Here is a 72,089-nt window from a genome sequence, read left to right on the forward strand (position 1 = left end):
TTCTTCACCTAAGATAATTAGGAACATTAAATCCAGATGTTTGAGATAGGCAGGGAATGTAGCACGTATGGGCGAATCGAGAAATGCATATAGAGTGTTAGTTGGGAGACCGGAAGGAAAAAGACCTTTGGGGAGGCCAAGACGTAGATGGGAGGATAATACTAAAATATATTTGAGGGAGGTGGGATATGATGATAGAGACTGGATTAATCTTGCACAGGATAGGGACCAATGGCGGACTATGTGAGGGCGGGAATGAACTTCCTGGTTCTCTAAAGTCATTTGTAAGTAAATAAGTATATTATTTATTAATATATTCGTAACCTGTAATAGAGGTTCTTCTATTATGTACATCTATAATCAGGCAGTACATCTCACTTGATATGTGTCAGAGGAAGAACAAATATTTTTGTATACATCTGAAGTTTGATTAGTGTAATATGTAGCTAACTAAACGGCTATATATCCAATGGAGGGGGAAAGGAACAGGCCACCCTACCCCATTATCTCCTGGCCTAGTTGCCTCATACTTGATGCCTTGTTGGTATCACTTGTGAGGTTCAGATATGTCTTTGGACAGTTGACTAAACAACAACAATCTCAAATATTTGTTTAATTTTGTTGTTTCACTAATCACAATTTCTACAGCTATTGTGAAATGTTTACCCATAAACTTCACATTGAAGGAGACCAATGCCGTATATATATATGGAGAAGAATGGAACATGTGAAATGGACAGATGTAGGTAAGAAATGAAGCTATGTTGCAAAGAGTGGGTGAAGAAAGAATGATGCTGAATCTGATCAGGAAGAGAAAAAAGAATTGGTTGGGTTAGTAGCTTAGAAGAAATTGCCTACTGAAGGATGCACTGGTAGGAATGGTGAACGGGAGAAGAATTCGGGGCAGAAGAAGATATCAGATGATACTTACTTACTGGCTTTTAAGGAACCCGGAGGTTCATTGCCGCCCTCACAAAAGCCCGCCATCGGTCCCTATCCTGAGCAAGATTAATCCACTCTCTATCATCATATCCCACCTCCCTCAAATCCATTTTAATATTATCTTCCCATCTACGTCTCGGCCTCCCCAAAGGCTTTTTTCCCTCCGGCCTCCCAACTAACACTCTATATGCATTTCTGGATTCGCCCATACGTGCTAAATGCCCTGCCCATCTCAAACGTCTGGATTTAATGTTCCTAATTATGTCAGGTGAAGAATACAATGCGTGCAGTTCTGTGTTGTGTAACTTTCTCCATTCTCCTGTAACTTCAACCCTTTTTACTTACTTACTTACTTACTTACAAATGGCTTTTAAGGAACCCGAAGGTTCATTGCCGCCCTCACATAAGCCCGCCAGCGGTCCCTATCCTGTGCAAGATTAATCCAGTCTCTATCATCACTCCCCACCTCCCTCAAATCCATTTTAATATTATCCTCCCATCTACGTCTCGGCCTCCCTAAAGGTCTTTTTTCCCTCCGGTCTCCCAACTAACACTCTATATGCATTTCTGGATTCGCCCATACGTGCTACATGCCCTGCCCATCTCAAACGTCTGGATTTAATGTTCCTAATTATGTCAGGTGAAGAATACAATGCGTGCAGTTCTGTGTTGTGTAAATTTCTCCATTCTCCTGTAACTTCATCCCTTTTAGCCCCAAATATTTTCCTAAGCACCTTATTCTCAAACACCCTTAACCTATGTTCCTCTCTCAAATTGAGAGTCCAAGTTGCACAACCATAAACAACAACCGGTAATATAACTGTTTTATGAACTCTAAGTTTCACATTTTTTGACAGCAGACTGGATGATAAAAGCTTCTCAACCGAATAATAACAGGCATTTCCTATATTTATTCTGTGTTTAATTTCCTCCCGAGTATCATTTGTATTTGTTACTGTTGCTCCAAGATATTGAACTTCTCCACCTCTTCAAAAGACAAATTTCCAATGTTTATATTTCCATTTCGTACAATATTACGGTCACGAGACATAATCATATACTTTGTCTTTTCGGGATTTACTTCCAAACCTATCTCTTTACTTGCTTCAAGTAAAATTCCCGTGTTTTCCCTAATCGTTTGTGTATTTTCTCCTAACATATTCACGTCATCCGCATAGACAAGCTGCTGATGTAACCCGTTCAATTCCAAACCCTCTGTGTTATCCTGAACTTTCATAATGGCATACTCTAGAGCAAAGTTAAAAAGTAAAGGTGATAGTGCATCTCCTTGCTTTAGCCCGCAGTGAATTGGAAACGCATCAGACAGAAATTGACCTGTACGGACTCTGCTGTACGTTTCACTGAGACACATTTTAATTAATCGAACTAGTTTCATGGGAAGATGTCAGATGATAGACAACATTAAGATATATGTAACATATGCGGAGACTAAGAAGAATGCAGAAAATAGGAAAGATTGGACAATGCTGGGTTTGCAGTGAAAGACTTGCCCTTTATGCAGGTAAGTAGGCCTATGAATGAACTAATGAACCCATTGATATTTCCACGGCGCACGATAAGGTTACAAGACAGAACTTGCCTTCTCAACTATACCCGTACGTGGAACAGCTATAAAAATGTAGTATAAAATTCTAGGCCCTATCTCAGCCGTGGCGAGAGTGACTCGCGAAACATTGTGACTCGCAGTGATAGCTGTGCATTTCGCTTGCTTCTAACCTCCAGCAACCCCCACCCTCTCACTCACTGGAGTCAAACTCCGTTCCATTCGTATTTGTCTCTGACCTGCGAGTGGCATATGTCTCTCTCGAAACCATGTACGAAAGTTCCAAGTAGGATGGGAGGAAGCATTTTTTTTTGCTGTCAATATGATGAGAATATTAAATGTATGATTTGTTCACGAGTATTACGAGGAAAACGGTTGTGTAACATAAAACGGCATTATACTACATGTTACTCATGAAACATTAAAAGGTTAAGTGTTATTGTTGTTGTTATCATTACCATCATCTCTGTACGTTGACTTTTTTCAGAAGATGTACGAATAGTGCGGTTAGCTCTTCAATTTGAACTCACGGATTTACAACGTGATGTTAAATGAAAGCTAGATGTAAGGACTTGACAAATGTTGAACTTTCAAATCTTTGCCAAAAAATAAATATCCGAAGCTTCGTTCTTTCGCTTGCTCTGTTGAAGCCATGTTCGTTACAACTTACGTTTGTGAAAAATTATTTTAGCAATTAAAATAGTAAAAACCAAATTTAGATCACGACTGACAGACAAATACCTTCGTGATCAACTACGACTAGCAGTAAGGGATATAATTCCTGATTTTGAAACTCTGTCGCAGAGACATTCTAAAGACAGTTAATTTTAGGTTGTGATATTGTTCATTTATTGTTGTTTTCTTTCTTCGTTACACGTATTAAACATTAGTTTGTAACCTTATACTTACTTACTTACAAATGGCTTTTAAGGAACCCGAAGGTTCATTGCCGCCCTCACATAAGCCCGCCATCGGTCCCTATCCTGTGCAAGATTAATCCAGTCTCTATCATCACACCCCACCTCCCTCAAATCCATTTTAATATTATCCTCCCATCTACATCTCGGCCTCCCCAAAGGTATTTTTTCCGCCGGTCTCCCAACTAACACTCTATATGCATTTCTGGATTCGCCTATACGTGCTACGTGCCCTGCCCATCTCAAACGTCTGGATTTTAAATTCCTAATTATGTTAGGTGAAGAATACAATGCGTGCAGTTCTGTGTTGTGTAACTTTCTCCATTCTCCTGTAACTTCATCCTCTTAGTCCCAAATATTTTCCTAAGCACCTTATTCTCAATCACCCTTAACCTATGTTCCTCTCTCAGAGTGAGAGTCCAAGGTTCACAACCATACAGAAGAACCGGTAATAGAACTGTTTTACAAATTCTAACTTTCAGATTTTTGGACAGCAGACTGGATGATAAGAGTTTCTCAACCGAATAATAACACGCATTTCCCATATTTATTCTGCGTTTAATTTCCTCCCGAGTGTCATTTATATTTGTTACTGTTGCTCCAAGATATCTGAATTTTTCCACCTCTTCGCAGGATAAATCTCCAATTTTTATATTTCCATTTGTGTTTGACGCAAAGAAAATGAAAATCCGTTAATAAGTCAGACAGTTGCTTCACTTCCCCTTCGGGTGTCCGCCTCCCTCCATAGGTGCTATGCACGTTGCAGGTTACACAGTGGCTCGGCGCACGATTACATTTTCGCCACCGCTGCCCTATCTACATCATTGAAAAGACAAATGCCATGACCACAGGGGGTTCAACTCACGATCTGAGTTCCACGCGACACAGCGATCATATATATGTGTTGGGTATTATTAATTCAACCAAATAGTATAAAACTAATTCAAAGTTCTCTGTGCATAAAGGAGAGATAAAAAATACTTGTAACTAGCCCAGAAACTACCCACAGATCCATTACTTAAGGGGGTGCAGACAGAAGCGAGGGATGGCGGTGGGGAATTTTTCATTAAGTTCTCTTTGTCAGGTGGAGTCGTAAATCAGCTGTTTCCATGGCAACGGGAGGGTAGAGTGGGGATGGCTCTCGAATACCTTCCTGAACAATTAATTTCGATGTATAATCGACCAGAATTACAGGCCTACGACTGCTCTACAATTCAAACCATAATAAGCGTATCGAGTTTCATCCTCAAGTGAGATGGGGTTTGGGTTAATGTGAACCTACAACCTTTTAAAACAACGAGGCGGGGTTTTTTTTATCAAGACAGGGTGTGTCATAATCATTACTTTCCACGACTACCTACTGCCCACAGAAACAAACTCATTACTTACTTACTCAAGACTTTTAAGGAACCCGGAGGTTCATTGCCGCCTTCACATAAGCACGCCATCGGTCCCTATTCTGAGCAAGATTAATCCAGTCCCTACAATCATATCCCACCTCTTCAAATCCACTTTAATATCATCCTCCTATCTTCTTCGAACCTCTAACCCTAGCTACTTAGCTTCTCGTTTTCAACATTTGTCCTCATATCACGAAATAGATACTCGCTCACAACACCATATCACACTCTCCATTCCTAAACACAGAACATCCTTCTACTCTTCATCTTTCACCGTCTCTGCAGCTCATCTCTGGAACTCTCTACCACAACATGTCAGAGACTGTCGGACATTGTCTAGTTTCAGAAATAAATTAAAATTACACTTTTTGAATTAGATTCCTTTCAGTTATAAGCCCTTTTCTCTGCCATAGTTTTGTAAAAATATAAGCTATATATTTCTTTTTCCTTCCTTTCCCCTTTTTGTTCTCTTTATCAGCCGATGAATTTATTATCATAGCCTTTTTATTGTGAATTTTATTTAATATTCGTATTTCTTTTCTTTTACTATATTCCAATGTATTTTAATTTCTTTTTTCTATTATGGTATTATTTTCATGTTGTTTAGTGTCGATTTTATTATCCTATTATTATTATTATTTTTTTGTAATATGTTAGTATCCTGTTCTTTAACTTTTTGTTAAATTTTAACTGCTTGTGTACTTTGTGACCTGGTAGAGTGTAAGAGAAGGCCCTATGGCCTTAACTCTGCCAGTATAAATAAAGTATTATTATTATTATTATTATTATTATTATTATTATTATGTCTCGGCCTCCCCAAACATCTTTTTCCCTCCGACCTCCCAACTAACACTCTATACGCATTTCTGGATTCGCCCATACGTGCTACATGCCCTGCCATCCCAAACGTCTGGATTTAATGCTCCTAATTATGTCAGGTAAAGAATACAATGCGTGCAGTTCTGCGTTGTGTAACTTTCTCCATTCTCCCTGTAACTTCATCCCTCTTAGCCCCAAATATTTTCCTAAGCACCTTATTCTCAAACAAAGCAAAGCAAGGGAGAGAGAAACATAGCAAGACAGAGAGAAACAAAGAGAGGCAGAAAGAAACAAAGGAAGTCAGAGAGAAGCAAAAGATGGAGGAGAGAGACGAAACAAAACAGATAGAAACAAACGAGGACAGAAAGAAGGAATCGAAGTTGAAGAGGAACAAAGAAAGGCAGACGGAAAAAATCTAAGGCAAAGAGAAACAAACGAAGCCAGAGAGAAACGAAGACTAGCTGAGAGAGAGAGAGAAAAAAAGAAAGGCAGAGAGAATTAAAGGAATGCAGAGAAAAAGAAAGGAAATTAGAAGGAAAGGAACTGGATAGAAACAAGGGAAGTAAGAAATAAACAATTAAATATAGTATAGCAGAGAAAGGAAGCAAAGAAAGAGGAAATGAAGAAAGTCAGAAGGATTTACAGAAGCTAGAAAAAAAAAAGAAATATAAGTAAAAATAAAAATATAAATAAATATAAAAATTAACATGGAAGACTGAAAATAAATCGAAAAATTTAAAGATGAAAACTAAAAGAAAGAGAGAGTTAGAAATAATGTCACTCAATGAAATTCTTACAAGATCGAAAGGGAGACGATGATGCAGACTAATGTAGAAAAGTAAAGATAGGAAAACAGAAGAATGAAGCACAGGATAAAGTTTTGTTATAGGCTACACTGCTTCAAAGTATCTATCAAAGCAAGTCTCTGCTATATATTATTTTAATGTACCGAAGTACATATGATATTTCCATGCAGATATTATAATAATGATTTATTTAACGTGGCTGAGTTAAGGCCATACGGCCTTCTCTAAAACTCAACCAGGAGATATTCTGCGTCATCATACGATGAAAGAGTAATGGAACGGAGAAAAATTCTCTCCGGCGCCGGGATTTGAACCCGGGTTTTCAGCTCTACGTGCTGACGCTTTATCCACTAAGCCACACCAGAAATGGAAATATCATATGTACTTCGGTACATTAAAATAGTATATATGATATGCGTAAATCACTTCGTGATTTAAGACGGCGCTTATTCCGTCGGATCCCGGCCAACTAGTCACTCATAACGAGTGCACCTCCGCACATATGTGGACATTAGTCCTACGTTCATAGACATCTATGACGTAGTGCAGAGGGCGGCCACTAGAGGGAACCCAAGAATTGGAACTTAAACTGAGACGATTCTGCCCGACGCCGGGGTGGGTATCCGGTGTGGCTTAGTGGATAAAGCATCAGCAGGTAGAGCTGAAAACCCGGGTTCAAATCCTGGCGCCGGAGAGAATTTTTCTCCGTTCCATTACTCTTTCATCGTATGAATATCTCCTGGTTGAGTTTTACAGAAGGCCGTATGGCCTTAACTCTGCCACGTTAAATAAATCATTATTATAATATCTGCATGGAAATATCATATGTACTTCGGTACATTAATAGTAATATACGTTACAAGAGCGGTATGTTGACGTTTTCATGTTCGAGGAAAAGATTGAAAAAGCGAAACGTAGTTGAGCTTTTTTAATTTCCGAGAACATGAAAACAAACATACCGCTCGTGTATCGTATATTATTTTGTGCGAAGATCGTTTATTACATACCTGAAAGACGAATTTCTAATTAGTTGCAATGAAATCTCCATCTTGGTTTCTGTTCAATGACGGCAACTTTGGAAAACAAATTTGTTGCTATAAAATGTTTTCTGTGTTTACTATATTCTTGCAGGCCGTGATATACGTCTGTCTTCCCCCCCCCCCAGTCTATAAATGCGAACTTAAAACAAACGATAAGGTTATGTAAAGATTTATTTTTCATTTTAATAATTTAACAATATTATTTATATAACATATTGCAGTAATAACATCGGCATCTGGAATCTTGTTGATTTTTTCACGGCTTCCTTAATGTTACTTGCATTACAAATGCTGTAACTTCTGTGGTGTTGTAGAGTTTACTTAATTTTTGCAAATATTTAAAAACAATAATTAACAGTGCAATTTAGGTGAAATTGCAGTGGTAAGTTTCCAATTTATAATTATTACTATGTCAAACGTCTGTAAAAATTATATGTTAAAAGCCTAAAGCAGTAAAATGAATGTCGCGCTTAAGCGGTAAGAAGAGGGAAATTGTTATGTGTGTTACGTTGGGAATACTGAATGTAGTATTTCACACTTACCGCGTATTGGTTTTGTGCGGAAAGCAAGCAAATACGCACGATCTCGCACAAATATACAATTTATAGCAGAGACTTGTTTTGATAGATACTTTGAAGCAGTGTAGCCTATAACAAAACTTTATCCTGTGCTTCATTCTTCTGTTTTCCTATGTTTACTTTTCTACATTAGTCTGCAGCATCGTCTCCCTTTCGATCTTGTAAGAATTTCATTGAGTGACATTATTTCTAACGCTCTCTTTCTTTTAGTTTTCACCTTTAAATTTTTCGATTTATTTTCAGTCTTCCATGTTAATTTTTATTTTTACTTATATTTGTTTTTTTTTTTTTTTTTTCTAGCTTCTGTAAATCCTTCTGACTTTCTTCATTTCCTCTTTCTTTGCTTCCTTTCTCAGCTTTACTTTATTTAATTGTTTATTTCTTACTTCCCTTGTTTCTATCCAGTTCCTTTCCTTCTAACTTCCTTTCTTTTTCTCTGCATTCCTTTAATTCTCTCTGCCTTTCTTTTTCTCTCTCTCTGCTAATTTCCCTTTCAAAACCCAGGATGACTTCTGTCGTCATCACATTCAGTTGAGGCAGTGTGCACGAATGCCCAGCTCCCGACCTCCCCCTCTATCCTTCCATCTCATCAATTCAAGATCACGGTCTACCTATATTTCCCGAGGCAATACTATATCGCTAGTGTGCGACTCACAAGGTGTTTCAATTTGTAGAAAGCGGAAGGATATTTCCCTCAGGTTGGCAGCACTGTTACAAAGGAGATTAAGTTATAATCACAACGTTGCCTGGCAACCACAAGACATTGTATTGTTTGCAGATGAGTTGTGTGTGCTTTCGAAGCGGGTTTGCAGGTCTGAACTCATGACAGAAAGTATTATTTGCTAGGGTTTTAACTAAATTGACTGATTTGCAATAAATATTATTTATTACAACTAGTAAAACCCTTCGAAATGCGTTTTGCTAGCTGAGGAATCAGTGTGGGGTTCTTTCTACTCGAGATATCTGCAGGTATATCTTGCCATTTTGAAGACAGAGCTCTCTTAATATTATTTTTAGTTACTGCATATAGGATTATCACGTGTGTGTGGCATTGTTACGTATTAACACTGTACTTATTAAATGCCAAATAATAATTATTATACATTCTTTACCTTTCATTAAAGTACAATTTATTCAGAAATTAATTACTAAGAAATAAATAAATCTAGCTCACAGATGAAAAGTCGTGACTCGAAGATAAAAAGACGGTTATTCACAAATCTATATAATTTGTAATGGAGAAACTAAAACTTATTAGGTTGAGGTCATATTTAATATCGATATATCTCTATCGACAGACTTTTTTTTTTTCACGGAACTAATTCATCATTACGCATGACGCAGTGTTGCCAATTCAGCTCTACGTAAGGATATAACGCAAGCCACTGTTGCCAACATATCGCTCTACAATCTCGCTAACTTTTCAACAAAAAGTATCTAAATCTCTCCAAAGTTTGTTAAAAGATCCCCAAAAATGTCGCTAAAAATTAATAATAAATATCAATAAATAAAAATAAGAGAAACATACATGGAGAAAAATATAATTTACTCGTCATCACCCTCTTCTGCGGAGTCTGGTTGTGTTGTTGACGGCTGTGATGTTGAGGTGGGAACAGCTGATTGTGAATACACTGCACTTGATCCAATCATTGACACTACACTTTCTGGCAAATTGTAAGTGTGGAAATTTTCACTCAAGTGTTTGACCACAATTGTTTTTGTAAAATCTAACACTTTTGAAATCGTATATATTAATAGTACATTATGCAACGAGCCTATAATGATAGTAATTAAGAAAGCGAGTACGGATGTTTATGAAACGAGCGCAAGCGAGTTTCATAATTTTCATACGAGCTTCTTAATTACCATTATATGCGAGTTTCATACGACTTTTTATGCTCGACCATATTTCTAACTTGAAATTACCGGTATTCAGATGTATACATTTTATTTGTATCTGACAAGATCGGAAGTGACCTTGTTCTAGGTCGTGAATTGTGAGATGTGCGCAGACGCGAAAGTATTGATTTTTTCCGAGGAACAATAATGTCATTGACCTTGGTGTAATCCCGTTAAACTTGATATAACCTTGATTATTGAATTCGACATTGAAAAACGAGATGACAAATTGAATTTATTAGAATATTATTTACAATTAACGCTAATTATTATAGTAACAGAACATAACCTTCTGCGACAGTATTGGATTTCAACCTCCGTGACTTTTCGCTAATTCTCTTTCGATTGCATATCCGAGAATAATCGATACTTGCGGTTTTATAACGGTACAAAGCTGACTTCTCATTGGCTGAACACATGTAAGCTGAGTTATCATTGGCTGAAGACCTGAGGTGTACTTTAATGACATGCATTAAAGGACTGCTACTAGGTGTATAATTAGTACATTTCGGCATGGTCGAGCATAAAATATATTAAAATCAGCAAAAACTACAGTCTCATTTGCTTCACACGAACTTCGGCACAAAATTCCAAAACTCAACTGATTCGGGTCGGTTCGGAGTGGAAAATCTCCGCGTTGCTGGAAAGAACCAATAATTAGCCGGAGTTCGCGACTCGTCATGTGTCAACCAAAGTTGTCACCGTTTATGGGTGTTGGAGTAGTAGCAATGAGAGAGAGACCTAACCCGTGAGCATCTTTCACCCCTGATCACTGATCCCAAATATATAAGATCAGGGCTTTCACGCATGACTCAGTCATGAACCCGTGCCTCTTCTAAAACTAAGTGCATGACTTCAGTTGAATGTTTTAACTTGAAAGAAAGGAAAAAGTGGAAGAATATAAAAATCAGGTGAAAAGTCGCTAATCGTATTTTACAAAATTTTTCGCCGAGACTGATTCAAAATTCCCTACATTTAGCGACTTATCGCTAAATATGGCAACACTGACGCAAGCATCAGCAAATAATAATAATAATAATAATAATAATAATAATAATAATAATAATAATAATAATAATAATAATGATGATGATTTATTTTAGCTGGCAGAGTTAAGGCCGTAAGGCCTTCTCTTCCACTCAACCAGCAAAAAGTGTATATATACATATGCATGAACTTACAAAGAATCCAACAATTTGATTTAGATGAGAGTTACATGCATACAAAAGTTATTTACAAATTAAACAACAAAATACTATGAACTATTAATTAAACACTGAAATAAACTGTGTAGCAGAATTAAACTAAAATACATAGAATGTTAATATATTTCAAATAATATTAGATAATAGAAAGAGATTATTACGAGACGATTAAAATACAGCACAATCAGGATGATGTCTAAAAGAAAGAAGTAACAATGTAGTCAGTGATAGTTTAAATCAGTATGATTGGAGTGAAATGCTAATAAGGTTATCTTTTAAGCTGTTCTTAAAGGTGTTTATTGTCTTGCAGCCCCTAATACTTTGTGACAAGGAATTCCATTGACGCGAGGTGGATATTGTAAAAGATGATGAATAACAAGATGTTCTGTGAAGAGGTATACTTAGCGTGCCACAGATAAGTGATCTGGTATTTACGTCGTGGTTAGAGTATAGATAGGAGAAACGAGACGAAAGGTAATTTGGTGTTGAGGTGTGCAGAATTCGAAAGAGTAAAGACAAAGAGTGTAAAGTTCTACGTTCTTTAAGTCGGAGCCACGAGAGACTTGCGAAGGACGGTGAAGTAAAAGGTAAAGGTAAAGGTATCCCCGTAACATGCAATGAAGGCACTTGGGAGGCATGGAGGTAGAGCCCCATGCTTTCCATGACCTCGGAACTAGAATGAGGTGGTGTGGTCGGTACCACGCTCTGACCGCCTTTTACCCCCGGGAAAGACCCTGCACTCAATTTTATAGGAGGCTGAGTGAACCTCGGTGCGTTCTGAAAGTTGGCAACGAGAAAAAATCCTGTCACCACCTGGGATCGAACCCCGAACCTTCCAGTCCGTAGCCAGCTGCTCTACCAACTGAGCTACCCGGCCGTCTCAGCAAATACAGTACCTTACTATAACAATACCGGACAGCTGTATACTAGCACCATTGGCGTGAGTGCGAAATAACGCGGACCTGACATCTAGAAGAGCGGTGTGGAATTACGTCCACAAAAACAAGTATTAACATAGCGGGAATCGGACCATTGTTTAGAACGTGAGTTACTAATGTGGAATAATATATGAGACACTTAAGAAATGTTGATTAGTATTTAATGTAACATTATTATTTTGTATCAAAGCTGGATATTATGAGAAATCTTGCACTCTTGGTATTACTTTCCGTAATTAATTGTTACATATTTTTTCTTTCCTTTAGCGAGACAAAATTAATTCCGACATAAAGAATGAATTTACAATAACGCGTTATATAGGCCTACGCATTGCTGACAACTGCAAAGATAAATTTGATAGTAATCTGATGCTTGTAATAATTAGTAAAGGCATGTGGACAACAATAAAACTTAATTTGATAAAACCTTAAAATTTCCAATATATTTTAACTTCTATTCATTTAATAGGCCTAATTGAAAACTAATTATTATTCTTCTATCAACTCAGAGACGAATACAGTATATTACTTACTTACTTACTTACTTACAAATGGCTTTTAAGGAACCCGAAGGTTCATCGCCGTCCTCACATAAGCCCGCCAGCGGTCACTATCCCGTGCAAGATTAATCCAGTCTCTATCATCATACCCCACCTCCCTCAAATCCATTTTAATATTATCCTCCCATCTATGTCTCGGCCTCCCTAAAGGTCTTTTTCCCTCCGGTCTCCCAACTAACACTCTATATGCATTTCTGGATTCGCCCATACGTGCTGCATGCCCTGCCCATCTCAAACGTCTGGATTTAATGTTCCTAATTATGTCAGGTGAAGAATACAATGCGTGCAGTTCTGTGTTGTGTAACTTTCTCCATTCTCCTGTAACTTCATCCCGCTTAGCCCCAAATATTTTCCTAAGCACCTTATTCTCAAACACCCTGAACCTATGTTCCTCTCTCAGAGTGAGAGTCCAAGTTTCACAACCATACAGAAGAACCGGTAATATAACTGTTTTATAAATTCTAACTTTCAGATTTTTGGACAGCAGACTGGATGATAAGAGCTTCTCAACCGAATAATAACACGCATTTCCCATATTTATTCTGCTTTTAATTTCCTCCCGAGTATCATTTATATTTGTTACTGTTGCTCCAAGATATTTGAATTTTTCCACCTCTTCGAAGGATAAATTTCCAATTTTTATATTTCCATTTCGTACAATATTCTGGTCACGAGACATAATCATATACTTTGTCTTTTCGGGATTTACTTCCAAACCGATCGCTCTACTTGCTTCAAGTAAAATTTCCGTGTTTTCCCTAATCGTTTGTGTATTTTCTCCTAACATATTCACGTCACGAATATATTAGGCCTACTAAATAATGCTGACTCACGTTTTATGATCCCTCGGAAATCTAAAGTACGATTTGGAGCAGTTTGTAATGCTGTAATTGTAGCAGTTATAAACAGCACAGATACACCCTGACATTTTAACACTAGTACTAATTACTATAAATATTTATTAGCCCAATAACAATCTGCATTATAGTAGATTACAGCTTGCTTCGCAGGTTTCAGCACACCCTGCCTCCAAGGTAGCAGCACATGCAGATGAATTTTTCTTTTTTTTTGTATCATATTATAGCCTGATTCTTCTGGTTTCTAAACATATATAACATGTTTAAGATTTTCCACTACTGATGGACAAAATTTAATTTTTTAATATCCGATGAGCAGCTGCTTGTGCCAAGGATTGGCCTCCTAATATATTCACGTCATCCGCATAGACAAGAAGCTGATGTAACCCGTTCAATTCCAAACCCTGCCTGTTATCCTGAATTTTCCTAATGGCATATTTTTAAACTGTATTACGATACAATTTTTTATGTTTAGTCTACTGTAGTTCAAAATCGTTCATATAAAAGAAAATATGCCCTACATAAAACCACAACGTTGGTATGTGTTGTTTTATGAATGAATGAAAAGCAAAATATAACTTCACTCAATCACAAGTAAGTCCGAAATTCTGTTCACGTGTACTACGGCGCGAGAAGATCATTAATTTATTGTAACACAAAACACTGCACTCGGGATGTTCTCGGCCTACTACGCAATCACACCAGTTCAGTGGCTGTGACGTCATAAGTATTTGTGCAGAGTCAGTAACTCAATTGACTGCGCCCGTAAGAAATCGTTTAGCCTTTTCTTGAAAGTGGTTATTGTCTGGCAGCCCCTAATCTTCTGAGGTAGAGAATTCCATTGACGGGGAACTGAGACAGTAAAAGAGGATGAATAGTGGGATGTTCTATGGGCAGGAATTGCTAGGATTTGGCTCTCCTGTGACCTGGTGTTTAGATTGTGATTGGAGGATAAGTAGTTAAACCGGGAACGAAGATAATTTGGAGTAGAAGTGTGGAGAACTCGAAACAGAAGAGAGAGCGAATGAAGTGTTCTACGGTTACTAAGTTGCAGCCAGGATAAAGATTTGAACGAGGGTGTAATGTGGTCAAATTTGTGAGCATTACCGATGAATCTGACACACATATTGTGCACACGCTGCAGCTTGTTCGAAAGGTCAGTTGTCAAGTCTGTAAGTACAAGGACATCATTTTATTTTTACTTCAATTTTTATTGTACCTGAGTTTTTGAATGTACTTCACTCCCACCCCTTCTACTAGTAAGATTCCAACCGTTCACGACACAGAACCGAGGGCGCGTAAGCAGTACTGAGTTAGTGAGTATAGTACGTTCCAGAAATATGTTCGCGTTTTCCAGTGACGAAAGAGCTTTCAATATTGAATCATATTTCCGCACAGGTACTGTCGTCCGTTTACCTACGTCGCATCCCGGTTTCCCCCATCTGCTTCTGTTCGCCCCTCTGTAAAGTCTAGTAGCTGGGCTATCTTAGCTTTTTTCTGAAAACATTCATTTCTGTTAGGAATTGGACGTCTACGTAATATTATACAAGTGTTTAAAATAACTTAAATAAAAGGGCCTTGTTCAGTAATTAACTGTCACGTGATTTCCTCCCTTTCTACGACGCTGCGACGTAACCACTTGGACGGACAGTAGATAGCATGTCTGAGTAATTTTATCTTTTCGGATCGGGCAGAATTGAAGATTGAATTTATAGTACGTAAGGTCTCTCTTATAGAGTAGGTAAAGAATTATTTCAACATAAATTACTGATACGAAGTACGAACCTGGTAATTGGAATTACGTACAATAGTCTATAGTGCGATAATATGCACATTAGAACTGAAGCCTGTATCGAAATGAACGGCCACCATTTTCAAAAATGTGTTTAAATATCCATATTATGATCATTTTTCAATTTAACTTCATTCTCTATATTGTACGCTAATGTGCTGTAGACAGTATAATATACACTGCATAATGAATACGTCCGCATGGAAAGCTCAGTTCGTGAGTAAAAACACTCATTGTGTAATACTGTACTGTATTTTGATTAAACAAAATCTTAATGAAAATTATCAAACTCAAAATCGCGATATTTCCTAGTTTACGTAAATGGATGAACTACTTTTCTTCCCTCCTATACCTAGTAAAGTGATCTGTTTGTACAGGGACATCATTTTATTTTTACTAACATTTTTAATATTAACCTGGCTATACCTTTGGATCAAGATTGGGAACCGTAAACACCGTTTGCTACTCCCTTCCACAACTGGAGTTCGATGATCCTGGCGTAAAATACAAACATATCACTTTACTAGCTAGTTATAGGAGGGAAGAAAAGTAGTTCATCCATTTACGTAAACTAGGAAATATCACTCTTTTGAGTTTGATAATTTTCATTAGGTTTTTGTTTAATCAAAATACAGTACAGTATTAACATTGAGTGTTTTTACTCACGAACTGAGCTGTCCATTCAGACGTATTCATTATGTAGTGTATATTATATTATCTACAGCACATTAGCGTACAATATAGAGAATGAAGTTAAATTGAAAAATAATCACAATATGGATATTTAAACACATTTTTGAAAATGGTGGCCGTTCATTTCGATATATGCTTCAGTTCTTTTGTGCATATTATTACACTATAGACTATTGTACCTTCTTCCTATTACCAGTTCCGTTCTTCGTACTAGTAACTCATGTTAAAATAATTCTGTACCTACTCTATAAAAGAGTACCTTACGTACTGTAAATTCAATCTTCAATCTGCCCGATCCGAAAAGATAAAATTACTTAGACATGATATCTACTGTCCGTCCATGTGGTTTTGTCGCATGATCGTAGGAAGAGGGGAAATCACATGACAGTTAATTACTTAACGAGGCCCTTTTATTTAAGTTATTTTAAACAATTGTATGGGTATAATATTACGTAGACGTCCAATTCCTAACAGAAATTAATGTTCTCAGAAAAGAGCTAAGACAGCCCAGCCACTAGCCTTTACAGAAAGGCGAATAGATGCAGGTGGGGGAAACCGGGATGCGACGTAGGCAAATGGACGACAGTACCTGTGCGAAAATGATTCAATATTGAAAGCTCTTTCGTCACTGGAAAACGCGAACATATTTTTGGAACGTACTGTTTACTCTGAACGTAAAGCTACTATGACTGTATATGAGGTCTTGGATCTGTGTGGAGGACGGTTGAACTTCATTAGTAGAAGGGGTGGAGTGAAGTACATTCAAAAACTCAGGTACAATAAAAATTGAAGTAAAAATAAAATGATGTCCCTGTATATTACGCCAGTATCATCGAACTCCAATCGTGGAAAGGGGGTTTCCGGTCCTTAGTCGTTGATCCAAAGGTATAGCCAGGTTAATATTAGAAATGTTAGTAAATATAAAATGATGTCCCTGTATTACGTCTCAATAGTCAAACAGTGGTAGTACGAGGGTTTGCACTAAAGTCTGTTTTAATTCTGGCGGGAGGAAGCTTCTGAATGGGTTAAGAGAATGCATGTATGGGGTGCAATCCTGGTCACTCAACAAAAACAGCCTGAAGGACAGAGTCAGAAACAAAGAAGTACGGAGACGAAGCGGCATATAGGACGTTGTCACACTAACTAATAGGATGAAATGGCGCTGGGGAGGACACGTGGCACGAATGCAACCTACCAGATGGGCACACACGGCGACACTGTGGGATCCAAGAATCTATACTAATAATAAATCTGTAGCCGAAATTCTTCTGGTAATTTTCGATTTTCCAAAAATAAGTGGTTCTAACATATATAATTAACCACCCTGAAACCGAAAATCGCTTTTTTGAAATTTTTGTTTGTATGTCTGTCTGTCTGTCTATCTGTATGTTTGTTACCTTTTCACGCTATAATGGCTGAACGGATTTCGATGAAAATTGGAATATAAATTAAGTTCGTTGTAACTTAAATTTTAGGCTATATGGCATTCAAAATACATTATTTAAAAGGGGAGTTATAAGGGGGCCTGAATTAAATAAATCGAAATATCGCGCTTATTATTGATTTTTGTGAAAAATATTACATAACAAAAGTTTCTCTAAACATAATTTTCGATAAGTTTTATTCCTTGAAAAATTTTGATAGGACTGATATTTAATGAGATAAATGAGTTTTAAAATTAAAATAACTGCCATCTAAGGCCGTGTAATTAATTAAAAAAAAATGACTTCGTCTATAAGGGGCCTTGGACAACAACAATCGAAAGCTATGAAAGATAGCCTACAGAGAATATTTCTGTATTTGTATGAAGTAATATCGGAAGCTAAATTAACCGATTTGTATAATTCATTATTATTTCACCATTGGAAAGTGTAGTTTCTTTAGATGGACATAATGCTATAATGTTATTACAGTAACTTCTGATATAATATAATACAATATAATATAATATGCAATGTAATATTATATAATGTAATTTAAGTTATTTGAAGGATTCAGAACTATAGTGGGCCAAGCGCCATTTACTGAATACGTAGAAAACAAGGGATAAATTAAGTTATTACCATAATTCAATGCAAGCCTATGACAATTAAAATAAAATATACACATTAAATCTAAATGATGTCAATCTTCATTAAACTATGGTTGCATGTAATAAAAATTAAGAAACATGTTAAAGGAATTGTCATTGCACCAAATGAGTGGTCCCTGGACCAAAATGATCGCATTTTAATTATTTGGATGCAATTTAAATTAAGTAACATATTAAACGATTTATCCTCCTATCAAACACGAATGTTCCCTGGATCAAACGTCCTATTTTAATTATGTAATTACTTTATATTTATTTCTAACGGGTGCAGCGGAGCGCACGGGTGCGGCTAGTGTAGGAATATAAAAATATAGACCATCAGGTCGGCTCTTCTGATGGTCAAGACTCGAGCCACGCCTGCCCAAGCAGGAGGCCTTGCCCACTGGGAATTTACAGCTTTTATTATTATTATTATTATTATTATTATTATTATTATTATTATTATTATTATTGTCATATTACATGTAGAATAAAATCATTTAATTATTCATAAAAGTATTACTATTATTGTTGCATAAATATAATTATTACTGATAAAAACCTCACTACAGCACTAAGATAAACAAGCAAGATTAGGGAATAAAAGGAATTTATACAGGTGTGAAACCGTACTTAATTCCATCGATTCTCTGAGCATATTGTTATTCAGAAAAGAATTGGATCTCCTAAACAGTTTTTGCATCTCAATCCAGTACAGCTTCATTACTTAATCACTGTTGCCAAATCAGCGGTTTTACTGCTAGATCTGGCGTTTTTCAGTGTTAGTTTAGCGGGTAAGATTTATAAAATTTGTATTGCTCAAATAGGAATTTAACGGTTGTTTTTAAAATGTTCCTAATTACATCAGGTGAAGAACACAATGCGTGCAGTTCTGCGCTGTGTAACATTCTCCATTCTCCTGTAACTTCATCCCTCTTAGCCCCAAATATTTTCCTAAGAACCTTATTCTCAAACACCCTTAATCTCTGTTCCTCTCTCAACGTGAGAGTCCAAGTTTCACAACCATACAGAACAACCGGTAATATAACTGTTTTATAATTTCTAACTTTCAGATTTTTTTAGAGCAGACTGGATGAGAAAAGCTTCTCAACCGAATGATAACAGGCATTTCCCATATTTATTCTGTGTTTAATTTCCTCCCGAGTGTCATTTATATTTGTTACTGTTGTTCCAAGATATTTGAATTTTTCCACCATTTCGAAGGATAAATTTCCAATTTTTATATTTCCATTTCGTACAATATTCTTGTCACGAGACATAATCATGAATTCTACATGTATGTAAATTTTGCAGTCATTATACAGGGTGTTTCAAAAACACGGGGCATAATTTCAGGTATGTATTTCCCACATGTAGACAATTAAAATAGTTCATTAGAACATGTGTTCGGAAATGCTTTATTTCCGAGTTATGGCCTTCACAACATTGAAATTCACCGGAACGTTTTTCTTTCCGCAGGTCGTTGCCGTCAAAGGAGACATTAAGAGGGCACTCTGACAGTTCATTCCGAGGCGATAGAAGGAGTCATGTTCACAGTCTCCAGAATCTCCTCCTGTACTTCTGGAGTTGTAGATCTTGGTCGTCCCCTTCCCAAACCAGGAGAGTTAAATTTTCCATACTCGCACAGACGGTAATGGAGACGTACAAATGTCTTCCGATCTGGACATTGTCGCTGTGGGTACCTCTCCTGGTACAAACGACGAGCCAGCGCAGCATTGCCGTCCGCCTTACCGTACATGAAGTGTATCTCTGCCAGCTCTTGATTTGAATACATGTCGCACAGTCTAACGCCTACACAACACTGAATGTAACCTTCGCCTCGGAATGAACTGTCAGAGTGCCCTCTTAATATCTCCTTTGACGGTAACGACCTGCGGAAAGAAAAACGTTCCGGTGAATTTCAATGTTGTGCAGGCCATAACTCGGAAAAAAAAAAAGCATTTCCGGACACATGTTGTAATGAACTATTTCGATTGTCTACATGTGGGAAATACATACCTGAAATTATGCCCCGTATTTTTAAACACCCTGTATTTTATGACTTCCCAAACAGATCAGACTGTATTATTGTCTATTTCACAATTGCCTACCGTGGAGTGTTACAAATTTGTCTCGATCACACTGATATTGCCTGCTAAAAAAAAAGTATTTTTATTTTCCAGTCTATGAAATGACACATCACATTCAAAGCAATGTTGCTGGGGAACCAGATGTGATTAAGTAACCAAAATTATGCATGTGTACATTACACATGTCTGGAACATGTAATTATAGTAATAGGATATCATTAATAGTTTGTTAGTGAATTACAATTTACAAACGTAAAGTAATTTGGATATAATTATGTTAACTAGTAGCTAACCTAGTTTCGTTCCAGATTATGCAACGTACACAAATATTATGGATTGCCACAAGACAAATAAATATCCGAAGTGCTTTCTGTCCCTGATTTTAATAGGAGATTTTAAGTGTACAAAATAACTCTTATCAAAAACCTTAAGTATTGGCCGACTTTTTTTATCTTGTTAGGTCTAATAACAATTTCTAAATTCCTACTTAACCTCTCCTTTCTGTTCTAGATTACATACGCTAACCTATGGCTGGGATAATTTGCTTTTATAAGAACTCTAAAGCTTATTTTACTTCAATAATACACATTATACCCAAATTTCCCCATCCATGGGGTAAATTGAGTACAGTTAAACTTAGGGTTATTATTATGACTATTACAGTTTTACTACGTCACACTACTTTTGACCAATAAAACGGTACGAAAGGACGTCTTTCAACCAATCATGGCTGATTATCGCACAATTTTATCGCGTCCCTAGCATTTGTTTAATTTTATCGCGTCCCTAGCATTTGTTTATTTTTATCACTACCCTAGCATTTGTTTCTTTGTTTGCCAACATTTCAAACTGCACTGGTCTGGACATCAGAAAAACAGAAAATTACAAACCACTTCACTCGATGCACAGCAGTTTCAAATGTGACTCTCATTGGCATTAATAAAGATCACGTCCACACCTGTGGAGTAACGGTCAGCCGCGAAACCAGGTGGCCCGGGTTCGAATCCCGGTCGGGGCAAGTTACCTGGTTGAGGTTTTTTCCGGGGTTTTCCCTCAACCCAATACGAGCAAATGCTGGGTAATTTTCGGTGCTGGACCCTGGACTCATTTCACCGGCATTATCACCTTCATTTCATTCAGACGCTAAATAACTTAGATGTTGATACAGCGTCGTAAAATAACCCAATAAACAAACAAAAATAAAGATCACTGGTCATAGCTATGCATCTTCCCTGAAACCCTATTTACAAATAAATGAAGAGCACGATTCGGAAATCCTGAATAAGTTGAGGGATACACCATGTACATCAACGAGTTCACTTCTTTTACGCACACGTCCAATATAACATCAACTGAACCACCAACCACTAAAAGATTCAAATTTGAAAATTGTACTTTCAATAATTGTTTCTTTTAAAATTATTCATGTTTATTTTTATTTCATCATCGTTAATTCAAACGTTTCTTGTTTATTTCATCATCCCTAATTAAAACTTTTCTAACACTCGTTTATATTATTTAGGTTATGTTTGTTATAGGTTTTGCTATATGATATTATGGATAGTCACGTATCAGAGATTGTTTAATACTAAGATTTATTGAAAATCATCTGTCAAGTGACGTTGATTACTGGGATCCGGATAATTGAAGTGGAATGCAACTGTTTTAATAGAAATGAAACTGAATCAACAAAGCCTTCTTGACTAGTAACCGTCCATAGAGTTCAATGAAGATTCCATAGTTGGCACAATTGATAACAAGAAAACAGCCAACCATAACACACTACTGCCATCTACTAGCGTAATATTTGTAATGTTGAGATGGTACAAATTTGAAGACAGTTGTATTTTCGTAAGCCAATTAATATTTTATTGTATTGGAGTACTTTATTTCTTCTAATCTTTATATACTTTCTTCTAATCGTGTAATAGTCAAGTAAATTCCACTCGAGTTTTGATTTTCTCAAGATAAATCAAAACCTCTGGTGAGATTACAGTTGATAAGAAGACGCCAACATACTTGAAAATGCATAGAATCTTCAAGAAGGCCACAGTGCTAAGATATAAAAACTAACTAACTGGAAAATTTTATCAACAATAATTTCACTAGAGGTTTTGATTTACCTAGAGAAAATCAAAACTCAAGTGGAATTTAATTGACTATTACACGACTACAAGAAAGTATATAAATATTAAAAGAAATAAAGTACTTTAATACAATAAAATATTAATTGACTTAACTGAAATTCTATTTCACTAAAGTTAGCTTCACCAAAACGTTTGAACGAAGCCGCCATTTTCAGCCGACTATCTATGCGGGAAACGAATTACGATCGCAAGTCTGTTTTATAGTACTGTAAAGAATTTGCAGTTTGAAATGTTGGCAAACAAAGAAACAAATGCTAGGGTACCTAGTGATAAAAACAAACAAGTGCTAGGGAAGCGATAAAATTAAACAAATGCTTGCTTACTTACTTACATACTTACTTACTGGCTTTTAAGGAACCCGGAGGTTCATTGCCGCCCTCACATAAGCCCGCCATTGGTCCCTATCCTGAGCAAGATTAATCAATTCTCTATCATCATATCCCACCTCCCTCAAATCCATTTTAATATTATCTTCCCATCTACGTCTCGACCTCCCTGAAGTCTTTTTCCCTACGGCCTCCCAACTAACACTCTATATGCATTTCTGGATTCGCCCATACGTGCTACATGCCCTGTCCATTTCAAACGTCTGGATTTAATGTTCCTAATTATGTCAGGTGAAGAATACAATGCGTGCAGTTCTGTGTTGTGTAACTTTCTCCATTCTCCTGTAACTTCATCTCAGTTAGCCCCAAATACTTTCCTAACCACCTTATTCTCAAACACCCTTAACCTACGTTCCTCTCTCAAAGTGAGAGTCCAAGTTTCACAACCATACAGAACAACCGGTAATATAACTGTTTTATAAATTCTAACTTTCAGATTTTTTGACAGCAGACTGGGTGATAAAAGCTTCTCAACCGAATAATAACAGGCATTTCCCATATTTATTCTGTGTTTAATTTCCTCCCGAGTATCATTTATATTTGTTACTGTTGTAACAAATGTTAGGGAAGCGATAAAATTGTGCGATAAGCAGCCATGATTGGATGAAAGACGTCCATTCGTACCGTTTTATTGGTCAAAAGTAGTATGACGTAGTAAAAGTGTAATGGATTATGGGTCTATAAACTTAAAAAAAAAAAAAAGTTGTTTTCATACCCAAATTACCCCAACCCACCCTAAGAAAAAGTACTACGGAACAAAAATTTTGTCTCACACCTTAACGTATTCCTAAATTATGCATTATAAGATAGTAAAAATTAGAGCCTATATGGGAACAACTTTCTATACAATTGCAGTTCAAATATGAGCAAATTTATTGATAATTTTTTTCCATTCTCTCACTTACAAGTTCCTTTAAATAAGAAAACAACCTGAAGGTGTCGGTTTTTTTTTTCAGAAAATGTCGGTTACCAGTGCTAGTACAGCTGGCGCCAGCGTTTTTGGCGTGTGTCCTAGAGTATAGTGCCCAATTTGTGAGCATGTTGCTAGTGCAGCTGAGAATGGTACCACTTCCTATACACGTCACATCGGCCATTTACCAAACACAGCTGTCAGACTGACTATGGTAAAGGTAAGACACTAGCACTTAACGTTCCCATTACTTATTTCACACGCCAAAAACGGTGACGCGGACTTTAACTGCATTCGTCTGGTAAGTTAACTATCACTTATCGATTTCGACGTACAAACATCGTGCGATTATGCAAAGTGGGTGCCGCTCTGGTTGATCGCGTATACTCAGTTAAGACCCGTCTGACACAGGACTGATGCAAACAGCCTCCTGGAAACTTGACGTCGTCTATCTGACATCAGTGGCAAGTGGAGCTGGTTGGGCATCTCCTACGAACCGAGTTCCACTCACAATTACAGCGCATCGTGATGTCTGAAGATGCATCTGCATTTCATTAAACATTCCTCCAGTTCATTCTTACATCTTCTTATCTTTCATGTGGTCCTCTAGATAGTGAAAATAGTCGAGTTTATAAAATTTTAGCAACGTTTTTATTTTTGCGCTAAAAAAAGTATGGTTTCATGAAAATTTTATCTGAATAACTATCATTATAAGTATACATTTACACGGTACAGGGTGTTTCAGAAATACTTTGACAAACCTTAGGGCATGTTCTTCACAACAAAACAAGAATAAAAGTTCACAGAAACATATGTCCGAAAATACTTACATTTGTTGTTTAGTTATTAATGAAACATCTGCTATATATTGTCAGCTTGGTAGCAAGTGTTGCAACCTTAACCAATTCAGAAACTCATGACTATAGTCCCGTCGCTCTTATTTCCGGCAGCCAATCACGTTGCAGGTCAGCTACATTTAAACGCGTCTTGTCATTCGCTATTGATGATGTAATGAATGTCCTAAGGCTCGATAAATACTTAATATAATCACCCGCCATTTTGGCTCTTTCATTGGCTTTCGCAGAAATCACACGAGGACGTTATTTGCCGCTCAATTATTTGCTCAATTACAGTGCGTTTGATTTATTATCATAGGACCTACGACATGATAATGTTTAACTGTGACGCAAATAGATTCCTCATCTGGTAGTTCGGCAACGAAAGAACAAAAATGGCGAAAGATACTACCTACCTAGAACTTTATAGAGCCTTCACTTCCTAAGACGTAAGCAAAGGGGAGGAGTCACACAGGAAAAATCAGCGACATGACTATAGGGCTAGGATTTTGATGAAATTGCATCTTTTTTCTAGTAAGCCAGAAACATAGCTGCTTTAGTATTTATATGTTACGTGATAAACTGAGTGTTTTAAGATATATTTGTTAGGGCATTTTTTTTTTTTTGCATTTTTTGCCTGTTTCAACTCATAAGATCATCTTTTGTGTCATTCGGATATTTTTTTTAGGCATTTTCATTTAATTTTGGCCACAATCCCCATTATTAATATAAAATAATGTTTATTTCCTTTGATATTTTGTCTACATATTTTGTCCATTAATACCCTTTATTTTTACTTGGTTATTTAACGACGCTGTATTAACTACGAGGTTATTTGGCGTCGATGGAGTTGGTGATAGTGATATGATATTTGGCGAGATGAGGCCGAGGATTCGCCATAGATTACCTGACATTTGCCTTACATTTTATTATTTACTTTCATGTTGTTTTATGGTCTAGATATTAATGTAATAACTATGTAAGCAATTGTATTCAATTAGAATTAGAGTCTGGCTGGGCGGAAGAGAAGGCCTACTGGTCTTAGCTCTGCCAGATTAAATAAATAAATAAATAATAATAATAATAATAATAATTATTATTATTATTATTATTATTATTATTATTATTATTATTATTATTATTATTATTACGGTTGGGAAAAACATCGGAAAATACCCAACCAGATAATCAGCCCAAGCGGGAAACGAACCCGCACCCGAGCGCAACTCAGTGATGGGCTACATGGAGACTACATCAGGTAAAATAATTAATTAAAGTGTACCACTTACAACAAATTATGTAAAATTAAATAAACTTAAATTTTGGACTAGAATTTAATTTAATTACTAGTCTAAATATTAAGTAGCACAAAACTCCTTTTCCTACTAAGCCAATTTCCGAATTTAAGATCAATTTTAAGGCATTTTAAGGGCATTTTTGAAAGATTTTTAGGTCACAAATGCATTGTTTTTAGAACATTTTTCTATGATTTATAGGTCATCAAAATCCTAGCCCTACTCATAACAATGAAAGTTTACGTTCAACGCTTTTCGAAGTACAATCCAACAACTTAAGTTTTTTCAGTACATGCCAGTAAATCTACTGACATGAGTCTGTCGCATTAAAGCACATTTAAATGCCATCGACCTAGCCCGAGATCGAACCCGCAACCTCGGGCAAAGTAGGCCAGCGCTATGCCAACTGCGCCATCCAGGTCAACTGTATCCTAGATGGCTATGTGTTGCCAAGAAAACTTGTTTACTACAGTCATTTATCATTTGAAAGCATCAATTTTAAGACGTAGTTTAATTAAGATGCATGAAGATTTTGTGTCTACATGGTGCGCCGTTTTAAACATCGTCTTCACTGCGTAAATATATTAATTAATGTTAAATATCAATCTTGCATTCATTGCTTGAATGCGTAAAGTTGAAAGAAAAGTTTACCCGTGTAGTTGCATCTTAATGGATTCATGTTCATCGATTTACGGGGAAACAGTTGGCGACACTGACTAAACAAAAGAACGACCATGCGATAAATTGATAGCGATAAATCTAGCTGCAAAAATCATCACGATATCTGACTGTGGTTGGAATTCAAAATTTCATTATACTTCATTGGTCGAAAATGGAATGACGTCATATAACCGAAATCGTCACCATAATTCAATGGAAACATATAGCAAGTAATATAAAATACTAGTTGCTTGTGCAGCAAATGCTGCAAACTAAGTTCATTAGACATTCAAATAAAAATTTTTCAGATTTATTTTCAATTAAGAATACCAGACATTTTGAAAGTTAGGCCTAATTGCTTCCATAATAATGAAACATACTCCCTCCGAATGTTTTTTAAATACTTTTTCTTGAACCTATCCATCTTCAGTTTTTGAGTTTCAACGCGAAAACGCAAGTAACAATTTCAGGACGATCAGTGGGTTTTTCATATGGGAGTAAAGCAGTAGCTATTTCAGGTCATTGTGGATTGTAGGTGAAAGTTAAGAAAATGTCAGGTTTTCTATCCTTTCGAACAATAGACATAGCTTTTTGGTATAGCTACTACATGTTTCGTGAATAACAGATCTTGCTGAAACGATTGGGAGGCTATAAAATCTTGTAGGCCTCTTATTTTATCAGTAAGTAATACATTTTGGTCTTTCCTTAGATCTGTAATTTTTGCGCTCTTCCGAGCAAGTATTGAAGAGAATCAAGCACATAAATATCTACACCACACCGCTATTAAATATATGAAAAACCCAACCCACTTGATTAATAACTATAAGAATATTTGATTTTTAATGACAAAAATTTTGTGGTTTTCAGTAACATATAGTATATAGTCGCCACTCAATAAATTATACTGTAGATGACATATTCTCTACATCTACTTATATAACCCCAAAACATTTCACTTTCATATCATCAATATACCATTAATATGTACAATTAATTAAAAATAGTCATATCATGGGATTAACTATAATAATATTTCATTTCTATTGGTAACAATGTCATGAAACCACCTCAAGTTTTGTAGTTTTAAATATCCAATACACAGCTTCACTCAGAAAATTACACACCGCAGAATCAGACCTGTAAATTATTTTTAGTAAGTCTTGATATTTTTAATAACCAATTGAATTTGAGCTCTAATTAATATGCCAGCAATCCTGCAGGTCACGGCCTTCGTGTAATATTGTTTATTGCAGTGTGTGTTTTGTTTTATTTTCGAAAGCCTTTAGTTCTCAAAACTGACTACAAATGGATTTTGGAAAATAGGAAATTGATGTACGAAAATTGACATTTTACTGAAAACTACTATTTTTCTGAAAAACTTTGGGTTCCAAACTTCAAAATGAGGGCTCATTTATTAAAATCTGTTCAGCCGTTTTCCCGTAATTTCCATTACCAGTTCAATATATATATATATATATATATATATATATATATATATATATATATATATAGCCTTTAGTTCTCAAAACTGACTACAGATTGATTTTGGGAAAAAGGAAATTGATGTACGAAAATTGACATTTCACTGAAAACTAATATTTTTCTGAAAAACTTTGGGTTCCAGACTTCAAAATGAGGGCTCATTTATTCAGCCGTTTTCCCGTAATTTCCATTACCAGTTCAAATGATATATATAGATATGCACATTAAAACTAAATGATATGTCAATCTTCATTAAAATATGGTATTCACTTAACTTTAACCCTTGCTTTCTCCGTTTTTAATAAATGCGCTTGGCCCACTGTGACTCTGAACCCTTCAATTGTGATTGATAATCATGAAGAAAATAATGATGATTATTATGATGATGTGATGAAATGATACCAAAGACAACAATAACGATTATAGTTTTATAGTCGCGACGCTGTTATTCCCGGCGTGACTCCTCCTCTTTGCTTACGTCTTAGGAAGTGAAGGCTCTATAAAGTCTAGGTAGGTAGTATCGTTCGCCATTTTTGTTCTTTCGTTGCCGAACTACCAGACGAGGGAACTATTTGCCGCACCGTTAAACATTATCATGCCGTAGCTCCTATGATAATAAATCAAACGCAATGTAATTCACCAAATAACTGAGCGGCAAATAACGTCCTCATGTACTTTCTGCGAACGCCAACCAAAGAACCAAAATGGCGGGCGATTATATTAAGTATTAGGAAATGCATAACGTCATCAACAGCGAATCACAAGACGCACACGTTTAAATGTAGCCGACCGGCAACGTCATTGGCTGCCGGAAATTAGAGCGACGGGACTTTTTTCTTTTAGTTGTAGTGATGATAAACATGTACAACCAGCTCTCTTGTGTCCCTCATTCATGGAATCTGGCGCAGTTTTTTTGTTAGATTGCCGTCTAAACATCTCAGTTACAGCTGGCAGCCAGACTGATGCGTCAATCCGTCATATCTAGTGGTCGTGCCACACCTGACAACCACAAGCGATGCTGTCGCTGCTTCCTACCTTACTCTACATCCCGATCAATCGCTCCAATCATTTAACTTCAGACTTTAACTGCAGCCTTTATTCAGGTCGAGGAGACTAGCGCATACACTGGGTTTTAATTCGTCCATGAATGTTTACTCATTTTTAATAATTGTTACCAACAAAAAACTAAGACATTGACATTCCATTACCAATGCTTCATGCTGGTTTTATTCTGGTAGTAATGGAGATAGGAAACGTTTCGGTGATGTACAGGGACATCATTTTATTTTTACTAATATTTCTAATATTAACCTGGCTATACCTTTGGATTAACGATTAAGAACCGGAAATATCGTTTGCTACCTTCTTCCACGACTGGAGTTCGATGATACTGGCGTAATATACAAAGAAATGACGTTACTAGGTATAGGAGGGAAGAAAAGTAGTTCATCCATTTACGTAAACTAGGAAACATCGCGATTTTGAGTTTGATAATTTTCATTAGGTTTTTGCTTAATCAAAATACAGTACTGCATTAACAATAAGTGTTTTTACTCACGAATTGAGCAATACATGCGGACGTATTCATTATGCAGTGTATATTGTAGTGTCTACAGCACATTACTTACTTACTTACAAATGGCTTTTAAGAAACCCGAAGGTTCATTGCCGCCCTCACATAAGCCCGCCATCGGTCCCTATCCTGTGCAAGATAATCCAGTCTCTATCATCACACCTCACCTCCATCAAATCCATTTTAATATTATCCTCCCATCTACGTCTCGGCCTCCCCAAAGGTCTTTTTCCCTCCGGTCTCCCAACTAACATTCTATATGCATTTCTGGATTCGCCCATACGTGCTACATGCCCTGCCCATCTCAAACGTCTGGATTTTAAGTTCCTAATTATGTCAGGTGAAGAATACAATGCGTGCAGTTCTGTGTTGTGTAACTTTCTCCATTCTCCTGTAACTTCATCCCGCTTAGCCCCAAATATTTTCCTAAGAACCTTATTCTCAAACACCTTTAACCTATGTTCCTCTCTCAGAGTGAGAGTCCAAGTTTCACAACTATATAGAAGAACCGGTAATATAACTGTTTTATAAATTCTAACTTTCAGATTTTTGGACAGCAAACTGGATGATAAGAGCTTCTCAACCGAATAATAACACGCATTTCCCATATTTATTCTGTGTTTAATTTCCTCCCGAGTGTCATTTATATTTGTTACTGTTGCTCCAAGATATCTGAATTTTTCTACCTCTTCGAAGGATAAATCTCCAATTTTTTTACATTTCCATTTCGTACAATATTCTGATCACGAGACATAATCATATACTTTGTCTTTTCGGGATTTACTTCCAAACCGATCGCTTTACTTGCTTCAAGTAAAATTTCCGTGTTTTCCCTAATCGTTTGTGTATTTTCTCCTAACATATTCACGTCATCTGCATAGACAAGAAGCTGATGTAACCCGTTCAATTCCAAACCTCGCCTGTTATCCTGAACTTTGTGAACTTTCCTAATGGCATATTCTAGAGCGAAGTTAAAAAGTGAAGGTGATAGTGCATCTCCCTGCTTTAGCCCGCAGTGAATTGGAAAAGCATCAGATAGAAACTGACCTATACGGACTCTGGTCTACAGCACATTAGCGTACAATATAGATAATGAAGTTAAATTGAAATATAATCATAATATGGATATTTAAACACATTTTTTTTAAATGGTGGCCGTTCATTTCGATACATGCTTCAGTTCTTTTATGCATATTATCGCACTATAAACTATTTTACCTAATTCCAATTAGGCCTACCAGTTTCGGTCTTCGTACTAGTATCTCATGTTGAAATAATTCTGTACCTACTCTATAAAAGAGTACCTTAAGTGCTGTAAATTGAATCTTCACTTCCTGCCCGATCCAAAAAGATAAAATTACTCAGACATGCTATCTACTGTCACGCGACAGTTAATTACTTAACGAGGCCCTTTTATTTAAGTTATTTTAAACAGTTGTATAATATTACGTAGATGTCCAATTCCTAACAGAAATTAATGTCTTTACAAAAGAGCTAAGACAGCCCAGTCACTAGCCTTTACAGAGGGGCGAGCAGAAGCGGGTGGGGGAAACCGGGATGCGGCGTAAGCAAACGGACGACAGTACCTGTGCGAAAATATGATTCAATATTGAAAGCTCTTTTGTCACTGGAAAACGCGAACATAGTTCTGGAACGTACTATACTCACTAAAGTACTGTGTTTAAGACGGTTGGAAGTTTACTAGCAGAGGGGGTGGGAGTGAAGTACATTAAAAAACTCAGGTACAATAAAAATTGAAGTAAAAATAAAATGATGTCCCTGTAGAAAGTGTTGGTATTAGTGTAGGTGTTGATATGGTGGTATTACCGGCAAACAGGGTTGCCAGGGGTTGCCAGATTGATTTTACCTGAAGTCGCCTAATCTTGGTGCTAGTGTAGCCCAAAATCGCCAATTTTCTACTTTATAAATAAGTAATCTCAATGTATGCGTTTTATTTTATAATAATATCGTTACTTCATATATTTATGTAATAAATTCTATAGATTTAGTATTTATGGCATACGCGTTGCATTAGTTTTTGTGCCGATCTTCTCAAATTTTTCCCACTTCTTCAATTTTGCACAATACAAGTCACTGTTATACCCCCCTACAAATTAAGCCAATCTCAATATTAACACCTTTCAAAGAATTAAATATTTAGAGAGCTGGAACAGAAACTAGGCTTAGTTTTTTTATTTTTCACGTTGTTAGAAAATTCTCTACAATGCTTCGTCTATAAGTTCCAGTATTGATCAGTTTATTGGTCCTCAAATGAAGAAAAAATTGCGCTGTAGACCAACTTCCTGGGGCGAGGAAGAAATAGCGATACGTTTGTTTAAACAAGTCTCAAAGATCGGTGACAAGTTCCGAAGCTCAACTGTAATGTTGAGAATAGACATAAACAACTGTAATAAAGTTTTCTTGGATAAAAAGACAAGTTCAGGCGTGTCAACAATGATAACTCCAATATTTCATATCAGCCATTGAATCGGATTAGCGATGTATCAGCAATGGACTACTCAATAAAATAAAATTAATAAACGATTAAGTGACTTTTCCTATGTCACCCAAATTTTGCAAAATTCCGGGTAGAGGTCGCCTCAATGGCGTTAATCGCAATTCTTAAAAAAAATAGGTAGCAAAATCTCTGTTTATATAGCCCAAACGGTGAAATATCGCCCAATCTGGCTGCAGCGAGCGGACGGGTTGAGACCTGTTCCTTCACTGTGTGTAATGTTTAAATACAATTACTCTTACTGAAGTAATTCTCACCCCAATTTGTATGACTTCTTCGCTTCACAGATCAGTAGATCTTGAAGTCACTAACTTGCGAAATAAAGTGTTAGATATGTAGAAATTTACTTTATCCATGACCATAACGAAAAACATACTTTTACTAAATACTTTTGCGTTTGTAAAGTAGGCTTTTATTCAACATTACTTTATTCCACTAGTGAGATAAAGACTTTACCTCACAGTTTGAACTTTATCTCACAGTTCATTAGTATTTTCCTAGTACCCGGGTACACATGTATACTTTTCCATTCAACTATTACTCAAGAACTTAATATATTAGTTACTAGATGTCACTACCTCTACTTCTTTATTACCATTTCTTAAATATACATACACTCAATCTCCTTATCTTTTCTCTATCTGCTACGTCGTAATTTGTACATTACATCCATATCTAATATGCACCTTTTTAAAATTTTGTAATAATTTACCTTTTGGGATGCGAGGAGACTTGAACCTGCGAAGTTGGGTTTATAGGATTTCATAACAACACGCGTTAATGAACTGAGCTAAACAGACACGATGATTAATTAAGTTTTAATATTCCTCTTAAGTTTACAGAAGTAAAATGTGAAATTATTTTAATCACATTAGTCCCGTGAACACTTCTAAATAATCCCTGAAACTTCAAAAAGATGAAAATACACGTTTAAAGTAAAAAAAATATATATATTAAAATTATATAATAAATTATAATTTGTTATTTACCCACGCCTTAGACACCATTCTTTACTAATCGTGGCCTCCTACATCATGACCTACCTAGTACACGTATTGATTCTAAAATCCATGCCATGGTATGTGATTACATGAGGACTTATTTTCAACATATTTTCTTTTATAAAACATAATTTTTCGTTATGGTCATGGATAAAATTACGTATGGTACTTGTGAGCGTGATCTTTATTGCGCTCGTGTAATTTAAGCGCTCGGCTGACGCCTCGTGCTTAAATCTTTCCACTCGCGCAATAAAGATGTACTTACCTCACAAGTACCATAAATAACTATTGTTAATGTCAAAGAAATTCTGGTGTAGTTAAGGCCATCAGGCCTTCTCTTCTACAACACCAGGAATACAAATATAATAATAGAAATAAACAGAAAAAAATACACTACAGTATATACAAAATAAAGCTACACAAGAAATAAAGAGAGAGAGAGGAAAAAAACACTATAAACAAAGTAAAGTCACACAAAAATATACACAGGTTGCAGTCACACAAACTTTAAATGAGTGATTAAGTATCATAATTAATTGTATCCTAACTAATTAACTAACATAAACAAGAAACTTGCAATTTTAATATAGATTAAAAAAGAAAAAGAAAAAAAAACACAATTCAATACTTCTAGCAATACCTAAAAACATTAACTAAGACAAAATTTTCCAATTTAATTTTGAATTCTGATAAAGTCCGGCAGTCCCTGACGTCATTAGGTAACGAATTCCAGAGGCGAGGTATTTCTACAGTATAGGAGGATGAGTATAAAGACGTTCTATGATGAGGGATAGAAAGAAGTGCTTGATGTCGGTTTCGAAGAGTTGTAAAAAATTGAAAGCGCGATAACAGATAATTCGGAGTAGAAGTATGCGTGATTCTAAACAGAAGAGACAGTGAATGTATTGTTCTTCCTTCAGACGCACCCATGAAAGTAACTGGAGGGAAGAATGTCGTAATAATTAAAAAAAATGCTGCATATTGTATTGCACTATCTGACATGTTAAAATTCTCTCCTGAAAAAATTAAGGGCGAGAAAATTTACCCAAATGTTCAGACATTCCTTGTATAGCAATGCTGAATTTTTTATTGTTTATTTCTCCAGAGGAAAAATGAGATATAGGTTGTTTGTAGGAGCAGGTCATGAATCTAGCGATAATAAAACGTAAACATATCAGTAGATACGTAATTTAGTATTCATATTGAAGTTGAAAAGTATTTTATTTTTCCTCTGTTTTTTTCTTCTTTCTTTTGTTTCCTTTCATTCAAAGTATTTATCGAACTACTGTCGTAAAAAATCTTGGCTTCTTTTTTGATAATAATCTAAGTTGGAATTTTCAAATTAAAGAAACGATAAAAAAAATCTGTTCCTCCATTCACTGTTTGAGTCGCTTGAGAAACGTCTTGCCCCAGCAACTAAAACTTACCCTAGTACAAACCCTAGTAACGCCGCACTTCGATTATTGTGACGTTTTGTTAAGTGACCTAAGTTCTGAACTGTCAGTCAAGTTACAGCGAGCTCAGAATATGTGCGTCAGATACGTGTGCAACATCCGACGATATGATCACATATCACCGTCCTTCGCAAGTCTTTCGTGGCTCCGACTTAAAGAACGCAGAACTTTACACTCTTTGTCTTTACTCTTTCGAATTCTGCACACCTCAACACCAAATTACCTTTCGTCTCGTTTCTCTTATCTATACTCTAACCACGACGTAAATACCAGATCACTTATCTGTGGCACGCTAAGTATACCTCTTCATAGAACATCTTGTTATTCATCATCTTTTACAGTATCCACCTCGCGTCAATGGAATTCCTTGTCACAAAGTATTAGGGGCTGCAAGACAATAAACACCTTTAAGAACAGCTTAAAAGATAACCTTATTAGCATTTCACTCCAATCGTATTGATTTAAACTATCACTGACTACATTGTTACCGGTACTTCTTTCTTTAGACATCATCCTGATAGTGCTGTATTTTCAAAATTGTCTCATTATAATCTCTTTCTATTATCTAATATTATTTGAAATATATTAACATTCTATGTACTTTAACTTAATTCTGCTACACAGTTTATTTCAGTGTTTAATTAATAGTTCATAGTATTTTGTTGTTTAATTCGTAAATAACTCTCATCTAAATCAAATGGTTGAATTCTTTGTAAGTTCATGCATATGTATATATACTTTTTGCTGGTTGAGTGGAAGAGAAGGCATTTTGGCCTTAACTCTGCCAGCTAAAATAAATCATTATTATTATTACTATTATTACTTATTTACGTCAAATTCATTTCCCTGGCACTTTTTCTAGCTTCTCAGATGCGACATACAACGAAAGAGAACGAATGTTATTGCCTCAAGTAGTGGGACATTACGTATCTATAAGCCATCAGTTGTTTCTAAGACTGTACTGTACATAGCTTGAGTATAGTGAGCGCGTTCGGAATGCCTCACGATGTTTTTTTTAGCTCTTTTGGAAAAATGCGGTTTCGATGTATTAGAAATGATCAGATTTTTTAAATTCCTCAATATCGAAGCAGTATAAAATGTTAAGTTGTGAAATAGTCTCTGTAAGCTATTGGAAGCAAGTGATTTTTCATCCTTTTCCACTGGATCTGCAGTTTATGTGTGACATCCATCTAGCTCATCGCAGCCACAAGTCGGGGCGTCAAGCCGTTTGGAAATGCACCGAGGAGGGAGCGAGATCCTTACCCCAGATGAGAAGCCGTAAAATCAGCTCGCAAATATAATCAGAGATTTGACGTCGAGCCAATTCAGAGTTCATTGAGTTGCAAAAATAAACAAAAACGCAACGCGCGTCGGGAATATCGAGCAGGCTTATAGAGCCGCGCGACTGACTCGATTAATCTATTGTAGTGACGACTGCGAGAGAGCAGATAAGAATAACAGAAGATGGAAGATGGAGTGACAGTCGACGAGAGGGAATGGCTAACAAAATGTGTGAGAGAAAATAATATAAGTGGGTGAAAGAGAGAGTATGTTAAAGTGGATATAATTAAGAAAGAAGTCCACACCTGTGGATTAACGGTTAGCGCGTCTGACCGCGAAACCAGATGGCCCGGGTTCGATTCCCGGTCGGGGCAGGTTATCTGGTTGAGGTTTTTCCGGGGTTTTCCCTCAACCCAATATGAGCAAATGCTGGGTAACTTTCGGTGTTGGACCCCGGACTCATTTCACCAGCATTATCATCTTCATCTCATTCGGACGCAAAATAACCTGAGATGTTGATACAGCGTCCTTAAATAACCAACTAATAGTAATATGCGTTACAAGAGCGGTATGTTGAAGTTTTCATGTTCGAGGAAAAGTTTGAAAAAGCGAAACGTAGTTGAGCTTTTTTAATTTCTGAGAATTGAAAGAAAACATACCGCTCGTGTATCGTACATTATTTTGTGCGAAGATCGTTTATTACATACTCTGAAAGAGGAATTTCTAATTAGTTGCAATGAAATCTCCATTTTGGTTTCTGTTCAATGACGGCAAATTTGCAAAACAAAAATATCTATCTTCAACATTGTTGCTTTAAAATGTTTTCTGCGTTTACTATACTCCAGCAGGCCGTGATATACGTCTGTCTTTTTTTCCTCCAGTCTATAAATGCGAACTTAAAACAAACTGCTTCCTTAATGTTACATGCATCACGAATGCAGTAACTTTAGTGGAGTTGTAGAGTTTACTTAATTTTTGCAAATATTTAAAAACAATAATTAACAGTGTAATTTAGGTGAAATTGCAGTGGTAAGTTTCCAATTTATAATTATTACTATACTGAACGTCTCTAAAAATAATATGTTAAAAGCCTAAAGCAGTAAAATCAATATGTCACTTAAGCGGTAAGAAGAGGGAAATTGTTATGTGTGTTAGGTTGGGAATACTGAATGTGGAATTTTAGACTTACCGCGGATTGGTTTTGTGCGGAAACCAAGCAAATACGCACGATCTCGCACAAAAAATATCCGTTTTCTTTTTCTTAATTTCTTCATCTATCTCTCTCATTCAATCTCCATTTCAACTATCGCAGATATCGAACCCTGGCGCTCTAAACATAATTTCAACCCACGCTTTAACATTGGGCACAGAACCTTCCTGTTGTATAACAGTAGGTCAGAGTAACATGGGCTACATAAAGTGGTATCGTATCGTACATTTGTCGGTAAGTTATGACCCTTGTAACTCCTCTTGGTCAAAGTGCCATCTTTATGTTGACCATGAGCTGTCTGACTTGCCATTTCAACTGTGTATATTTATGGCCCGCGATAAGAATAGAAACGCTGTATACCGTTCGCTCAAGATGGCGTTATCGACACGTCGACAGAACAGAGTGACAGCAATATCTCGCGGTTTTGTGTATCTGCCTTGCTGTGCAGCTCAAGTGGCCTTCACACCACCCCTTTATAATTTCCTCAACGACCTCGTACATTGTTATGTCACTTCATTGATCTTCAACCAATATACAGAGTTGATATTTATGCTGCAAAAGAGGAGAGTAGAAATAGAAATACAAGAAAGTCTAGCGTCTTTCATATTCTTAGAGTCCAGGAAGAAACTACTTGAAGTCTGGAGGTCTGTCTTTCAATCCTGCGTTCATACCGTTTCCTTGTCCATTTAAGCATTCATATATTCCTGCACTCACTCTTATCATAATCCATCCGTCCATCCATCATTTGCTGTTGTTCACTCACTCACTCTTTCGCTACTCATAACACCATAGTTATCTCTAGTCTGATTTCGATCCATCCAACCTTCACTAATCAAACTCATGCATCCACGTGAGCATGTACTCAAATACTGTATTCGAGTACATTTTCCTTTATTTATCTGTATTTTCCATTCACTTTCTCTCACGCTTATCCCCCAATCTCATCTGCATATCACTGTCTCAATTCCAATCTGCACACCACTGTCTCAATCCCAATCTGCACTGCACTGTCTCAATGCAAATCTGCACACCACTGTCTCAATACCAATCTGCACTCCACTGTCTCAATCCCTATCTGCACTCCACTGTCTCAATACCAATCTGCACACCACTGTCTCAATTCTAATCTGCACACCACTGTCTCGATACTAATCTGCACTCCACTGTCTCAATCCACATCTGCACACCACTGTCTCACCCCCTATCTGCACACCACTGTCTCAACCCCTATCTGCACACCGCTGCCTCAATCCCAATCTGTACACCACTGTCTCAACCCCAATCTGCACTCCACTGTCTCAAAACCAATCTGTACACCACTGTCTCAACCACTATCTGCACACCACTGTCTCAACCCCTATCTGCACCCACCGCTGTCTCAACCCAATAGGCACTCCACTGTCTCAACCCCAATCTGCACACCACTGTATCAATCCCCATCTGCAGACCACAGTTTCAATCTCAATCTGCACACCATTGTCTCAATCCCAATCTGCACACCACTGTCTCAACCTCAATCTGCACTCCACTGTCACAATACCAAACTGCACACCACAGTCTCAATCCCCATCTGCACTTCACTGTCTCAATCCCAATCTGCACACCACTGTCTCAAACCGAATCTGCACTCCACTTTCTCAATACCAATCTGCACACCACAGTCTCAATCCCCATCTGCACACCACTGTCTCAATCCCAATCTGCACACCACTGTCTCAATCCCAATCTGCACACCACTGTTTCAATCCCAATCTGCACACCACTGTTTCAATCCCCATCTGCACACCATTGTCTCAATCCCAATCTGCACAGCACTGTTTCAATCCCATTCTACACACCACTGTCTCAATCCCCATTTGCACACCACTGTTTCTATCCCAATCTGCACACCATTGTCTCTAGCTCAATCTGCACTGCACTTTCTCAATACCAATCTGCACACCACTGTTTCAACCCCAATCTGCACACCACTGTCTCAATCCCAATCTGCACTCCACTATCTCAATACCAATCTGCACACCACTGTCTTAATCTCAATCTGTATACCACTGTTTCAACCCCAATCTGCACACCACTGTCTCAATCCCAATCTGCACTCCACTATCTCAATACCAATCTGCACACCACTGTCTTAATCTCAATCTGTATACCACTGTCTCAATCCCCATCTGCACTCCACTGTTTCAATCCCAATCTGCACACCACTGTCTCAACCCCAATCTGCACTCCACTATCTCAATACCAATCTGCACACCACTGCCTTAATCTCAATCTGTATACCACTGTCTCAATCCCAATCTGCACACCACTGTCTCAATCCCAATCTGCACACAACTATCTCAATCCCCATTTGCACACCACAGTGTCAATTATATCTGCACACCATTGTCTCAATTTCATCTGTACACACTCTCTCAAACACTATCTGTGTAGTACACCGACTCAATCCCATATGCACATTTCCAATCCCATCTCCACTCTACGAATCTAGTTTATACAGAGTTTTATCTATACTCTCTGAATCTAATTTATTCACTCCTAATTTTTTATTTTATTTTAGTAGGTTATTTTACGACGCGTTATCAACATCTCAGGTTAATTTGCGTCCGAATGAAATGAAGGTGATAATGCCGGTGAAATGAGTCCGGGGTCCAACACCGAAAGTTACCCAGTGTTTGCTCATATTGGGTTGAGGGAAAACCTAATTACAAGAAGCAGTACACGTGTCTATCATGTTCATCTTCCTCTCTTATTTGTTTCTCATTCTCATCTTTAAATTCTTATCCTCTCCCTTGTTTCATAATTTTACCTTTTCCTTTCTTCTCTTCCTTCTTTCTTTTTCTCTTCTTTTTTCCGTCTTTCTTTTTTCTCCTCCCCATTTTCCTTCTGTTTTCTTTGTCTTTTATTTCTTTTCCTCCATTCTTTTACCCTACTGTTGCTTCGTTACTTTTTTCCTTGTCTGCTTTGTTACTTATCTCTTCTTTATTACTTCATTCTCAATTTTCGTTCTAGTATCTTTTTCCCTATAATACTTCTCGCTTTTTCCTACTCGCCTTTCTCGTTTTTCTATCGTTCTTACTTAGCGCTTTTTTCTTTCCTTTTTGTTTACACTGTTTTGACTTTCATCTTTCAACTTGTTTTCATTCTACCGTTTCTTTCCCCTCGCTTCCTTCTTCTTTCTCTTCAATATTTATATCTTCTCCGTCTATCTTTCTCTCTAACATAAATCTCTTGTCACAGCTTCTCTCCTTGTTTCTGTCATCTCTCTTCTGTGTTTCCCTCTCTTTTTTTTCTCCTCCCCTCCCCCGATTCGCTCTGTACCTGAAGTCCCGTAATGTCTCTCTCGAACCAGTGTCCCCTGCCTCTGGATCCCTCCCGCTGCTATTGATTGACCCTATTTCAATGTCTGAATGCTCGGCTCAACTGCGAACAACAATATTAAAAAATTACGTGACCTCGCCAGGATGTGAACTCCACTATTCCTTCAATCGTGCCTCACTCTTTCCTTGTCTGAGTACGATTCCGTGTCTTTCTAAATACACAGTACGTGGAGTAGCAGTTGAGCTGGGGAACACAAGAGAAGCAGCTCAGTACCATTTCATGTTCATTTCAGTCGCACTTAAAGAGCTACAGGGTGTTTAAAAATAGACGATAAAATTTCAAGAACAGATTCCTAATACAAGATCTCCGAGAATGAATGATTGGGTTTTACGAGGTTACTCTGATAGGTAGTACCTATTATATGTAATGGATTAAAAATGTTTTAATTTAATTCAGTAACTAGTAAAGATTGCGTTCATGGGTTTCTATTTTCTATCACTGTTATCGTAATGAAGTCATTGTTGTTAAATTTGTAATTTCTTTTGTTTCAGTAACTGAAAAATATTTTATTTCGTTCATGTGTTTTTATCCTACCTTTCTTTCTTTCTTTCTTTCTTTCTTTCTTTCTTTCTTTCTTTCTTCATAATGAAGCCGTTGTTGTTAAATTTGTCATTTCTTTTGTTTCAGTAACTGAAAAATATTTTATTTCGTTCATGTGTTTTTATCCTACCTTTCTTTCTTTCTTTCTTTCTTTCTTTCTTTCTTCATAATGAAGCCATTGTTGTTAAATTTGACATTTCTTTTGTTTCAGTAACTGAAAAATATTTTATTTCGTTCATGTATTTTTATCCTACCTTTCTCTCTTTCTTTCTTTCTTTCTTTCTTTCTTTCTTCCTTCCTTCCTTACTTCATAATGAAGCCATTGTTGTTAAATTTGTCATTTCTTTTGTTTCAGTAACTGAAAAATATTTTATTTCGTTCATGTGTTTTTATCCTACCTTTCTCTCTTTCTTTCTTTCTTTCTTTCTTTCTTTCTTTCTTTCTTTCTTTCTTCCTTCCTTACTTCATAATGAAGCCATTGTTGTTAAATTTGTCATTTCTTTTGTTTCAGTAACTGAAAAATATTTTATTTCGTTCATGTGTTTTTATCCTACCTTTCTCTCTCTCTTTCTTTCTTTCTTCCCTACTTCATAATGAAGCCATTGTTGTTAAATTTGTCATTTCTTTTGTTTCAGTAACTGAAAAATATTTTATTTCGTTCATGTGTTTTTATCCTACCTTTCTTTCTTTCTTTCTTCATAATGAAGCCGTTGTTGTTAAATTTGTCATTTCTTTTGTTTCAGTAACTGAAAAATATTTTATTTCGTTCATGTGTTTTTATCCTACCTTTCTTTCTTTCTTTCTTTCTTTCTTTCTTTCTTCATAATGAAGCCGTTGTTGTTAAATTTGTCATTTCTTTTGTTTCAGTAACTGAAAAATATTTTATTTCGTTCATGTATTTTTATCCTACCTTTCTCTCTTTCTTTCTTTCTTTCTTTCTTTCTTTCTTCCTTACTTCATAATGAAGCCATTGTTGTTAAATTTGTCATTTCTTTTGTTTCAGTAACTGAAAAATATTTTATTTCGTTCATGTGTTTTTATCCTACCTTTCTCTCTCTCCTTCTTTCTTTCTTTCTTTCTTTCTTCCTTACTTCATAATGAAGCCATTGTTGTTAAATTTGTCATTTCTTTTGTTTCAGTAACTGAAAAATATTTTATTTCGTTCATGTGTTTTTATTCTATCTTTCTTTCTTACTTCATAATGAAGCCATTGTTGTTAAATTTATCATTTATCTGGTTAATTCAGTAACTGAAAAAGATTGCGTTCATGTGTTTTCATTTTTGTCATAATAATGTCATTGTTATTAAATTTATCATTTCTCTTGTTTATTTAACTACTCAAAAATATTCTGTTCCTTTATTTTATTTTCTGTTCTTATGTTTGTTTTCATAATAAAGTCATGGTTGTAAATTTAACATTATACAGGATGTTTTCGAGGTGGTGTTACAAACTTTCAGGGATGATGGCGAAGGACACATATATCAATTTGAGATAAAGAATCCTGGTCCGGAAATGACCGAGTCGAAAGTTATAAGCAAAAATAGTTGTGTGGAAATGAAATAATTTTATTCCTCTGTACACCTTATTTATGTGTATTTATCTGTACATCTTACACATACTGTATTCATCTGACGTTGTTTACGTTGTCTACTTACAGTATTCCATTCAGTGCGCTGTCTGAGGGGTGGGGACAGGAAACTACACTAAAGCAATGCAGATAGCGTAATGTGTAACGGACATGGTCGGTCCTGATATGCACGTCTGTAGACAGCAGTGTATGTGTACAAGTTGCAGTGTCCAGTCGATCAGTCGTAGTGAAATGGAGGAGTACACGAGAGCGGAATAAGCAGACTGATTTTCGAATACGGGTGAGCCAATGGGAACAGTAGACAAGCTCAGAGATTGTATGGGGTACAAGTACCCACGTAGGAGACATCAGTCCCATACCATCTTTCCACGACTGTTCCAAAAGTTAAGAGAAGGAGGGCACGTGGTGCCAAATTACAATTCCATATCCATACAACTATCTTTGCTTATAACTTTCGACTCAGTCATTTCCGGACCATGGTACCTTATCTCAAATTGATACATGTGCCCTTCGCCATCATCCCTGAAAGTTTGTAACACCACCTCGGAAACACCCTGTATATACACACGCAATCATACGGATTTGTACCAAAATTGCCTGTAACCATTTGTTACTTATTTGTGTTACGTGTAATATTTAAGTAATGAATGCTCGAGGTAATGCATTTATTTCTTATGGAATGAAGTTTGTACATTGAATATTACATTTTCTATGGCAGTGCGTAAAATGAATAGCAGTGCCCAAAGTGATTACTTACTTTTTTATGCACTAGTGTTTCAAAGACTCGCTGTACAGTAGCGATAAAAAAAAAATCAGACCGACCCTTGTAGCCGATTTCAGAGCCTTGTTCGCTCAAGAGCACGATAGACTGGTAACTAAGACGTTCGTGGTTCGAATCCTGCCTGGGAAGGAAACTTTTTTTGTTCCTTATTCAAATTTATTCCCAATACTTTTCGATTGCAGCGATATTTTACTAACTAATTAATTATTCCCAGAACATGAATTTTACCAGCAATCGAAAAGGAACAAAAAAAGTTTCCTTCCTAGGCAGGATTCGAACCACGAACGTCTTAGTTACCAGTCTATCGTGCTCTTGAGCGAACAAGGCTCTGAAATCAGCTACAAGAGTCGGTACGGTTTTTTTTGCCACTACTGTAACTGATAACAATGAGTAAAATGCAACTTTACGCACTATCGAAGAAAAAAAATTGTACATCAGCAATATAAACAGTCTATATCCTTACTCAAAATCATGCATAATATGTCACATTATTAAACTAATGTCGTATAAATATTACCATGGTAACTAAAACGTCAAAGTTAACATTATGAAACGATTTGTCATGCTTTAATATTTAATACATCAATGATATTTAATACATCAATGTTGTCATAGAAACCTCTTTCTTCATAGATCATGATATCAAACTACACACCATTACAAATCTGATGTTATTTTATATTAAAAAAAAAATAACATATGAAACACAAAAAATAACATATGAAACACGTTTATAATGTTGTACAGTTATTGAAGTCGTCAAAATTAGGAAACGAGCGAAGCGATTTTCCTAAAAAATCGACTCGTGTAATAAAGTATAACATTATAAACGTGTTTCATAATATACAGTTAATAAATTAAGACAAGGTAAGAAGACACAGTACAACAATAAAACAAACGTAGGAATACAATGAAAAAGATACGATTTTATTCATATAATATTTAAAATTGAAAAGAAATAAATGTGGGAATTAAAAATATAGCTAAATGAAGGAGGAAGCTGAGAATTAAAACAACATTGAAATAATACAAGCAGTAAAGAAGAGAAAAATACCGGCTATGTCCACAGAACGGAATTGCAATGTTTGAAGTGAAAGCCCCATAACATGCCAACCTGCTATTACAGCTAGAGCAGATGGGGTGAGAAAAAAAATTCGAGGTGATACAAAAAATTTACGGAACGCATCATCTGTGCTTCTAAGTGTGAGAGGATTCACGCTATTTTACAAGTATCACGTGTAATTCAACAAAACTGACTAGACAAAACTATGAGAAGTGCACAATGCCAGAAGCAATGAAAAAGGCAACGGTAACATTATTTTCATTTTTCTTACTTTCTACAGTCTATTATCATATATTCATCATCCCCACGAAACATTTTAACATATTCACTAAATAATTAAAGCAGCTTTAATAAGTTAAATTTCTAGTTTGTCTGCCAGAGACCTTTGCTATCTCACATTGAGTTTTATTTTGGGATTCATTTAGTCAAATTTTTGTGCCCAAGGGGAGGTCTTTCACTGCAAACCCAACATTCAATAATTGCTCTTATTTTCTGCCTTCCTCTTTGTCTCCGCATATGATCCATGTATCTCGAAATCGGCTATCATCATCGTCTTCTTCTGCCCCGAACTCTTCTCCCGTTCACCATTCCTTCCAGTGCATCCTTTAGTAGGCAGTTTCTTCTCAGTCAGTGACCCAGAAAATTACTCTTTCTGATCAGTTTCAGCATCATTCTTTCTTCATCCACTCTTTTGAACACAGCTTCATTTCTTATTCTGTCTGTCCATTTCACACGTTCCATTCTTCTCCATATCCACATTTCAATCGCTTCTATTCGCTTCTCTTCGATTCGTCGTAATGTCCATTTTTCTGCTCCATACAATGCCACACTCCACACAAAGCACTTCACTAGTCTCTTCCTTAGTTCTTTTCCCAGAGGTCCCCATAAGATGCTCCTTTTTCTATTAAAAGCTTCCTTGGCCATTGCTATCCTCCTTTTCACTTCCTGGCAGCAGCTCATGTTACTGCTTATAGTACAACCCGAGCATTTGAGTAGTACAGAATTACAGATTACTGTGGTGTAGGAAAGAGAGGGTATTGAATCCGGATCAACACTAGACACCTACACATCGCGGGTCACCCCAGAACCATCGCAGAGACATCACAGAACAATCAAAACATAACAGATAAACCACCCATCATGTAGACGGAAGAGAAATTTCTTCCACTGCCTACGCCGGCAATCGAACCACAAACCGTTTACATGGATAACCCATATGCTACCTCAAAGTCACTGCCGTGGCGGAAAACAACGTTTATCGTCTCTTAAAAGTCTAAATAGAAGAGAAACTTCTTTATTTAATTTTAATCTAATTTAATTTGATTTAATTTGAATCTAATTTAAATGGATTTAATTTGAATCTAATTTAACTTGATTTGATTTAGTTTTAATCTAATTTAATTTGATTTCATTTGATTTCATTTTAATCTAATTTAATTTGATTTAATTTTAATCTAATTTGATTTAATTTTAATCTAATTTAAATGGATTTAATTTTGATGTAATTTAATTTGATTTAGTTTTAATCTAATTTTTATTTATTTATTTATTTATATTTATTTATTAATGTATTTATGTATGTATTTATTTAGGTATTTATGTATTTATTTATTTATTTATTTATTTAGGTATTTGGGTATTTATGTATTTATTTATTCATTTATTTATCTATATTTATTTATGTATTTATTTATTTATGTATTTATGTATTTATTTATTTATTTTTATTTATTTATTAATGTATTTATGTATTTATTTATTTATTTAGGTATTTATATATTTATTTATTTATGTATTTATTTATTTATTCATTTATTTATTTATATTTATTTATTTATGTCTTTATGTATTTATTTATGTATTTATGTATTTATTTAATTTATTTATTTATTCATTTATTTATTTATTTATTCATTAATTTATTCATTTATTCACTCATTCATTCATTCATTCAGTCATTTATTTGTATTTCAATCCTAGTGTACTAGTTGTTAGCATGAGATATTTTCGGTATTAGAAATTTCATTTGGTAACCTTATTCTATGGTGCAATTTCATACTTATTTTTCCGACTTACAGTTACAAATTCCACTAGCGACAATGTTATTGTCTGTAGTTTATTTATGTTTAATTTCTCTTCAGATAAAGTAGTATGCCACAGCAAAAAAAAAATATATATATAGCCTATACTTTTTTTTTTATTTTCGCGGAAACGTTTTTAGAATGGCCCATACTTTCTCAGTGGTTTCGGATATGTCTGTCTCACTGTCCAAGTACATCGATTTCTTCTAAAGTAATGGTATTCTGTAGGCCACGAGTCAATGTATTCATGAATGACGAAGTCATTAAGAAACTTACTAAACACCTTGGAGTCTCTCTAGAGAAGACAGAAGAGCTTTTAATGTAAATTTTTATCACACAGTGTCGGTTTTGCTAATTTTCTTAATTGCCCTGTAACTGCCTGAAGACAATTACGCAGGCAAGGACAGAATATTTACCCTCCAACATAGTTTGCTGGGTGGAGATAATTCATAAAATTGTTCTATTTAGACTAAAATTACATACACAGGGTGCGGAAAAAATATCTTGACATTCATTTGGAGTTAAAACTGAGAGATGCCTCCAGGTTTTCCACACTTTAGCCGTGGAAATATTCTATATATGTTTATTTATAGAGAGTGAACCGTAAGGAATGTCATTAAATTCAGGGAATTATTCTTTGAAATATTTCAGACAATAAGGTTTGATACAATTTTGCTCGATGTTTCTTCCTTTTCGAGATAAAAATTGTTATAAACACTTCATAGCGTGTTTTGGGAAAACCATTGATTTAATTTCCAATATGCTCAGTCAGTTTAAGAGAGCAGTGTATTATGATAATAAATTATTGAAAAATTTTAGTTTTGTTCTTTAAATGTACATAAATTTGATCCGAACAAATGTAACTTTGTAAAATTCCTTTGCAGAACGAAAAGTTAAGGCTTAAGTCATTTTTTTGTGCTAAGGGAGTTTTGTTCCCCAGGTGAATACACAAGTTAAATTCTAAAAGTTGATGTGCAAAAATCGAATTAATACTAGCATTTGATGAGTTTAATTTATGTATAAAATTATTTGTAAAAAAGGTCCGAAGTTTAATTTTCGTTAATATCAAAACTCATTTTTATGACTTGTCTCCCTTTATCCAAACACCATCGACACGAAGTCCGCTATTGCAGTTTAATACTTTAATTCCAGTATAGATATTTCACGCGGTCATTGCGATTTCCTTAAATCTCTTGTGATTTTTTTTTTTTTCAGTTTCTCAAGTCATTTTAACTCTCGCTATATTGTTTTCTCACCCCAAGTGAGCAAGAGCACAAAAATCATTATACATAATATCTAGAAAGTTCTCATTTTGTTGATATGTTAAGAACTCGCATGATATCTGACTAATACCACAGTCTAGTATATACAGTCACGAAGCTTGAGTTGTGAGGGTGCTAGGAACAATACACTGTGCTCGTACTATTTCGCATTGTCTGTAATGAGGCGATATTAGCGATCCTAGTGGTTAGCAACTATCTGTGAATGCATATTTACTACGTATTGAGCTTCGGGACTATATACTAGACTGTGGTAATACTATATTGCGAATAATAATAATAATAATAATAATAATAATAATAATAATAATAATAAAACAATAATAAGAACTGTATATTATTACTATTAAATAAGATATTTGAGATGCTAAAACTAAATATTGCATTGGCCGGCATTACCTTGGCCTTCTGCAACTGAAATTCATGCGTAAACATCTGACAATAGATACAGAAATTATGATCAATGAAACATCTTCAATTAAGTACTTTCATTCAGAATTGTCGACAGGATGAGAACATTTGTAATGTTTGAAATGAGACTATTTCGCGACTATATTAATAAATAATTGATAACATACAGAAGCAGTTTATATTATATAATAATGAGATAGCTTAATGCTTGCAATAATTGCTGTCACGGCCATCAAGCAATACCATGACCCACTATACTGTTAAGGAAACGATGAAAATATGTAACATCTGAACATCAGGTGCGAAAAGATATATTAAACAAATGCACATCAGGTGCTACAAGACTGCTGTTGACAGTTGACGGATTAAAACTCAAAATATGATTACATTCCATTGGTGTATTGATATTTGAAAGAAATACAGAGAGAATTATTTTGAAGTACACATTTCTTTTCTTCTTTCTTTATTTCAAAACGAATACAATTTGTTATACCTCAAATGTAGAGTATTTTTGGGAGATTACTAACCTCTACAGCAAATAGGTCTATTGAAAACTCTTTATTTATTCGGATGGAAATTCAGTTTTTAACGTCAAATTAAGCAGGAGTTTTGATTCCCTGTCACGAGATGTGCAGACGTTTATTTTTTATTCTGTGTATTAATTTACTGTCATCAAAATTATTATTCGTTTAGAGATCCAGTTGTTTCCAATTTGTTTACCAGTCCCAGTATTGTGTTTCTTTGAGGGGATTACGAACACCAAATTCTCTCTGGTATGCCCTTTGAGTAGCTGTAATTTGAATTCGTAATCCAATATTGCTTTACAAGGAAGAGCCGTTGATTTAATGTGTACTGCATTTTCAGTGACTTTGTGAAACTTGGACTCTCACTTTGCGAGAGGAACAGAGATTAAGAGTGTTTGAGAATAAGGTGCTTAGGAAAATATTTGGGGCTAAGAGGGATGAAGTTACAGGAGAATGGAGAAAGTTACACAACGCAGAGCTGCACGAATTGTATTCTTCACCCGACATAATTAGGAACATTAAATCCAGACGTTTGAGATCGGCAGGACATATAGCACGTATGGGCGAATCCAGAAATGCATATAAAGTGTTAGTTGGGAGGCCGGAGAGAAAAAGACCTTTGGGGACGCCGAGACGTAGATGGGAAGATAATATTAAAATGGATTTGAGGGAGGTGGGGTATGATGGTAGAGACTGGATTAATCTTGCTCAGGATAGGGACCAATGGCGGGCTTATGTGAGGGCAGCAATGAACCTCCGGGTTCCTTTAAGTAAGTAAACAAAATGTCGAAAACAGCTGCCAAGAATAAGGAATAAAGAATAAACATCTGCGCATCTCGTGACAGGGAATCAAAACTCCTGCTCAATTTGACGTTAAAAACTGGTAATTAAGTGAATTTCCAGCCGAATAAATAAAGAATTTTCAACATTTGCTACAGAGGTTAGTAATCTCCCAAAGATACTCTACATTTGAGGCATAACAAGTTGTGGCTAGCATCATTCGTTTTGAAAGAAAGAAAGAAAGAAAGAAAGAAAGAAAGAAAGGAAGAAAGAAAGGAAGGAAGAAAGAAAGAAAGAAAGAAAGGAAGAAAGAAAGAAAGGAAGAAAGAAAGGAAGGAAGGAAGAAAGAAAGAAAGAAAGAAAAAGAAAGAAAAATAGAAAGGAAGGAGGAAAGAAAGAAAGAAAGGAAGAAAGAAAGGAAGGAAGAAAGAAAGAAAGAAAGAAACGAAGGAAGGAAGAAAGGAAGAAAGAAACGAAGGAAGGAAGAAAGGAAGAAAGGAAGAAAGGAAGGAAGAAAGAAAGAAAGAAAGAAAGAAAGAAAGAAAGAAAGAAAGAAAGGAAGAAAGGAAGAAAGAAAGAAAGAAAGAAAGGAAGAAAGAAAGAAAGAAAGAAAGAAATAAAGAGAGAAAGGAAGAAAGAAAGAAAGAAAGAAAGAAATATGTTAGTTCTATATAAATCACTCTGTAGTAATTGGAATTGCCGGTCACTTGGTACATACTCTCAGGCCTCTGGACAGATGTCCCTGTATTATATAATAATAATTGTACAAACACAACTAAACCAGCTTTATTATGCAAGACAGTGCTAAGATGCAATCCATCAACGTAACGAGTGATATTTCCGGATATTCCGTTAACGAAGCCATTTACGTCGCCATTGAAGGTCGCCCTGCTTTGAGATATGAACTATTTATCACAACTGTCAGCACTTACGTCCATTAGCAAGTTTCCAGCCCGTGACGATGGCTCTCCCAAAGACATGTCAGGGGTGTACCACCCAGCGGATGGGTCACAACTTATTCAACTCAAACAGCGTGAAGAGGAAGAACATACAATATCCTAGAACGAAGTTTAATGCCCTACGTTTACACTTTAGTGAAAGGTAAAAACAGTATAACTTATAACAGGTATCATAAAAATGTTTCGTATTTCTTGAGGAAGATTTTGGGTTCTGAATTGTGTTTTAAGAGTTATTTTTCAAAGGTTACAGGACAAGAAATTGGTTTCATCAACTATTAACCCAGTCGCTGCAATCCAGAAAAGACATCAACTACGAGTTTCTGCATTAGAATGAATTATAAGTTTCTGCATTACAATCAAATATAAATTTCTGCATTAGAGTCAAGTAAAAGTTTCTCCATTATGATCAAATATAAGTTTCTGCATTAAGGTCAAGTATAAGTCTCTGCATTAGGATCAAGTATAACTTTCTCCGAAAGCACTTCCACTAACAGTAGCTACTTGAGCTTTTTCAAGTAAAAAGTCAGATAAATCGTCCGAATCTTGAATAATCCTTCCAAATTTTTTTTTTTTTCCAAAAAGCATTAAAATCAAAGATAAGATTCTACATTAATATCAAATATAAGTTTATGCATTAAGATCGAGTATAAGTTTCTACATTAGCATCAAATATAACTTTTTGCATTAGGATTAAACATGTTTCTGCATTAGGATCAAGTAGCCTATAAATTTCTTCATTAGGATGAAATATAAGTTTCTGGATTAGGATCAAGTATAACTTTCTTCATTAGGATGAAATATAAGTTTCTGCATTAGGATCAAGTATAACTTTCTTCATTAGGATGAAATATAAGTTTCTGGATTAGGATCAAGTATAACTTTCTTCATTAGGATGAAATATAAGTTTCTGGATTAGGATCAAGTATAACTTTCTTCATTAGGATGAAATATAAGTTTCTGCATTAGGATCAAGTATAACTTTCTCCGAAAGCACTTCCACTAACAATAGCTACTTGAGCTTTTTCAAGTAAAAAGTCAGATAAATCGTCCGAATCTTGAATAATCCTTTCATAATTTTTTTTTCCAAAAAGCATTAAAATCAAAGATAAGATTCTACATTAATATCAAATATAAGTTTATGCATTAAGATCGAGTATAAGTTTCTACATTAGCATCAAATATAACTTTCTGCATTACGATTAAATATGTTTCTGCATTAGGATCAAGTAGCCTATAAATTTCTTCATTAGGATGAAATATAAGTTTCTGGATTAGGATCAAGTATAACTTTCTTCATTAGGATGAAATATAAGTTTCTGCATTAGGATCAAGTATAACTTTCTTCATTAGGATGAAATATAAGTTTCTGCATTACGATCAAATATAATTTTCTTTCATTAGTGTAAAATATAAATTTCTGCATTAGTATCAAATATAATTTTCAGCATTAGGACCAAGTGTAATTTCCTGTATTAGTATTAAATGTAAGTTTCTGCATTAGGATTAAATATAAGTTTCTGCATGAGGATAAAATATAAGTTTCTTTATTAGATTAAAATATAAATTTCTGCATTAGTATCAAATATAATTTTCTGTATTAGGACCAAGTATAATTTTCTATATTGGTATTAAATATGTTTCTGCATTAGGATCAAACATAAGTTTCTGTTATTAGGATCAAGTATGAGTTTCTCCTGAGAATCGGGCAGTTCACTGCTATGGAGTAACATTAGCATGCCTGACCGTGAACAAGCGTGCTCGAGTTCAAATCCTGGTTGGGACAACTTGGTTGAATTTTTATCCGGGGTTTTCCCTCAACCCATTACGAGCTAATGTTTGCATAACTTTCGGCGCTGGATCCTGAACTCATTTCACTGGCATTATCACCTTCATCTCGCTCAGACGCTGGATAATCATAGCAGTTGATAAAGCGTCGTAAAATAACAAAAAAAAAAGATCGGGTATTAGTTTTGAATGAGGATCGGGTATATGTTGTTGGATGAGAATTGGATGTAAGTTGCTGAATGAGGATCAAATATGTATGAGTTACTACGTGAGATCAAGTATGAGCTATGACACGAGATCAGATATTAAATTGACATGATAGAGGGCTTAACTTGTGGCATTAGATCAGATATCAGTGATGATATGAAATCACGCATGAGTTGTGACATGGGATGAAATATGAGTTGAGACACGAAATCACGCTTTATTTGTGGCATGAGATTTGATATGAGGTTGTGGCATGAGATTATGCATGAATTATAGCATATAATTAAGTATGAGATATAGCATGAGAACTGTTATGAGTTTGTATAAGATCAGGCATGTATTGTGGAATATAGTTAAAAATGAGTTGCACCATGAGAAATATAGTTAAATATGAGTTGCACCATGAGAATAGTTATGATCTGCTATGAGTATATATGAGACGAGGTAAAGGACTATGGCTTGTAACTTAAGATAATTATGAATGAGATGGAATCTGGGATAAGATATAAAATTTATTTATTTAACTATTTAACTAAATATTTATTTAAATATCTATCTATCTATCTATCCATCCATCCATCCACCTATGTCTACCTATCTATCTACCTATGTCTATCTACCTATGTCTATCTATCTATCTATCCGTCTATCTATCCGTCTATCTATCTATCTATCTATCTATCTATCTATCTATCTATCTATCTATCTATCTATCTATCTATCTATCTATCTATCTATCTATCTATCTATCTAGTCCACACCTGTGGAGTAACGGTCAGCGCGTCTGGCTGCGAAACCAGGTGGCCCGGGTTCGATTCCTGGTTGGGACAAGTTACCTGGTTTGAGGATTTTTCCGGAGTTTTCCCTCAACCCAATATGAGCAAATGCTGGGTAACTTTCGGTGCTGGACCCCGGACTCATTTCACCGGCATTATCACCATCTCATTCAGACGCTAAATAACCTTAGATGTTGATACAGCGTCGTAAAATAACCCAATAAAATAAATCTATCTATCTATCTATCTATCTATCTATCTATCTATCTATCTATCTATCTATCTATCTATCCGTCTGTCTGTCTATCTACCTATCTATCTTCCTACTGTATCTATCTATTTATTTATTCTGGTAGAGTTAAATTAATGAGGCCTTTTCTTCCACACTACCAGAAGTGAAATACACAACGAAACCATGACAAAAATAGTAAAGTTATACTTAAATATAAAAATCATTTTCATGCACATTAACAAGCTCTTGTTATGAGATGAGATTACTAGAAATAACAGTCAAATACAAAAACTTACTACAATTTTCTCATACAGAAAGAAAAATAAACAGCCTTCCTTGAGTTTCACTTTTGTGTAAACATCGGTAATAAATTACAGCGTAGGAGTCACGTTAGCACAATCCTCAAAACGAAAGCCAGCTTCGTTGCCGTGGTTACTTTTACGGCCTCGTTCTGAGTACCTCGTACAACAGAAGCTTTAGTACCTCAATTTTATGAATTCTCTTCTTTTGCCATTGTGAATGTATGAGATGATTTAAAGCCATTTCTACTACTTTTAATAAACATTCCGACACGCACTGTTGCCAACGCAAGCTGTATGATTTAGATGCACGTATGAGATGCAGCTAGTGGTTTATTAAGGTCTTAAATAGTTGAACAGCTAGTTAGCATATAACGGACAGACAGACACGGCTCAACACAGAATACATGACGAAAAGGATTCGGTCAAGAGCGACCTATGTAGCTTTGCAGCTGACAGATTTCCCTGCATGTGGCTACAAACATGTCCTGAAATAACACGGCAGCTACTGTTAAAAAATTCGCTACAGTTCAGAGTAGGCCTGCATATGCATATAGAACAGGTTATTTTCAAACATGGTACAACCGTATTCAGGGACGACAACTCTATATTTTATTCATTTTCTTACAATAAATTTATTTACTCGAAAATTTATTCATACAAAAATATATGTAAATCATGCATTGATTCATTCAACCATGCATTCATTTATGAAGTCAAGGATTCATTTACACAAGACATTTTCATTCATGCATTCATTCGCCCATATATTCACCTGTATATTCATAAATTTGTTGTTTCATTAATTCCCACATGCATTCATATATCCTATTCATTCATGTACTCATTTACACATTCATAAATTCGTCCATATAAGTTTCATTTATTTTACTAAATCAATCAAGGACACATTCAAGCATTTCTTTCTCCTTTTTTCCTTCTTATATGTATTCATGATCGAATTAATTCATTTAGTCATAGCATTCTCTACCCAATTATACATCCCTTTATTTGCAACTTACTCATTAATTTATGAATCTACTTATACATTCATTTACACAACAACTTAAGTATTATAAATTTATCCACCAACTTATTCGTCAATTTTTCCACACACTTATTCGTCTATTTGTCCACTCAATTATCCCTCGATGTTCACCTAATTATTCCTCAATTGTCTACTCAATTATTCCTCAATTGTCTACTCAATTATTCCTCAATTGTGCATCCAATTATTCCTCCATTTCTCCAACCTATTATTCGTCTATTTGTCCACCTACTTATTCGTCCATTTGTCCACTCAATTGTCCTTCGATGTCCACCCAATTATTATCAATTATCCACCCAATTATTCCTCAATGGTGCACCCAATTATTCCCCCATTTGTCCACCCATTTATTCGTCCATTTGTCCACCCACTTATTCGTCCGTTTTTTCACCGACTTATTCGTACATTTTTCCACTCAATTATATTCCTCGATTGTCCACCCAATTATTCATCAATTTCCCCACCCAAATATTCGTCCATTTGTCCACCTAATTACTCTTCCATTTGTCCATCCACTTGTTCTTCCATTTGTCCATCCACTTGTTCTTCCATTTGTCCACCCACTTATTCGTCCATTTGTCCATCCAATTATTCGTCCATGTTACCCAATTATTCGTCCATTTGTCCATCCACTTATTCGTCCATTTGGCCACCCAATTATTCGTCCATTTGTCCATCCACTTATTTGTCCATTTGACCACCCAATTATTCGTCCATTTGTCCATCCACTTATTCGTCCATTTGACCACCCAATTATTCGTCCATTTGTCCATCTACTTATTCGTCCATTTGGCCACCCAATTATTCGTCCATTTGTCCATCCACTTATTCGCCCATTGGACCACCCAATTATTCGTCCATTTGTCCATCCACTTATTCGTCCATTTGTCCACCAAATTATTCGTCCATTTGTCCACCCACTTATTCGCCCATTGGATCACCAAATTATTCGTCCATTTGTCTACCCACTTATTCGTCCATTGGACCACCCAATTATTCATCCATTTGTCCATCCACTTATTCGTCCATTTGACCACCCAATTATTCGTCCATTTGTCCATCTACTTATTCGTCCATTTGGCCACCCAATTATTCGTCCATTTGTCCATCCACTTATTCGCCCATTGGACCACCCAATTATTCGTCCATTTGTCCATCCACTTATTCGTCCATTTGTCCACCAAATTATTCGTCCATTTGTCCACCCACTTATTCGCCCATTGGATCACCCAATTATTCGTCCATTTGTCTACCCACTTATTCGTCCATTGGACCACCCAATTATTCATCCATTTGTCCATCCACTTATTCGTCCATTTGACCACCCAATTATTCGTCCATTCGTCCACCCACTTATTCGTCCATTTGTCCACCAAATTATTCGTCCATTTGTCCATCCACTTATTCGTCCATTTGGCCACCCAATTATTCGTCCATTTGTCCATCCACTTATTCGTCCATTTGTCTACCAAATTATTCGTCCACTTGTCCACCCACTTATTCGTCCATTTGACCACCCAATTATTCGTCCATTTGTCCATCCACTTATTCGTCTATTTGTCCACCAAATTATTCGTCCATTTGTCCATCCACTTATTCGTCCATTTGACCACCCAATTATTCGTCCATTTGTCCACATAATTATTCGTCCATTTGTCCACCCACTTATTCGTCCATTTGTCCATCCACTTATTCGTCCATTTGACCACCCAATTATTCGTCCATTTGTCCATCCACTTATTCGTCCATTTGTCCACCCACTTATTCGTCCATTTGTCCACCCACTTATTCGTCCATTTGTCCATCCACTTATTCGTCCATTTGACCACCCAATTATTCGTCCATTTGTCCATCCACTTATTCGTCCATTTGGCCACCCAATTATTCGTCCATTTGTCCATCCACTTATTCGTCCATTTGTCCACCCACTTATTCGTCCATTTGTCCATCCACTTATTCGTCCATTTGACCACCCAATTATTCGTCCATTTGTCCATCCACTTATTCGTCCATTTGGCCACCCAATTATTCGTCCATTTGTCCACCCAATTATTCGTCCATTTGTCCATCCACTTATTCTTCCATTTGTCCACCCACTTATTCGTCCATTTTTCCACCCACTTATTCGTCCATTTGTCCATTCACTTATTCGTCCATGTTACCCAATTATTCGTCCATTTGTCCATCCACTTATTCGTCCATTTGGCCACCCAATTATTCGTCCATTTGTCCATCCACTTATTCGTCCATTTGGCCACCCAATTATTCGTCCATTTGACCACCCAATTATTCGTCCATTTGTCCATCCACTTATTCGTCCATTTGGTCACCCAATTATTCGTCCATTTGGCCACCCAATTATTCGTCCATTTGTCCATCCACTTATTCGTCCATTTGTCCACCAAATTATTCGTCCATTTGTCCATCCATTTATTCGTCAATTTTTCCACCCACTTATTCGTGTATTTTTCCACTCAATTATTCCTGAATTGTCCACCCCATTATTCCTCAATTTTCCACCCAACTATTCGTCGATTTGTCACCCATTTATTCGTCCACTTGTCCACCCAACTATTCGTCGATTTGTCCACCCACTTATTCGTCCATTTGTTTACACATTTATTCTCTACAAATCGGCTCACTTATTCATCCTTTTATTCATACAATTCATCCACTAACTTACTTCTTGTCATTTGTCCATCCCTTTATTCGTTATATAGGCCACATCCATCTATTTATTCCAGTAGAGCCTATGTATTATTTTCCTATAACAAATCATATTTGATATTCGCTGTTAGTATAAAATATTGAATAATAGATACTGAATGTGAACGAAATGAGACCAATGGTTTAGGAGAAACTGTTGTATATACTCAGAAAAAACCGACAATAACTCCTTCGTTATCTTGGATGCCGAAAAAGCGTAGGTCAGCGAAAATCACAATTAATATATTTTGTAATTTGTATGTCTCATAATGATAAATAAAAACTGCACAATATCGGACGGTCCTATTGTCACAACCCTTCAATAAACTTATAATGTAATTTGTGTATGATGGATTCCTAGAATGGACGTTACTCGACACAACAAGAATCTGTATATGTAAGCAATCTCTTCTCCTATGTCTTAGGGCTTGTCTTCCAGGAAACGGAAGCGTTTTCATGTATATTTTATTTCACTTCCCCCAAAAAAGTCAGTTTTACTTTTTTGTTGAGACCGGCTCGCTCATAAAATTTAGTTTTGAATATGGAAAAGCAATGCTGAAAGAGAAGTACAAAATGAAATACATATCCTGCAGCTACAAATAAGAACCTTTCAATTTCCATAGCAACCCTTACGTAAACAGCACACGATCAAGGTCCATGTAAGAAAGATAAATTTTACAGTATTTATACGATATCTAAACATGGATTGCGAGATCGTTGCTATGGAAACTAAATTAGACTGTTAATATTCAGATAATGTTACATTAAGAACCGAGAGAGTTGGCTCAGACTGTAACAATGATTATCAGAGGAGAAAAATTAGTTCTGGCACCACGGATCGAACCCAGGTCCTTGGTTCTAAGTATCAAGTGCTCTAACCACTGAGCTACGCCGAAGTTCAATCCACAGCACCGGATCGAATCCCTCCCCTCTAGTGTTTTTTCTTTGTGCCCTGGCTCCAAATTCGACATATATGTTGACATAATATGTTAAGCCAACTGCCATTATACCAGGAGCGCACTCAACTGAGTGGCTTGGTGGCCGGGATTCCACATAAATATGCAGTTGGGCGAAAAATCTACGTGAAGGTTAATTTTTGGTCCTACAGAATATATCTGTAATGGAAACAATGATTGATCCGGTGGTGTGGATTTAACTTCGGCGTAGCTTAGTGGTTAGAGCACTTGGTACGTAGAACCAAGGACCTGGGTTTGATTCCCGGCGCCGGAGCTAATTTTTCTCCTCTAATATCAATTTTTACAATAACAGATATATTCTGTAGGACCAAAAATTAATCTTTACGTAGATTTTTCGCCCAACAGTGCATATTACTGTGGAATCCCGGCCACTAAGTCACTCAGTTGAGTGCGCTGATCGTATAATGGCGGTTGACTTCATATATGTTAACATATCCTGTATATAGAATTTAGAGTCAGGCCACAAAGGAAAAACACTATAGGGGAGGGATTGATCCGGTGCTGTGTATTGAACTTCGGTGTAGCTCAGTGGTTAGAGCACTTGGTACTTAGAACCAAGGACCTGGGTTCGATGCCCGGCGCCGGAGCGAATTTTTCTCCTCTAATAATCATTGTTACCATAACAGACATATTCTGTAGGACCAAAATTAATCTTTACGTCAGACGGTAACATTTGAGACTCGAATTCGGGAGGTCCTGGGTTCAAACCCCCGTGGCCGGCAAATACGACTGGGATTTTTCATGGCTTTCCTCAGTCACAAATGCAAATGACAGATAGAGTATTGACATACCATGATTCATCATCGCCTCAAATCACCAATACCATGAACATTATTGAAAATCTAAAATCATTATATATCAACACAAGCCATCTAAAACACAAGACAATAGAAACACGAATTCAACAATAGTAAAAACGGCCTACTGATATAGGTACCTAAACATCCTACACACGCGATATGACTACAGAAGTTAAAGCGTGAATAAATAAACTTATCGAAAGGAAAACTAAATGTCATTGGGACCTGTATAAACGAGTGATAAAAATAATCTGACTAAATAAAAAGAGTCACACAACTAACATAGAAGCCTATATAACACTCGCCCGAGTAGTTTTTATTGGGTTATTTTACGACGCTGTATCAACAACTCAGGTTATTTAGCGTCTGAATGAAATTAAGGTGATAATGCCGATGAAATGAGTCCGGGGTCCAGCACAGAAAGTTACCAAGCATTTCTTCGTATTGGGTTGAGGGAAAACCCCGGATCAAATCTCAACCAGGTAACTTGCTCCGACCGGGATTCGAACCCGGGCCACCTGGTTTCGCAGCCAGACGCGCTGACCGTTACTCCACAGCAGTGGACTGCCCAAGTATTTATGAGGAAGGAATTTTCTCATGAAATTTCGGCCAGTATATGGAACCGGTGCTCACCCACGATCGTGTTAAATTTTAAGTGTTACATGCCCTGCCCATCTCAAACATCTGGATTTAATATTCTTAATTAGGTGAAGAATACAAAGCGTGCAGTTCTGTGTTGTGTAACTTTCTCCATTCTCCTGTAACTTCATCCCTCGTAGCCCCAAATATTTTCATTAGCATCTTATTCTCCAACACCGTTAATCTCTGTTCCTCTCTCAAAATAAGAGTTCAAGTTTTACAAGCATACAGAACAACCGGTAATATAACTGTTTTATAAATTCTAACTCTCAGATTTTTTGAGAGCAGACTGGGTGACAAAAGTTTCTCAACCGAATAATAATAGGCATTTCACATATTTATTCTGCGTTTAAAATCCTCCTAAGTGACATTTATATTATTCTGTTGCTGTTGCTCCAAGATATTTGAATTTTTCCATTTCTTCAAAGGATAAATTTCCAATTTTTATATTTCCATTTCGTACTATGTTCTGGTCACGAGACATAATCATATACTGTAGTTTGTCTTTTCGGGATTTACTTTCAAACCTATCTCTTTACTTCCTTCAAGTAAATTCCCGTGTTTTCCTAATGGTTTGTGAATTTTCTCCTAACATATTCACGTCATCTGCATAGACAAGCTGATGTAACCCATTCAATTACAAACCCTGTCTGTTATCCTGAACTTTCCTAATGGCATATTCTAGAGCGAAGTTAAAAAGTAAAGGTGATAGTCCATGTAAATCATTAAACATGTTTTAAATATTTTCTTTTCTATAATTACCGTTATATTTCCCCACTCCCAAAAAAAAAAACCCTAAGCTTATCAAACAAGAAAACGCACTTCAACTGTTATGATGATAATGAGAATTTTAAACCTTCATCCACACTGCAGATTATTTCTAGGTCTTCTGCTACATACGTTATAATATGTTCCAGGAATTTAGAGAAACATACTGCCGTATTTTGTTTGCTCCCTGCTGTTGTCATAACTACAGTGAAACGAGACAAATGCCTGCGACGTCAACAACTAACCAGAGTTGGGGACTCTGTTCAGCGGGATCTGGCGATGTCAGGACTTTGCCGAGACATGATAATTGCGTGTAGGCTGCATCGATGTCTCGAAATAAAGACTTTTAATTAAATGTAGGAATGAGTTCATATTTCCACCCACCTTACTTCGGAGATCCCACACATTTTTGTACACCTATTATATATTATTTTAAGGAACTTTAGTTGATAATAAGTTTATATATAGTAATTTCATTATAGGTTTTGATTTATCTAGAGAAAATTAAAACTCGAATGGGATTTAGTTGACTGTTAAACAGTTAGAAGAAAATATGTAAAGATTACTTACTTACTTACGTCCTGGCTTTTAAGGAACCCGGAGGTTTACTGCCGCCCTCACATAAGCCCACCATTGGTTCCTATCCTGAGCAAGATTAATCCATTCCCTATCATCATATCCCACCTCCCTCAAATCCATTTTAATATTATCCTCCCATCTACGTCTCGGCTTTCCCAAAGGTATTTCTCCCTCCGGCCTACCAACTAACACTTTATATGCATTTCTGGATTTCTCCCATCGTGCTACATGCCCTGCCCATCTCAAACGTCTGGATTTAATGTTCCTAATTATATCAGGTGAAGAATACAATGCGTGCAGTTTTTTGTTGTGTAACTTTCTCCATTCTCCTGTAACTTCATCCCTCTTAGCCCCAAATATTTTCCTAAGCACCTTATTCTCAAACACCCTTAACCTATGATCTTCTCTCAAAGTGAGAGTCCAAGTTTCACAACCATAAAGAACAACCGGTAATATAACTGTTTTATAAATTCTAACTTTCAGATTTTTTGACAGCAGACTGGATGATAAAAGCTTCTCAACCGAATAATAACACGCATTTCCCATAATTATTCTGCGTTTAATTTCCTCCCGAGTATCATTTATATTTGTTACTGTTGCTCCCAGATATTTGAACATCTCCACCTCTTCAAAAGATAAATTTACAATTTTTATATTTCCATTTCGTACAATATTCTGGTCACGAGACATAATCATAATACTTTGTCTTTTCGGGATTTACTTCCAAACCTATCTCTTTACTTCCTTCCAGTAAAATTTCCGTGTTTTCCCTAATCGTTTGTGCTTTTTCTCCTAACATATTCACGTCATCCGCATAGACAAGAAGCTGATGTAACCCGTTCAATTCCAAGCCCCCTCTGTTATCCTGGACTTTCCTAATGGCATACTCTAGAGCAAAGTTAAAAAGTAAAGGTGATAGTGCATCTCCTTGCTTTAGACCACAGTGAATTGGAAACGTATCTGACAGAAACTGACCTATACGAACTCTGCTGTACGTTTCACTGAGACACATTTTAATTAATCGAACTAGTTTCTTGGGAATACAAAATTGAATAAGAATATCATATAAAACTTCTATCTTAACCGGGTCATATGCCTTTTTTGAAATCTATGGCTAACTGATGCACTGTACCCTTATACTCCCATTTTTTCTCCATTATCTGTCGAATACATAATATCTGGTCAATAGTTGATCTATTACGCCTAAAACCACACTGATAATCCCCAATATTTTCATCTACATATGGAGTTAATCTTCTCAAAAGAATATTGGACAAAATTTTGTACGACGTCAACAAAAGTCATATTCCTCGAAAGTTACGAAATAAAATACCCTAATACAATAATATATATATATATATATATATATATATATATATATATATATATATATATATAATTTGAACTGGTAATGGAAATTACGGGAAAACGGCTGAACGGATTTTAATAAATGAAGCTTGGAACCCAAAGTTTTTCAGAAAAATAGTAGTTTTCAGTGAAATGTCAATTTTTCAACATAATTTTCGTATTTTCTGAAATCCATCTGTTGGCACTATTAATTGAATTTCAGAATAAAACAAAACACAGACTACAGTAAACAATATTACACGAAGGCCATGATCTGCAAGAATGCTGACATATTAGAGCTGAGATTAAATTGGTTCTTAAAAACTTAACTTACTAAAAATAATTTACAGGTTGGATTCTGTGGTGTGTAATTTTCTGAGTACAGCTGTGTATCGGATATTGAAATCTACGAAACTTGAAGTGGTTTGATGACATTATTACCATTAGAAATGAAATATTATTGTAGTTAATGCCATGATGTGACTATTTTTCATTAATTATACATATTAATGCTATATTGATGATATGAAAGTGAAACGTTTTGGTGTTATGTAAGTAGATGTAGAGAATATCTTAATTTAGATCTTCATTTATATAATTTACGGAGTGGCGGCCCTATATAAACTACAAAACTTACGTATGGTAATAATAGTTACTAAAAATAAAATATTTATATAGTTATTAATCAAGTGAGGTTGGGTCTTTTTCATATAAGCTTATTTAATGGCGGTGTGGTGTAGATATTTATATGCGTGATTCTCTTCAGTATTGGCTCGAGAGAGTGCAAAAATTAGAGTTCCTAAGGAAAGACCAAAAGGTATTACTTACTGATAAAATAAAAGGCCTACAAGATTTTGTAGTCTCCCGATCTTTTCAGCAAGATCTCTAAGCAGGATAAAATGATTTTACCCTCTACAATTCAAGCTCTACATGCAGCAGCTATACCAAGATGCTATGTCTATTGTTCGAAAGCATAGCAAACCTGACATTTTCTTTTAACTTTCACCTACAATCCACAATGACCTGAAATAGCTACTGCTTTACTCCCACATGAAAAACCCACTGAGCGTCCTGATATTGTTTTATTTGCGTTTTCGCGTTCAAACTAAAAAATTGAAGATGTATAGGTTCAAGAAAAAGTATTTGGCATAAAAACCATTCAGAGGGAGTATGTTTCATTATTATGGAAGAAGATAACTTTCAGAATGTCTGGTATTCTTCATTGAAAATAAATCCGAAGAATGTTTATTCGAACGTCTAATGAATTTAGTTTGCAGCATTTTCTGCACAAGCCACTAGTAGACTATCAATTGATTTACTAAAAATATATACCAAACTGTCTTGAAAATGTATTTATGCTCGACCATGCCGAAATGTAGTAATTATACACCTGGTAGCAGTCCTTTAATGCATGTCATTAAAGTACACCTACTTATTAAAGTACAGGTGTTTTCAGCCAATGACAACTCAGCTAACAGGTGTTCAGCCAATAACAAGTCAGCTTTGTACCGTTATAAAACCGCAAGTATCGATTATTCTCGGATATGCAATCGAAAGAGAATTAGCGAAAAGTCACGGAAGCTGGAAATCCAATACTGTCGCAGAAGGTTATGTTCTGTTACTATAATAATTAGCGTTAATTGTAAATAATATTCAAATAAATTCAATTTGTCATGTCGTTTTTCAATGTCGAATTCAATAATCAAGGTTATACCAAGTTTAACGGGATTACACAAGGTCAATGACATTATTGTTCCTCGGAAAAAATCAATACTTTCGCGTCTGCGCACATCTCACAATTCACGACCTAGAACAAGGTCACTTCCGATCTTGTCAGATACAAATAAAATATATACATCTGAATACTGTAATTTAAAGTTAGAAATATGGTCGAGCATAAAAAGTAGTATGAAACTCGCCTATAATGGTAATTAAGAAGCTCGTATGAAAATTATGAAACTCGCTTGCGCTCGTTTCATAAACATCCATACTCGCTTCTTAATTACTATCATTATAGGCTCGTTGCATAATGTACTATATTGTACCAACTCACCATTAAAAAACAGAGAGAACAATTTAATATCTTCAGCGAAAAAAATCCTAAAACAGAGAACGTACGTGAAGACGAAGGGTAGCTCTACTTCCCTTCCCCACACGAAACATTTCCAACCGGCACGCAGCTTACAGACCAAAACCGCAGACATATACCTGAGAGGATAATCATCCCATAAGCTTCGTCTCCAAGGAAACAGGCTTAAAAACAAATTAAAACAAAGCTCTGCGTAAGCTGCAGAAATTAAAACAGAGGAAGGTCGGGATCTCTGGGCGGGTTGTCATGGAAACAGGCATGTCAAATTAGGGCCGAGCGTGATGATGAAGCGGTCTGCCTCCCCCGCCCTCCCGCGGGAACGTGACCTCCGAGCCATCAACAATTACTCTCACGGCCAGTTAGCACTCATCAGGGCCACGCAGCCGAGGGACAGAGCTCGACTCCGATCATGTTGCAACTGAAACCGTTGCTTGCAGTTGATTGGAAAACTAGTCAAACAGGTCTATATTGACAAGTGAACTATAGAAAGATAGCAGTAGGACATGAATTTCAGTAAACGTAAAGCGGTGGTAGGCTATATCTATACTAATAATAAATGTGTAGCCGAAATTTTTCTAGTAATTTTCGATTTTCCAAAAATAATTGGTCCTAACATATATAATTAACCACCCTGAAACCGAAAATCGCATTTTTGAAATTTTTGTTTGTATGTCACGCGATAATGGCTGAACCGATTTATATGAAAATTGGAATATAAATTAAGTTCGTTGTAACTTAGAATTTAGGCTATATGGCATTCAAAATACTTTACTTAAAAGGGGGGTTATAAGGGGGCCTGAATTAAATAAATCGAAATATCTCGCTTATTATTGATTTTTGTGAAAAATGTTACATAACAAACGTTTCTTTAAAAATGATTTCCGATAAGTTTTGTTCTTTACAAAAGTTTGATACAACTGATATTTAATGAGATAAATGAGTTTTAAAATTAAAATAACGCCATCTGAGACGGTGCAATGAATTAAGAACAAATGACTTCGTCTATAAGGGGCCTTGGACAACAACAATCGAAACAGGGTCCTTGGACATCAACAATCGAAAGCTATTAAACGTAGCCTACAGAGAATGTTTCTGTGTTTGTATGAAGTAATATAGGAAGCTAAATTAACCGATTTGTATAATTAATTATTATTTCACCATTGGAAAGTGTAGTTATTACCTGCAATATCAGTTTGATTAAATCATTTAACATCTCTAAATCATAGGTATTCATTGAAATAAGGAATCTGTATCGAAATAATAACCTGTATTGAAATGACATATTATTTGTTTATAACAGAAAACCTATAAACAGACAGAAAAAGCAATAAACATACAAAACAAAGGAAAAATAGAGCGGAGTCGTGCATAAGAAATTCCTTCACGTGTAAAACTAAGCCCTCACGAAACCAACGGAAATTTTCCAAAGGGGTCTTCACGTATGACTGCCGGTCATTTTTTTTTGCCTGAGACTCTACGTTACACACTGTGTCTTATCCAGTAGCGAAGCCATTTCACATATTCAGTACCTACAGCGCTCCTAGTGGCGGAATTGGGAACTGAAGCACATAGCCACCAAAACTTTAAGGGTACACCATCTCACTTACAAAGAAAAATCAGAAATCAGCTACACGAGTGGAAAGCAATAACAGTCTGAAGCCATTACGGAACACCCTGTACATTACTGTCATCCATTCGGTACGCTATATATGGGCTATGCCATGAAATCGATCAGTAAAAACCTCGAATTTTTTTAATACTCTAATTTTTTCTCTATTTATACAAGGTGATGAGGACAGTGCATTTTAAAAATATACTATCGAAAGTCAAACGGTTTTCGTACTATTAAGCGACAAATTTTGCGTATTTTATAAAAACAAGCCTCTTTCAGCGCTCAGAACTCTGGAACCGTTTACTGCAGAACATTAAACGAGATCTCATTTTGAAGCTGACATTTGGTAGGTTATGTTAAGAAGTAATCCTTATTTTTATTGTACACAGAGAGACAGATAATATGATTTTACTTACTTTAGGTTTTTTGCCAATTTGTAAAAATTTAAAAAAATATTGAGAAAAAACCTTGCATTATTAAGAAGGATTCGGCATTGTTTGCTTAGTGGCTCGGCAATAAGTTTCGAGGGTATAAAATAAATTATTTTCACACGCCTGGACTCGAACGGCGCAGTACCGCACGCGCTCGCCGAGAGCTGTAGATAAGCGAGTGTTGGGCGTCATTTTACTCCTGTGTTTATGAAAACTTGTGATAAAGCTAGCCCAGCTATGCGCTACTAGACGAAACATCACGTGTTTGTCTCCTGGCCTTGCTTGTCTCGGCTAGCTCCCGTCTCACAATCAGCTGGTTACTTCACGTGTGTACTATTTATTTTCTTTATTTGACATTTTCAATACTTTCTTATCAACGGTGCACCAGTAAAAAAAATATGTTTATACTTTCAATGCGGAATCTAACCATATATTTTAAAAATATTTTTTCGTGGTCAAAGGCGTCTTAATGAAGAAAAATCTAAATTTCTCCATTTCCATAAAAAGTAAGAAAAACTGTTTACATGTCAATATAAACCATGATGTTGATCATAGGGTGAAAGGGTTTCGGAGCCACAACAATTTAAAGTTGCTAATTTTATGAAAATACGATCAATTTAAATATTTTCTATTTAAACACTATGAAGTTCTGATGCCTCAAACTTTGCACATTAGTGATTATCGTCTTACCGAAAAAAACCATAATTGCAAGCCCGTATGGTTTTCTTCGGTAAGACGATAATCACTAAGGGCCCTATTCATAGACATTCTTAGCGCGGGCTTTCGGTGGGTGATCAGCGAACTAACGTTTTTCGTATTCATAAACCAGTGTTAGCGATATGATATGAATCCTATTTAGCACGCTCGTAGCCCGGGCTAGCGAAATGTCAATGAATAGCACCCTAAATTGCAGGAAACATCAACTCCTAGCAACCTAAAGTTATATAGAACACCACACTACTGGTGGAAAAAGGTTCAGCCCTACTACAAGTATTCGAGATACGAACACAGAAACGTGGCTTCATCACAGCACTAAATCTGTGTCTAGCTGACGTGTACTTGCTAATGCGTTAACTAAGCTAGTTGAATGAATAAAGCCCTGTTGTGAGTGTGGTATATTCATTTCTGTGCAAGGCGCACCTGCGTCTGTATAAACAATGTCCTAATTGAACGATAACACTGGCTGCCTGCGGACATTTAACAACCATTACATATGTCATATACTATTATATTACAGAAAACATTTTTTCAGCTGTTGTATGTATTTAACATTGCATATAAATTATGATACAATATTATTGTTGATTTTGAGATCCAATAATAATAATAATAATAATAATAATAATAATAATAATAATAATAATAATAATAATAATAATAATAATGCTTACTTACTGGCTTTTAAGGAACCCGGAGGTTCATGGCCGCCCTCACATAAGCCCGCCATTGATCCCTATCCTGAGCAAGATTAATGCATTCTCTATCATCATATCCCACCTCCCTCAAATCCATTTTAATATTATCTTCCCATCTACGTCTCGGCCTCCCTAAAGGTCTTTTTCCCTCCGGCCTCCCAACTAACATTCTATATGCATTTCTGGATTCTCTCACACGTGCTACATGCCCTGCCCATCTCAAACGTCTGGATTTAATGTTCCTAATTATGTCAGGTGAAGAATACAATGCGTGCAGTTCTGTGTTGTGTAACTTTCTCCATTCTCCTGTAACTTCATCCCTCTTAGCCCCAAATATTTTCCTAAGAACCTTATTCTCAAACACCCTTAACCTACGCAAATCAAGATTTCAGGTATAACTCCCTGTAAAGTTGATTTGAATAATTTCGAGGGAAAAATTGTTCCGGAGCCGGGTATCGAACCCGGGACCTTTGGTTTAACGTACCAACGCTCTACCACTGAGCTACCCGGGAACTCTAACCGACACCGATCCAAGTTGGTTGCTTGACGGTTGTCAGCCCACTTTGAGGTCTGTGGATATAGAGGGAAAAATTGGATCGGTGTCGGTTAGAGTTCCCGGGTAGCTCAGTGGTAGAGCGTTGGTACGTTAAACCAAAGGTCCCGGGTTCGATACCCGGCTCCGGAACAATTTTTCCCTCGAAATTATTCACCCTTAACCTATGTTCCTCTCTCAAAGTCAGAGTCCAAGTTTCACAACCATAAAGAACAACCGGTAATATAACTGTTTTATAAATTCTAACTTTCAGGTTTTTTGACAGCAGACTGGATGATAAAAGCTCCTCAACCGAATAAAACAGGCATTTCCCACATTTATTCCATGTTTAATTTCCTCCCAAGTATCATTTATATTTGTTACTGTTGCTCCAAGATATTTGAACTTCTCCACCTCTTCAAAAGATAAATTTCCAATTTTTATATTTCCATTTCGTACAATATTCTCGTCACGAGACATAATCATATACTTTTCGGTATTTACTTCCAAACGACTAATTGCTTATGCTTGTAAATTAAATTAATCTGCTTGGACTAAAATTTAAGTTTTTTGATGCGCGTAACAGTATTGAAATTCTTGACAAAGAAAATCTCTGCATCTACGTCTGGACTCGAATAATCTTTCTACCAATCTTTATCAAGTCACACTAGCAAAACAGCTCAAATAAATTTTCAAACAGTGTACAATGGCGAGCAGATATTTAATCTTCTTTCTGTTCTCTCGTCTATTTCCATCATTTCATTTTATTTTAATCTTGTCATTCTGCAAGTCTCTCTGAAACAAATGGAGTAATAATAAGCATGCTTTATTCATGTTAAGTATGGATATTACGCAGCAAACACTCTACCCCTGCTACTCAACATCTCCTATCTTCGTTTACATCTCCTACTCAAGAGCTTCAAATCCTTTGTTAAAAAAATGCCTGGATGTTGATGCAAAAAGGAGCTAACTGCACCAGAAGGAAATTAATGCTAATAAGGAAATGGCTGGTGCGCGTGTACTGAAGAAGACTGACGAAATCACAAGCTGAGACATTCCTACAAACCGTCTGAGTCACCTCCGCTGTGTCCTTCACTTTCCATTGCTGAAGTTCGTGTTTCGTTTCCAAATAGCTTATACAAGGTGTTAATAAAATGTCTAATATTTGAAGAGGTGGTAGGACTCAACAAAACGATTAGTATCATACTTTAGTATTAATATAATGGAGTGTAAAAGTTGTTTATTTAACCCTTAAATTCGCAAAGTATCCTATACAATATAACAGCACAGTCTACTATATACAGTCGCGAAGCTTGAGGTGTTTTTTTGCAAATCTCGTGATAAAGCGCTCCAAGCGGTTAGCAACTAGTAACAATAGACTGTCCATGGTCGACTTTGGACTGTGTCGTATTTCTATCGAGTGCTAGCTCGTTGCGTATTTCACATTGATGCTTGTGAAATGTTCGTTATTGGTTGTAATGAAAATGTTAATGGCTAAAATATAATAATTGGAATAATAATATGGGACAAGGAGGAGACGTTTGTAGTGCTATAAATTGTAGCAACAGTAAGAGAAAGAGGCCAGAGTTATCCTTTGTCCGATTTCCGAAAGATTCAGAAAGGTTCCTGGGTTTCCACAAGAATGCTGTGCAGAAACAAAACTCTAAATTTTGAAGTTCTTTGTGACTGTTAGAATACATTATATCCTTAAATTTCACAATGAAATGTTTCTAATGTCCGAAAGGACATTAGATGCCGGTTAAAGTTCTGTCACTTAGGCTGCTAAATTTCCAGAGAAATGAAGGTTAGGTCTACTTTTTTTTTCAGAGGATATGTTTTTAATTGTAGCTATTAATTTTGTTATTATTTTTATGTGTTATTTTACTAAAGACGTAGAAAAATTAAGTTTGTTTTAATGAAATTTATTGATCACGTTTTATTTCCAATTCAGGTGGGATTATTATTGCTTAGGCCTACTTTTTTCTTCAAAGGATATGTTTTTAATTATAGCTGTTAATTTTTTTGTTATTTTTATTTGTTGCTTTACTAGAGACGTAGAAAAAGTCTGTTACAATAAAATTTATTGATCACGTTTTATTTCCAATTCTGGTGTGATTATTATTGCTTAACCTCATCCCACTTTATGAACTACGTAAGCCTACACTACAAGTACCGGTACACGTAAGTTACTCCATTAATTCATATTTCCATTATTATTGTTGTAAAGAGAAATGAAAATTAATATTTATTGGTTTCATAGTTAATTATCGCTATAATCTTGAATGAGTGAAGCTATTATAGTAAATTTCAGTTCGTTTTGCACAAACAAAAATTATATTAACTTATTTCTTGCAGGTATCTTCGAGTTTATGGTGAAATTTAATATACTTCGTTAAAATAATAAATTAACTTTATGCATTTAATATTTCAATAATGGAAGGAAGGTGTTAATTTTTCCAAAAGAACACGACAACGAAAGTGTAACATATTTTGTCGTCTGCTAGGAGAGAGATCTGCGATGATGAGGCGATAGTAGCGATCCTAGTGATGGGCAGCTACCCATGTTTGCATTTTTACTACATATTGAGCTTCGCGACTGTATATAGTAGACTGTGGTAACAGGTTAATAAGCTATCTATATATATATATATAATTTGAAATGGTAATTACGGGAAAACGGCTGAATGGATTTTAATGAATGACCCGTCATTTTGAAGCTTGGCATCCAAGGGTTTTCAGAAAAATAGTAACTTTTCAGTGAAGCGTTAGTTTTCCTACATAATTTTCCTATTTTCCAAAATCCATCTACCGTCAGTTTTGAGAACTAATTGCATTTCAGTATAAAACAAAACACACACTACAATAAAGAATAGGTTATTAAACGAAGGCCATGACCTGCAGGATTGCTGACATATTTAGAGCTCAAATTCAATTGGTTATTAAACACTTCAAGGCTTACTAAAAATAATTTACAGGTCTGATTCTGCGGTGTGTAATTTTATGAGTACAGCTGTGTATTGGATATTAAAATCTACAAAACTTGAGGTGGTTTCATGACATTGTTACCATTAGAAATGAAATATTATTATAGTTAATGTCATGATGTGACTATTTTTCATTAATTATACATATTAATGCTATATTAATGATATGAAAGTGAAACGTTTTGGGGTTATATGAGTAGATGTAGAAAATATCTTAAATTACACCTTCATTTCTATATTTAATGAGTGGCGGGTATTTTACAAATGAACTTACAAAACTTACGTAAGACTATAATATTGTTACTAAAAAGCAAATATTTTCATAGTTATTAATCAAGTGGGGTTCGGTCTTTTTCATGAACTTATTGGCGGTGTGGTGTAGATATTTTTATGCGTCATTCTGTTCGGTATTGGCTCGAGAGAGCGCAAAAATTACAGTTCCTAAGGGAAGACCAAACGATATTGCTTACTGATAAAATAAGAAGCCTACAAAATTATTTAGTCTCCCGAACATTTCAGCAACATCTCTTAGCAGGATAAAATGATTTTATCC

This window comes from Periplaneta americana, chromosome 6 (genome assembly GCF_040183065.1).
Source record: "Periplaneta americana isolate PAMFEO1 chromosome 6, P.americana_PAMFEO1_priV1, whole genome shotgun sequence".
NCBI lineage: Eukaryota > Metazoa > Arthropoda > Insecta > Blattodea > Blattidae > Periplaneta > Periplaneta americana.